The sequence below is a fragment of the Cannabis sativa genome, chromosome 2 (assembly GCF_029168945.1).
Source record: "Cannabis sativa cultivar Pink pepper isolate KNU-18-1 chromosome 2, ASM2916894v1, whole genome shotgun sequence".
In the NCBI taxonomy this organism is placed as follows: domain Eukaryota; kingdom Viridiplantae; phylum Streptophyta; class Magnoliopsida; order Rosales; family Cannabaceae; genus Cannabis; species Cannabis sativa.
Window position 1 is genome coordinate 75,740,117 of NC_083602.1, and position 72,089 is coordinate 75,812,205.

General features: G+C 35.6%; 3 protein-coding genes and 2 non-coding genes across 5 annotated transcripts; 3 read left to right on the forward strand and 2 right to left on the reverse strand.

The window, feature by feature from the left end:
• Positions 1 to 6,031: 6,031 nt before the first annotated feature.
• LOC115721450 (small nucleolar RNA R71) lies at positions 6,032 to 6,138 on the reverse strand. Its single transcript, XR_004012473.2, has one exon. It is a non-coding gene; the product is annotated as a small nucleolar RNA R71 (small nucleolar RNA).
• A 16,556-nt stretch (positions 6,139 to 22,694) lies between these two features.
• On the forward strand, positions 22,695 to 23,580 carry LOC115719267 (histone H2AX). The gene is made up of 2 exons (XM_030648237.2): positions 22,695 to 23,111; positions 23,249 to 23,580. The coding sequence occupies exons 1-2, from the start codon at positions 22,908 to 22,910 to the stop codon at positions 23,468 to 23,470; spliced, it is 426 nt and encodes a 141-aa protein (XP_030504097.1). The 5' UTR covers positions 22,695 to 22,907; the 3' UTR covers positions 23,471 to 23,580.
• Positions 23,581 to 23,675: 95 nt separating this feature from the next.
• On the forward strand, positions 23,676 to 26,256 carry LOC115719266 (uncharacterized). Its single transcript, XM_030648236.2, has 7 exons — positions 23,676 to 24,389; positions 24,508 to 24,726; positions 24,940 to 25,026; positions 25,239 to 25,385; positions 25,539 to 25,565; positions 25,700 to 25,795; positions 25,890 to 26,256. Exons 1-7 carry the CDS (start codon positions 24,177 to 24,179, stop codon positions 26,088 to 26,090), a joined length of 990 nt encoding a protein of 329 aa, XP_030504096.2. The 5' UTR covers positions 23,676 to 24,176; the 3' UTR covers positions 26,091 to 26,256.
• A 138-nt stretch (positions 26,257 to 26,394) lies between these two features.
• Positions 26,395 to 29,980, forward strand: LOC115719265 (probable protein S-acyltransferase 17). Its single transcript, XM_030648232.2, has 10 exons — positions 26,395 to 26,871; positions 26,979 to 27,072; positions 27,375 to 27,469; positions 27,564 to 27,731; positions 27,842 to 27,914; positions 28,029 to 28,081; positions 28,285 to 28,376; positions 28,456 to 28,508; positions 29,031 to 29,156; positions 29,491 to 29,980. The coding sequence occupies exons 1-10, from the start codon at positions 26,723 to 26,725 to the stop codon at positions 29,770 to 29,772; spliced, it is 1,185 nt and encodes a 394-aa protein (XP_030504092.2). The 5' UTR covers positions 26,395 to 26,722; the 3' UTR covers positions 29,773 to 29,980.
• Positions 29,981 to 30,119: 139 nt separating this feature from the next.
• Positions 30,120 to 30,192, reverse strand: TRNAE-CUC (transfer RNA glutamic acid (anticodon CUC)). The gene has a single exon. It is a non-coding gene; the product is annotated as a tRNA-Glu (tRNA).
• Between the last annotated feature and the right edge of the window lie 41,897 nt (positions 30,193 to 72,089).

A 72,089-nucleotide genomic window follows, 5' to 3' on the forward strand; every position in this document is an offset into this window, starting at 1 on the left:
AAACTAGGGTTCTGGAATTTCCCCCAACAGGCAGACCGGTTCCCAACCGGCAATCCGGTTCTGGGTCAGCAACCGGTCGACCGGTTGGTACTGGTCTCCCAGAACCGGAATTTCGGTTCTGAGCCGGGAACCCAAAAAACATCCCCCTTAATTCAATTCAATTCCAAACCTTACCAAACTCTCCAGTACACCTATACAATGCATAAACATCCATTTCCAACCAATAAATCACAGAACAAACCAACAAATCAAATTATACCATTAAAGCTCAAAGCTTGAGTTTCAAAACTCAAGCTTGCTTAGAACCAATATCAAGCATCAAAACCACTTGCTAGGGACTTAGATTAACTCAAACTAACCCTAGAAATTGAACCCCAAACATTTCACAACCCAACAGCCACTAAACCTAGAAATTTCATAATGAAACTAAACTATAACTTCAAAAACTTAAGGGGAAAAAAAACTAGGGTTACCTTGTTTTGATTCCTCTTGAATCCTTTGCTGAAAACACAGAATTCAGCTCCCAAAATCCCTTGCCTCAGCTGGTTTCGAAGAGAGAGAGAGAAAAGGAGAAAGAGTTCTTCAATATTTTGGTTTTTCTTTCTTTTTTTACAAAAATGAGATAATTCCAAATTGGGAAAACTAATTTGTCCTTTGGCTGAAATAAAGGCCACTTGTCACCTCCCTAGGCAGCCACTACACCATTCTTAAAAAAAAAGACTTAAATACCCTTAAGGTTAAACTTAGGTATTTTCCAATATAGGGGTAAAATGGTCAACTCCCATAACCCCGCTCAACCCCGATAATTTATTTTCTCTAAAATAATTCCCACTATGAAATAGGGTTCTAAACTTACCCATGTGATCAATCTAGCCATCCATCGCATTTTCTATTGTCGCCGAGCAAAAATTACAAAATTAACATATTTCACATATAAGCTAAATAATACCCCTAGAGTTTAATAAAATCTCCGAAATTGAGAAATTATAACTCTAATATTTATTTCTAAATATTTGGGTCCACATTTAAAATTAATTCACAAATAATAATAAAATAATAAAAATTAGTGCTAATTGCCTTTACTAATCCATATTACTAGAGCGGTCATTACATGTATATATACAGTTACTATTTAATTCAGTTTGCATATTTCGAGAAGTGAATATATAATTTACTAATATTTATTAGTGATACAATATAATCAAAGTGATAAAAAATCACAAAATGATTATTTGAAAAGCTTCCTGAAGAAGTCTTACATTCAATTGCTACTTGGAGTAGTAAAATATTTTTGTATGTACCTACATGTATAACTTTTATCTAGTTATGAAAGTGATAAGAAATAACTTATTATATGTACTGGTTGTACATTTAAATATATAATATATCAAGTCATGATAATTAGACTGATGAATAGTCTATTAATAAATTAGATGACTTGTTAGAAAGATACAAGAAAAAATGAATGATATATTATGGTTATATCTATTTGACCATTACAATAACATGATGAAGTTGTCATGTAAATTATACACATAATTTAACTAATGATAGTGATTCCTGAAGAAATATAAAGTTTGATAGAAATAATAGTGACTCCTGAAGAGTGTAAATGTTTTGGAGAATAATATAATTATATTATTCGTGTATATAAAAATGAAACTTGTAATGATTATGTTGTAGTGATACATTACCTTATGAAAGTTTCATTGAAATACAAATTATAGTGAACCTGGAGTTCATGAATTGAGTTATTTTGACATGATCAATAATATGCAATAAATTATCAAAGAATTTGACTAAATTTTATTGAAGAACAAGAAGATTCTTCTCATTGTTAATTTATAAGGCTCAAAAGAAGAATGTGCATATATTTGCATATAGAAAATATTTAAATTATATTTTTGTAACAATCTTGAGCCATAGTTAGATTTTTATTGCATAGTTTCTTATCGATGTGATAAGATCATATGATCATGGATTTATAAAATTTGTAAATTTATGTATTTCTAATTATACACGTATGACTCATTCTTAGAAATGAATTAAGTTCATAAGTATTGAACTTAAACCTGAAGTTTATTGAACCTGAAGTTCATTGTCATATAGTATATATGAGTTTAAATAAATATTAATTTATTGTGATATATTGAAATCCCTACAGGAGTATTAATATTATTACATATCACAATTTTTAAAAATTCTCTCGATCAGAGAGAAGCAGTTGGGATCGATGATAAATAAGAAGGATATAGTTCAAAATGATATATGCCAACTGCAAATCAATATTATCCAAAGTTGAGTTAGAATGAGTTAAAAATGCCTGAAGCGTAAATGAACAATGTAGAAATTATTAGTAAATGTTCATTTGATATGTCCTAAAGCTATTAATCTAGAGGTACTCATGAAGATACATTAATGTTATAAAGTATTGATGATAACCGTGATGGAAACGGTACTCTAGAAGAGACTCTTAAAAGAAGTTAGACATAACACATTTGATCATAATTATTGAATCCCTGAAGTGGTTCTATATAGGTACCTATAAATGATAAACATAATTGAAAAATATGTAATTTAAAGAGATCTCTATAAGTTGTGTCAATATGGGAGGAAATTATCATATAATGAAATTTTTATCGACAATAGATGTTGAATGTGTGCATATGCAATAAACTAACATGAGATAGCAAGGATCATGATATTAGATTTGTTGATAATTATCGACATACATTTTATTTTGACCAAAATATTATGACGCAGTCCAAACAAGTTTACTCGCATAAAGTGAAGTAAGACTTGTAGGGTGTGCAAATAAATATTTATAATGAGAAATTTGCATATATGTATTTGTACATAATGAATTGTTGTACAACGTTTGCATAGACATCAGATTGATTGAAGTAAGGCTTAAATATTGAGAAAATATAATCATGATTTGATTATAGACTGGAATATATTATATGAGGATTTATAAGCGTCACATAAATGTTGCAACAAAAAGTTATTTATTTGGAGCTCCTAATATAGTGAGAATTTGAAATAAGCCTTATTTAAAAATTCTAGAAGAATTTAATACATGTCTTAAGTGATATAAATGTTGGGATTTTATGCCCTAAATAAAACCCATTTCAATCTAATCTGATTTGTTATCAATATAAGATTAGAAGTTATTTATGTTTACATGTAGTTTTCATGTTTATGGTTTGATATATACAAAATCTGTTAAGTCCAGAACATATAGTCATTTACAATTACAGTGATGTGAACACAATGGAATGTGATTGTGATTATATGCTTCAAAAGACAAAGTCCCTGTTTCATCAGTGCACTGGATTTACACTGATGTGATAATCAGCGATGAAGTGTACTTACACTTTGAATAAGTGTTATGTTCTTTCCAAAACATTGGCAAAGTATGCTACTTTCGAATGTATGGAGTATACATTGGCCTGGGACCGATATTGATCTTGGTTAAGATATTATAATCTTACCGTTGTATCTTTCTAAGTCAATATCACTAGTTGATCTTAGATCAAAAGATCTTAATCCTGACATGCTTATGTTCAATCTCATGAGTGTTATTCATGCTCTTTGATTTGTTAGTTAAGCCTACTTTCTGGTCAGGGTGATACGTACATTTTGGGAACATGGTAGTGTGATTGAGTGGGAGCGCTAAACATAGATATGGAATCTATAGCTTCTATCAGGACATAGAAGTGAAACGATGATTTCCTTCGAGCTTGGCTAAATAGAGGTAAATGGAAGAGCTCTTATTTCAGTGATTATATTTTACTTCACTGAAATATAATTTACAGGAAGCTAAGTGTTTTAAGGACAAAATACATTAAGGAGTGAAACAGTAAATTTATCCCTACTCGGTGTAAATCATCTATAGAGGATCTTTGATTATTGAGATTAGAACGATAGTTAAATGTTTATAGCGTATCTATATCGTGGAACATATAGAGCGTTCTATATGACTGAGAGTTCAATTCCAAGTTCTATGAGTGGATGCAACAAGGAATTAATAAGTTAGGGAATTTACTTGGTAAATTCTAGTTCGGCTTATTGGAAGCTCGGTTGTATAGGCCCATGGTCCCCATACTAGTTGAGACCATTGTTAGGCTATTTTTAGCCTATGTTTTGGATCCAATTTATGTGCATTTTTAGCTGTGTTGGGACGGAATTACGCTTGTTTTCTATGTTTTCAGGTTCTTTGGAGTAAAAGAGGTCTCGGGTGCAGAAATTCATTAAAAGACGTGCTGAGCCGAAGAAAAACTTAATTTTTGAGTTTTTGCATATCTGGCCGCGGCGATGAAGAGGCTCGCCGCGGCGAGTTTCGAGATACAGAGAGTGCCTAAATTTGGCACATTCTCGCCGCGGCGAGAGGAAGCTTGGCCGCGGCGAGATCCCGTACGGACCAGGGGCATTTTCGTCCATCGAACCCTAAATTTCAATTATAAATAGAAAACTGCGATTGGAAGTCAGGGAGAGCGATTTGGAACCCTAAAACACAGCTGAGAGCGGCAGGAAGAGCATAGAGATTCAAGTGAAGATCCAGAATTCATCCTCCAACAGTTCTTTTCTTTATTCCTCTTTAATTTATTTATGTTGAATATTGTCATAGGAATGGTTATGGATTTGTTTCTGAACTAAATTTCCCATTTAGGGAGGATGATGATTGTTGTTTAATGTTTTGCCTAGTTAATGTTTAATTACCATTCCTCAATCCTTGTGTGTGAAATTATCTTAGTTTGTGTTTAATTTCATGTTTAAGATTGATCACCTTGTGCATGTTCTATGATCTCAATTCAAAATCTGAAAAGTGAGAATTGAGAATGCTAAAATTAAGATAATCGATGTTCTATGTGAAACGAAAGTATTTACATGACTTATGTGACGAGTAGATTATTGCTTAATGCTGATTTCATGTTAGTTTAATTAAGGAATTAATTAGATAACATGTGATTTAGAATCTAGAAGATCTGAAAGGAGCTAGGTTGTTTCATAATCTGTCATTCACTCCAAGAATAGGATAGTAATTAATCATTAACAATTTGGGTAAACAACAACAGGATTCTCCTCCCTATTGTCTCATCTTGCTTAACTTTAAATTGTGTTATTAAGTTTTCTGAATTTCTTTCATATTTTACTGTTTTTAAATCATAATTGCTTTTGATTTACCGAATAGAATCATAAGTATAATTTAGTAGTACTTAATCCAATTCCCTGTGGGATCGACCTCACCTGTGTGAGATTTACTACTTGATTGCGTATACTTGCGTAGTGTTTAAAAATATAGCAACAAGTTTTTGGCGCCGTTGCCGGGGAATTGTTAAAGATTAATATTACATAAAATTATACTAACTTCTACTTTGGTATATTTTCTCTTGCTGATTTTTCTAACCTTTTTCTTGCAATATTTTCTTGATTTATTTCAGGAATCCTAAGTGCATGCGCCGTCAAGGACAATCAGTCATATTACCAGTTGATCCTGAAATTGAGAAAACTTGCAGGAAGAATCGAAAGAACAAGAGGCAAGAAAGAGTTTCAGCAACTGCTGAAACATCAGAAATCATGGCTGCCAATGTGAACAATAATGTTGGGAACAATGGGCGTAATAATGGTAATAATGGAGGCGCTGTGGAAGATCAAGCTAATGGCCGTAGCTTGAGAGATTACATTCTCCCTACTCTGACGGAGTGCGATCATGTATTAGGCCACCGGCGATGGATGCAAACAACTTCGAGATCAAACCTGCCATCCTTCAAATGGTGCGATCTTCGATTCGGTTGGTGGTCTCCCTTCTGAAGATCCTAATTTGCATCTCTCTAACTTCATGGAACTTTGTGAAACTTTTAAAGTTAATGGAGTTAGCGACGATGCCATTAGATTGAGGTTGTTTCCATTCTCGCTCAGAGAACGAGCCAAGAGTTGGTTGAATTCTTTGCCACCGAATTCTATTGCTACATGGAATGATCTGGCAACAAAATTCTTGTCAAAGTTCTTTCCTCCAGCTAAGTCTGCAAAGCTAAGAGGAGAAATCAATAATTTCTGCCAACAAGATAATGAATCTCTCTATGAGGCTTGGGAGAGGTTTAAAGATCTGATCAGGAGGTGTCCCCATCATGGTATAGAGAAGTGGATGCTGGTTCACAACTTCTACAACGGGTTGGTTGGTAATACTAGAACTCTAATAGATGCAGCAGCGGGCGGAGCTTTTATGAGAAAGAGTGCTAATGAGGCATATGATCTATTAGAGGAGATGGCTCTAAACAACCAGCAGTGGCCAACTGAAAGGAGTCAATCCAAGAAGGTAGCTGGTGTGTTAGAAGTCGATGCCATCACAAAGTTAACAGCTCAGGTTGAGGCATTGACTAAAATCATTGCAGGGCAAGCTAAGCAAGCCCAAATTGTTTGTGAGTTATGTGGAGGAAGTCATCACTTTTCGGAGTGCCAAGCAGATGTGGATGATTTGCCAATGGATGAAGCTAAGGCCATTGGGAATTTTTCACAGAACAACAACAACAACAATTATGGGTTCAACCAGAATAACAACCGAAGAAATAGTGGGTTCTATCAACAAAGAAATCAGAACCAACAGTTTAATCAGCAACAAGCCTCTGGTGGAAGTTCTAGTTTGCAGACAGATTTACTGCTCCAATTCATGACTGAAACTAGATCTTCAATTAAAGACCTGCAGACTCAGATGGGCCAGCTAGCAACTCAAGTAGCAACCCGCCCTCAAGGAAATTTGCCTAGCACCACTGAAGTTAATCCTAAAGAAAACTGCAAGGCAATTACCCTGAGGAGCGGTAAGAAGTATGATGGGCCTGAGTTACCACAACCAGTTGAGGTAGATGTAGAAATAAATGCTCAACCAGTTCCGACACCAACACCGACAGCAGAGAAGGCTACTGATAGCCCAGCTCCACTTCAACAGTCTCCACCGATTAGTATTGATCATCATGTAAAGATACCCTATCCTCAGAGGCTGAGAAAGTCAAGCTTAGACAAGCAGTTCACCAAGTTTCTAGAAGTCTTCAAAAGACTTCACATTAACATTCCTTTTGCTGAAGCTCTAGAGCAGATGCCAAGTTATGTGAAGTTTATGAAGGAAATTTTGTCAAAGAAGAGGAAGATGGAAGACTATGAGACAGTGGCTCTAACTGAAGAGTGTAGCGCTATTCTACAGAAGAAACTCCCTCCAAAACTCAGAGATCCAGGGAGCTTCACTATTCCTTGTACTATTGGTAAAATTGAAGGGATAAATGCACTATGTGATTTAGGAGCCAGTATTAACTTAATGCCTTTGTCAGTGTTCAAAAGATTGCAGCTAGGTGAAGCAAAGCCAACTACTGTAACTCTTCAATTGGCAGATCGATCGCTAGCTCACCCTAGAGGAGTCATTGAGGATGTGTTAGTAAAGGTGGACAAGTTCATCTTCCCAGCTGATTTCATTGTTCTGGATATGGAAGAAGACAGTAATGTTCCTATCATCCTGGGGAGACCTTTCTTGGCAACAGGGAAAGCACTAATTGATGTTCAGAAAGGAGAGTTAAAGCTAAGGGTACAAGGAGATGAAGTTGTATTTAATGTGCTCAAAGCAATGACCTATCCTACAGCTAGTGACAACTGTTTTGCAATTGATGTGGTGGACCAGTTGGTGGAGACAAAGACACATGCTGAAGATCCTCTTAATCTGACTTTGGTACAAGAAGAGGTGGTAGAACAAGATGGTAAGGAAGCTTATGAATATGCTATGTGGCTCGATTCTTATGGACCGCTGAATAGAAAATATTATGAAGAGTTAGGAGTCATACCAACAAAGCCTACCCCATCTACTGAAAAGCCTCCTCAACTAGAGTTAAAAGTCCTACCAGAGCATCTCAGGTATGAATATTTGGGAGAGAATAAGACACTTCCTGTTATTGTGGCTTCTTCCCTATCTTCTGTAGAGACAGATAAGCTATTACGGGTTTTAAGGAAGCATTCAAAAGCCATTGGATGGACTTTAGCAGATATTAAAGGGATCAGCCCTTCAACTGTAATGCATAGAATCTTAATGGAGGAAGGAGTGAAGCCAACTATTGATGCACAACGTAGATTAAATCCACCAATGAAGGAGGTTGTCAGAAAAGAAGTTTTGAAGTGGTTAGATGCCGGGGTAGCGTATCCTATTTCAGACAGTAAATGGGTGAGCCCAGTTCAAGTTGTTCCAAAGAAAGGAGGGATGACGGTGGTGAAGAATGAGAAGAATGAACTCATCCCAACCGTAATCGTCACGGGATGGAGAATTTGCATTGACTACCGAAAACTCAACAAGGCCACAAGAAAAGATCACTTTCCACTCCCATTCATTGATCAGATGTTAGACAAGTTGGCAGGACAAGAGTACTATTGTTTCCTTGATGGATACTCAGGGTATCACCAAATAGCTATAGCACCGGAGGATCAAGAGAAAACAACATTCACATGTCCATATGGTACTTTTGCTTTTCGACGAATGCCATTTGGGCTATGTAATGCTCCAAAGAACATTTCGTAGGTGTATGATGGCTATATTTTCGCATTTAATAGAAAAGTGCATCGAGGTGTTCATGGATGATTTTTCAGTGTTTGGCTCATCGTTTGACCAATGTCTGAGTAACTTGGAGTTGGTTTTAGCAAGATGTGAAGACTCTAATTTGGTGCTGAACTGGGAAAAGTGCCATTTCATGGTTACAGAAGGAATAGTGCTGGGACATAAAATCTCGAAAGAAGGTATTGAGGTTGACAGAGCCAAAGTATCTACAATTGAGAACTTGCCTCCTCCAATTTCAGTTAAGGGAGTTCGAAGCTTTTTGGGTCATGCCGGGTTTTATAGAAGATTTATCAAAGATTTCTCCAAGGTGGCCAAACCGCTATCCAATCTTCTTGCTAGTGGAGTACCTTTTGAATTTGGGAAAGATTGTCTTGAAGCATTCCAAATTCTCAAGGAGAAGTTAATCTCAGCACCGATTGTGACTACACCAAACTGGGAATTACCTTTTGAAATCATGTGCGATGCAAGTGATTATGCTATTGGAGCAGTCTTGGGACAACGGGTTGACAAGGTATTCAGAACCATTTATTATGCAAGCAAAACCTTGAATGATGCCCAACTAAACTACGCTACTACAGAAAAAGAGATGCTGGCCATAGTGTTTGCATGTGACAAATTTCGACCCTACTTAATTCGTAATAAAGTGATAGTGTATACAGATCATTCAGCAATCAAATACTTGATGACTAAGAAGGATGCCAAACCACGACTGATTCGATGGGTTCTTCTTTTGCAAGAATTTGATCTAGACATAAAAGACAAGAAGGGTACTGAGAACTTGGTGGCAGATCACTTGTCAAGACTAGAACTGGAAGAAAGTCAGAATACGAAAGAGGTACAAATAAATGAACAATTTCCCGATGAACAACTCTTTAGTGTGAGGGAAAGTCTGATGGTACCATGGTATGTTGATTATGTTAACTTCTTGGCTGCCAATATCACTCCTCCTGAGCTATCTCGACAACAACTAAAGAAGTTCTTTTCTGAGGTGAAACATTACTATTGGGAAGAGCCAATCCTCTACAAGCACTGTGCAGATCAGATAATAAGAAGGTGTGTGCCCGAAGAGGAGATGTACTCTATTCTTAATCACTGTCATGCTTTACCATGTGGGGGACACTTCGATTGGAACTAGAACAGCTGCCAAGGTGTTGCAAAGTGGATTCTTTTGGCCAACACTTTTCAAAGACGCTAGTACTTTTGTGAAGGCATGTGATCGTTGTCAGCGTACAGGAAACATCTCAAGGAGAAACGAAATGCCTTTGACAGGAATCTTGGAAGTAGAATTGTTTGATGTATGGGGGATAGATTTTATGGGTCCTTTTCCTTCATCGTTTAGCAATCTATACATCCTATTAGCTGTGGATTATGTGTCAAAATGGGTGGAAGCTGCAGCCACACCAGCTAATGATGGTAAAACAGTCCTTCGGTTCCTTCAAAAGAACATATTCACTCGGTTTGGAACTCCCCGAGCAATCATAAGCGATGAAGGGAGTCACTTTTGCAACAAACAATTCGAAGCACTCCTTTCGAGATATGGTGTTCGTCATAGAACAGCTCTACCTTATCATCCGCAAAGTAATGGCCAAGCTGAGATTTCTAACCGGGAAATAAAGATGATTCTGGAGAAAACGGTGCAGAGATCAAGGAAAGATTGGTCAAGAAAGTTGGATGACGCATTGTGGGCTTATAGAACAGCGTTCAAGACGCCAATCGGGATGTCACCATATCGGTTGGTGTTTGGAAAGGCTTGTCATCTACCGGTGGAACTAGAACACAAGGCGTATTGGGCAATGAAAACTTTGAACATGGATTTAAAAGCCGCCGGCGTAAAAGACTACTACGCTTGGATGAGTTGGAAGAATTTCGAAATGAAGCTTATGAAAACGCCAAGATTTACAAGGAAAGAACTAAGAGATGGCATGACAGAAATCTAGTCAGGAAGGAGTTTCAACCTGGTCAACAAGTTCTACTCTTTAACTCAAGACTAAAGTTGTTTCCTGGTAAATTAAAATCAAGGTGGTCAGGGCCATTTACGGTGATCAAAGTGTTTCCCTACGGAGCAGTGGAACTAAAAGGTGAAAGTCCTAATACTTTCAAAGTGAATGGACAACGATTAAAGCTCTACTTGGGAGGTCAATTTGATCAAACCAAGTCCGCCATGATTCTGGCGCCACTTTAAAGATCTCGATCAACGTCTAGCTGAGCGACGATAAAGTTAGCGCTAATTGGGAGGCAACCCAAGTGTTCTTTTGATTTAGTTGAACTCTTTTTAAGTTTACTGTTATTTTTCTTGTAATCATTCTGTTTCGTTATTGAAAAAAAAAAAATAATTTTTTGGTCAGTGGCCGCGGCCATGGGATGTCTGGCCGCGGCCAGAATTGTCTTACAGAAAGTACCTTATTTTCGAGATTTCTCGCCGCGGCGAGGGGACATACCGCCGCGGCGAGATTGGACTTACAGAATCCCCTATATTTTTACGGATTCTCGCCGCGGCGAGGCTACAGGTCGCCGCGGCGAGATGGGTCAGTTTTTCCTTTTTAAGAGCCAAATCCCTACATTTCAAATCAAACACCACATTCAAATCCCTAACTTCTCCACGCCGAAAACACCCTTCCTCACCATTTTTTCTTCATCTAATCCCATTCAAACTCCTTTTCATCAAATCTAACCATAAACTTTCATCAACAATCATCCTAAACCCTTATTTCTCACATTAAACACTATTTCCCACTCAAAATCAACCCCAAATCCCTAAAACCTCACCCAAATACCTTATTCATCCTTTTCTTCTCAAAAGCTTCAAGATGTCAACAATGGAGGATGATTAAAGGAACATTGTCATTGAGGTATTGATTCTAAGACTTCCACTCCAATTTTTATTGAAGAATTTGTGAATTTGTTGGATAGTTTGGATTATTTAGTGGATATTTGGGATTTTTGCTATATACATTGTTGAAATTGATTGTGTGAATAGAATTGGGTTAGATTGAAGGGGATTTAAATCCCGGGAAGTCAATTTTTAAGGGGAAGTGCTGTCAAAATTTTGAAAAATCTTGAAAGTTAGAAAAATTTGGGTGCTATGGGTCCAAAGAGGTCAAGGGTTAATGAAGAGGGAGCTTCATCATCCAACCCATCTAGGGGACGCCCTAATCTAGATAGAGTTAGGTTTACCAACATGGAGGCTCAAGAGCGGTTTTTGAAATTGAAAGATAGGGCATTCATTGAAGATAGAGGGATAGACATTGTCAACCTAAGCCAAACTGCCAACATTCCCCCTGCTTTTGCATCTATTAGGGATCAAATCCTACAGAGGCAGTGGACTAAGTTCGTAGATGTCACTGAGCGTGGTAATCAAACTCTAGCTTTGGAATTTTTAGCCAACTGGCCTGAAAGAGAAGAGGGCAAAGTTAGAGTTAGGGGGGTTAGAGTGCCTGCTACCACAGACGCTATTCATGCCCTTTATGATCTCCAAACTTTCACTTATGAAGAACAACCCTTGAAACGACAATTTTATGAGAGAAGTACGAATTATGTGGATATTGCTGAGACTCTAGGGTATCCTGGCCTTAGGTTCCATGAGCTTAGTGGAGAACCATACCAATTGTACCGATGTGAACTCAACCCAGTGGCCAAGGCTTGGCTTTACTTTGTTAGTGCAAGGATGCTCCCCAACAAGCATTTTTCTGATGCTCAAATGGACAGACTTAAATGGGTTTACGGCATTATGAAAGGGTATAATTTGAATGTGGGGGATATTGTTCGAACGACCTTTGACATTATGGTTGAGGGATCTTCCGGTGGAGGACTTGGGTTGGCTGGAATAATCACTGATCTATGTGAGAAACATGGGGTACCACAGTACTCATATGATACAAAGGCACCGCCACAGCGACCTATTAACTTGGCGACTGTTCTGCGCTTCAAACTTCCTCATCCTCATGGTCAACCGCCAGTTCAAAGAGGTCCTCCGGCAAGAGAAGAAGAGGAACATGAGGACATCGAACCACCGCGTCTTGTCGGGCCTCTTGACCCTGCCATGCAGTACACTCACAATCAGCTGAATTATCTGATTCAGCAGAACATGCATATGCAAAATTACATGGCCCAGAGGAGTATCTTCGATGAGCAGCAGGTGGCTCAATTGAACACACTTGTCACGAGGATGAATATCGGTGTGGATGATCCAAACTATTTTCCCATGCCACCCCGTTTCAACCCTTATGACCAGCCACCGCCGCCAAACCCCTTTTAAGGGGCTCAGGTAAGTTTTTCTCACCCTGGTTTATTTTCACACATTGGGGACAATGTGCATTTTAGTTTGGGGGGGAAACTTAATTTATTTTTTTCGCGTTTATTTGTTTTAGTTTAGTTTGTTTTAGTTTTTTTTTAGTCTTGCGTGATAGCTAAATTGAAAGATGGATTAAATTGTTGTTATTCACTTGTGCAATGGATTGAAACATAACTGTGTGCTTGACTTGCAACTGTTTGAATTAAACTGGATGTGTGCTAGGAAGTGATTCATGTAGATTTAAAACATTTGCTATTCTCACATATCACCTCTGTTCTATTTGGTTTGTGGAATGATTGATTGAACATGGAATAGAATTTGTTTGACATACTCTCTTGAAGCGAAATCCTTGATGATTTTTGTTTGGAAAGTGATTTAGGCAAGTTTTCTTTGGAACGATTGAGCCTTTCAAGCCTGCCTATGAATTTTTTTACCATAGTATACCCAAAGTTGAGCCTTAGCCTGTTTAAAAAAAATTTTCACCACTTAACTGAGCTAAATTCGTTATTTTAAACTCTTTTCACCCTGAACATATCTTATTATGCCATGAGCCTTGAAGCAAGTTTGGGGGGAATAAGTGCTGTAAGTGAAAAAAATATAAAGTGTAGGAATGAGAGATTGAAAAAAAAAAAGGAAAAAAAGAATAATATTGTGTGTTGTGCCTATGAAAAAAAAAAAAATGTGTCTTCTTGAAAAAAGTTAAGAAAATTATGAGGTACATACATAATAAAAATTGCAATCTCTTATTTGTGTTTTTGGGATATATGGAAAGAAAGCAAAAGAATTGTCTAGGTTTGTTTGGTATAATTGTGCTTATGGTATAGTATAGCCTAAATGACTTCTCACCTACCCATGTACCTAAGCCATGTGATGCTAACCGAAAAAGACCTATTGATTCCAAATAGAAATTTGTCAACATTAGTGGAGAGAGGTATGTCATTCAAACTTATTGATCATGTGTTAGTGGGATGTTGGAAAGTTAGAACAGTTGTGATATTGATGGAAATTGCGATGCTTTATGTTTGTATGAATTACTTACTTGTAAATTGCACATTCAACTTAGTTCTTAGAGTTGGCAAGTTGAAATTCTGGTTATTGATGGATTGAAGTTGTGCAGGTGGTGGTAACAATTAAATTGTTGGAAAGTTCAGCTATCATTGTCAGTTTTTTTTAGTTTAGTCTTAGTTTACTCGGGGACGAGTAAAGAGTCAGTTTGGGGGAGTTTGTTAGGCTATTTTTAGCCTATGTTTTGGATCCAATTTATGTGCATTTTTAGCTGTGTTGGGACGGAATTACGCTTGTTTTCTATGTTTTCAGGTTCTTTGGAGTAAAAGAGGTCTCGGGTGCAGAAATTCATTAAAAGACGTGCTGAGCCGAAGAAAAACTTAATTTTTGAGTTTTTGCATATCTGGCCGCGGCGATGAAGAGGCTCGCCGCGGCGAGTTACGAGATACAGAGAGTGCCTAAATTTGGCACATTCTCGCCGCGGCGAGAGGAAGCTTGGCCGCGGCGAGATCCCGTACGGACCAGGGGCATTTTCGTCCATCGAACCCTAAATTTCAATTATAAATAGAAAACTGCGATTGGAAGTCAGGGAGAGCGATTTGGAACCCTAAAACACAGCTGAGAGCGGCAGGAAGAGCATAGAGATTCAAGTGAAGATCCAGAATTCATCCTCCAACAGTTCTTTTCTTTATTCCTCTTTAATTTATTTATGTTGAATATTGTCATAGGAATGGTTATGGATTTGTTTCTGAACTAAATTTCCCATTTAGGGAGGATGATGATTGTTGTTTAATGTTTTGCCTAGTTAATGTTTAATTACCATTCCTCAATCCTTGTGTGTGAAATTATCTTAGTTTGTGTTTAATTTCATGTTTAAGATTGATCACCTTGTGCATGTTCTATGATCTCAATTCAAAATCTGAAAAGTGAGAATTGAGAATGCTAAAATTAAGATAATCGATGTTCTATGTGAAACGAAAGTATTTACATGACTTATGTGACGAGTAGATTATTGCTTAATGCTGATTTCATGTTAGTTTAATTAAGGAATTAATTAGATAACATGTGATTTAGAATCTAGAAGATCTGAAAGGAGCTAGGTTGTTTCATAATCTGTCATTCACTCCAAGAATAGGATAGTAATTAATCATTAACAATTTGGGTAAACAACAACAGGATTCTCCTCCCTATTGTCTCATCTTGCTTAACTTTAAATTGTGTTATTAAGTTTTCTGAATTTCTTTCATATTTTACTGTTTTTAAATCATAATTGCTTTTGATTTACCGAATAGAATCATAAGTATAATTTAGTAGTACTTAATCCAATTCCCTGTGGGATCGACCTCACCTGTGTGAGATTTACTACTTGATTGCGTATACTTGCGTAGTGTTTAAAAATATAGCAACAAACATACTGCTTGTAAGACTCTAATAATTGATTTTAATTAATCAATTATACTTCTAAAATTAGAGTCTAGTTTATGAATTTTCACTAAGCAAGGGCTTAATTGTGAAGAAAAGAGATTCTAGGTCTTATTTATTAATCAAGAGACTTTATTAAGTCTAATTAATAAATATATTAAATAGCAATTTTATTTGATAATTAATTTTAATTATTAAATAATTAATTTTGGCATTTAAATGGTTAGAATTAGAAAAATGGCATTTTTAAGAAAATAAAGGAAAAATTTGTCAAAAGTGGGACCCATTAGTGTGGCTGGTCACTTGAGTGGTAATTTAATATTTCCATCATTTTAATGCCTAATAAATCCTAACCTAAACCTAGGTGGTTGCCTATAAATAGATAGTGATGGCTCACACTTAAAGATGATGAAATTTCTTGCCTTCAGAAAAAATTGAGCCATCTATTCCTTCTATAGAATTTGAACCAGCCCCTCTCTTTTCTTCATCATATTTTCATACCTTGAGTGATAGAGTGAGTGCCCACACACATCAAGTGGTATCTCAATCATAGTGTGTAAGGCTGTGAAGAATCCAGAATCAAGAGAAGGACATTCGAGCTCAGATCTTGGTGATACTCTGCGACAGACAGGATACAAGGGTTAGAGATCTGAGCGGGAGGAGCCATTAATATTCCGCTGCAACCAATGTAAGGTTTCCTAAACTTTATATGTGTTTATTTACATTGTTTTAGATATTCATATTTAGGATGTTAAATAACATACATGGTAGTAAATTTAGATCCTGGTAAAATATATTCCAACAATAAATTCAAAGTCGCACGCACTATATGACAAAGACCTTTTTATGAAATAAAGACATGTAAGTAAATTATTGTTTGAAAAATACGTATGGTTGTCTATGTAATATAAATTCGTAAATTATACATTGTGATAGACTCTTGAAGAGTTTTTGATTAATTGAAGAACAAACTTTTATTTCTTTTGTATATCGAGAAATATTAAATGCATAAAGTTTGTTCATGAGTAGAGAATCCTGAAGTACTTCATATGCATCAAGAATTATAGATATATGATCATTTGATATGGAAATTAAGATCATATAACAAGAATGGAACAACATATGGTATTGGAGTACCATCATTGTCACAAATGAAAATTTATATTATCATTAATGTGTTATGTTCATATCTACTTGAAATGTTAAATTTTAGTATGAATAAAATTGTATACACACATGAATGATACAATTAGTTGGATAAAGATTAATGTTCCACGAACCCCTTATCTATAATTTAGAAGTCTACACATACTCTGGAAGAGTTATAAAAAATATATGATCATAAATAGTATATGGTGATATTTTAAAAGTGATAACAATAATCTTATGAAATATATTATCACCAAAAGAATTATGGATCATATGTGCATGAGGGGGAGACATATTCATGTTGCACTCTTTTTCCCTAAGTTTAGGTTTTGTCCCACTAGGTTTTCCTGACATGGTTTTTAACGAGGCAACTTGCAAATAGTTATGAATATGAAATATATATTGTACTCTTTTTTCTTTAGCTCAGATTTTGTCCCACTGGGTTTTTCTAACAAGGTTTTTAACGAGGCATCTTTAAATCATGTTATCATACTTACATTTTATGAAGCAAGTAGAGAATGTTTGGGAGTGAGATCATTGACATAGCATATTCGGGAAACATATGGATTGCACTCTATAAAGAAGTATCAACACAAGCAGTTCTCTATGAAGATAATACTACTTGCATCGCTCAACTAAAAGGAGGGTACATTGAAGGAGATAGAGTTAGAACACATTTCACCAAATTCTGTTTTATACATTTCAAGAAAATGTATATTGGTGTTCAACAAATTCAATCAAGTGTCAATCTTGCAAACTTATTCACAAAGTTATTACCAACATCAACATTTGAGAAGATGACAGACAAGATCGAAATTCGTCGATTAGAAGATCTCCACGAATGCCTAAATGATGGGGAGTTAGTTTACACTATACTCTTTTTCTTTTGATTAAGTTTTTCAGCAAGATTTTTAATGAGACAGTTATTATGGACATCCAAGGGAGAGTGTTATAAATATTAATAATTATGTGGATGTCCAAATCTTTTCTTTATTATCATTACTTGTAATCAACATTCATTTTTCTTAGTTTTTTAATATTTGACTCTTGTATTTGTATAAATAGGGGTTCACCCTATTAGAATAAACAACCGGGAAATTCTCATTCACTTTCTCTTTCTCTCTTTATCTTCTTCTTCTTTTCTTCATATATATTTTATATTTTATAATAGTATTTTCATTTAATAAATTATCGATTCCTTAAAAAAAATAGAACTTTCTTCAATAAAAAAGTTAAGTAAAAATTATAATATAATATTTTAAGTCTTAGACGAGGACGATACTACTTTCCTATGTAAAACAAAAAATACTTTTTTATTAAAAAATAAAAATAGAAAAGAATACCAAAAGACAAATAAAGATATTCACAGAAAAGTTTAGAGTGTATTCACTCAAACTTCCGTTAATCCATGTGTCAAAATTAAATGACATGTCAATGTCTGATAGGTGGAGACAGGATTGGCACAAATAAAATGGGATAGCAGATTTTTGTTCTAAAAATTTCCTCTAAACTATTAAGATTATTAGATTTAAGGACTGGTCTAATTTCATTAAATTTTACTATTTCAGTGATTGTTTATGTACTAAACATGCTTCATAGACTTTGATATCTACCAAATCATGCTCTTTAAACTTTGATATGTACTAAATCATGCAATTTTTTACTAAAATTAGACAAAAGTTCTTAAATCTAACAATTTTAATAGTTCAAGAGGAATTTTTAACGACCAAAAAAGTTCAAACATAATTTAGTACATGTAAAAATTTGAGTGAAAAAAATCATAATTAGCCTTTACTATTATTTAAGTAAACAATTTTTAAAATTTCTTTTAAAATCTTTAGGGAGTGTAAAGGAAATTAAAGACGTCAAAGGCAATATAAAATAGGGATTTTTTCTTCAATAGACTTTCTAGGTCCAAAATTTACATTTTTATCTTATTAAGAAAAAATAAACAAAAAAAGGAAATTATAAACTTTATTTTTCAAATATACGGACTGAAACAAAACAGCCCCCATCTTCATCTCTCCTTCTCCTCTATTTCCAGCTACACCAAAGCTTCCATATCTCCTTCATTTTCGTTCTCAACTAAGGCACGATTTCAAGTCCAAAAAAATCGTACAAATGAAAAGGGCGCAATGAAGATCTCAACAACAAAACAAAATAATCCTGGAAAATTTAAAATCAAAAGGTAAACCAAAAAAAAAAAGGATTACAACCTCTATTAATTTGAAATCACACAATAACAAACCAAAATAATAATTCGAATTCTATTATGCAGAGAATTTGATAACAACCCAGAAGGAGATTCAGACCTTACCCAAGAACAACTTGGAAGAATCTGAAAAAATATATATATATATATATAAGGTGCCAATACTTTAAATATTTTTCTTCATAATAGGTTGTTATTTAGTATTTTTGAAGCAGATCAAAGCAAATTCATACCAAAAATTAGTTGATCTAAATAAATTGGTGCAAATAATTCACATTTGAAAAAAATAGTGATACATTTAAGGTCATATATTGATCACTGTTATGGAACAGTTGTTTATATGTTGTTCTCGTGTATTAAAATAATTGTTTAACAATATTGAAAAATTGATACGCTAGTTTCATGTATGGAACCTCTGCAAATTTTGGTACAAAACAATGGTCATTGAGATGACAATAAGTACTATGTTGATTACGAAATAAGTAGAGAATTAATATCAAGAGATTGCACTTTTGCTGAACTAGTGCTGATAATAATGGATAAACTACAATGCAACCGTGAAACAACTCAAATACAACTGAAACACTTAACTCAACAAAATGTAGTAGCTAGGCAAACACTGGTAACAACATTGTTGGAGTTCTTGTGTACACAAATGCAATAATGGACATATAATAGCAGAGAAAAGAGGCACAAAAGTGCACGACAGGATTGACCCCATCCTCCTAAAAAAACTCATAGACAACTATGTATACTCGTTGCAATTAACTGTAAGTTAAAATTACATGTAGCATCAGTTATACTAAAGCAGTTTTTTATAGAGTTTTTTCGATGTTTGTAAGTTGCTTTATATAATTTTGCACAAGAAATGATATGCCTATACTAAATGCATCAAAATATATACAAGTGAAGCCAACAAATGAAAACTTATTTGAGGTGCTATATGAAGACAAAACATATTGTAAACTTGAAGGACCGAACATTCACATGCAATAGATTTCAAAATGATGAAATTCCATGTGGGTTGTGATGAAAGACATGAACATAGACACATACTAATATTGTGCACACAACTACACAACAAAATCATGGGTACAACATATCAAGAGATAGTTGACCTAGTCGAGAACCAACGAGAATAGGATCTACTAAAGTTTTTCCAAGACATCGTAGTGTTGCCTCCTATAGAAAGAGTCAAATCTAGAAGGCCAAAGAAAATAAGACTGACTGTGACTTGAGAAACAAAAAAAAAAACAAAATAAGTGCACTAATTGTGGGTACAAAAAGGACATAACAGAAAAATGTGTAGGAACATTGCAAATGAAAACTAAGAAACAACACTTCAGCAACTATAAAACTACTACACTTATACATTTAGATGATCAAACATAATTTCATTGGTTATTTCATATTTTTTATATTTTTTTTATTTTTAATTGTTTAAAAGATGGTTGGGACAAATGAATACTGAAATTATTAATATAGATATTACATAAAAGTAACATTTGAATTAAGAGTTGATTTTGTGAATATGTTGCTTAATATTATATGGTCATAAAACAACTATGTGAACAAACAAGTTTTTTCTTAAAAAAAATTACTAACTTGTCTCTTTAACAAATAATTAGAAAAAATCAACTATATGCAAAACAGATTCCTACTTAGTTGATTAAAAAAAGTGTTGTAGTTAGGTTGTTTTTATGTTGTTTTAGTGTATAAAATTTATGTTAACTAAACAACAAAAGTTAACTAAAAAATAAACACAATTATCATAAAATTACACTTTCAATAAAACTAAAAAAAAAAAAATAAAGAAGTCTCGGGAAAACAAAAAAAAAGAACAACTGCATTAAAATATGTGTCTATTAAAAAAAAAATACTTTCTCCATCAACTAGAAATAACAACTATAAACAAATTTGGGTCTAAAATAAAATCTTCTTTGTGTCATTTGGAGGAGCCTCATCATCACTATCAACATAATTCATTTCTTCCATGCGAGCATACTTGTAGAACATCACAACCAGCCTATCAATGTTTCTCAACATCGAATTTGGAGGGAATATGTTTCATGTCAATAAAGTATTCAGCAAACGATACTACAAAACATCTGCAATCACTATAAAACAACATTAAAATAACATAAAAACAACAACAAAATAACATAAAAATATCATATTTTTGAAAAAAAATTCAAGTTGCTTAGCTGATAAGAAAACCTTAAGCTCTTGGATAATTTTAAAGGTACTTATAGAAAGAGCTTTTGCAACGAATAAATTTTTCTGATCATAAATATAATCCCAATCCTATAGCATTTAAAACAACATTAAACAAACTATAAAACAACTTTCTACTATGAAATATTTTTTTAAATGAATGAACTACAACCAAAGAATATTTCAAACAACACAAAATAAAAAAATAATCTGTAAACCTTGGCAATATTTTTCTTTGGAAGCTTGAACTCGTCAACAACATTAGAGGTCTTACCACGAACATAAAAATATTAGAATGACAAAAATCAATAAAATAATGAACTGGTAAAAATACAATTAATAGTTATACAAACTATAAGTATATCATGAACTGAACAACATAAAAACAACAATATAATAACCAAAAAATAATGTTATTGTAAAAATTAATAAACGTGCAACTAAAAAAAACTCAAATACAACTGATAAATGTAAGACCTAATCCAATGATATAGTTTTTTTTTTTTAAAAGAAAAAAAAAAAAAACTGAAGAACCCTAAAATAAAAACTGTATAATAACTCAATAAAAATTAAAAAGTAATTAATTAGAAACAAGAAAAGTGAGAGACATAAACCCACGAACTATTATTTTAAAAATAAAAAAAAAAACTAAAAAAATTGTAACATAATTTAAACACTCAATTAAAACTCAAATACAACTAAAAAAACAACTGATAAATGAAAGATCTAATACAATAATCAAGTTTTTTTTTTTTTTTTTAAAAAATCTCATGAACCCTAGAATAAAAGTCGTATAATAACTCTATGAAAACTAAAAAATAACTAATTAAAAACAGAATAGTGAAAGACATAAACCCATGAACTATTTCTTTAGAAAGGACAACAAAATTAAAAAAAAAAAAAAACCTAAAATAATAATCCCATAACAACTCAATCAATACTAAAATATAACTTTTTTTTAACTGGGCATTGAAACAACTAAAATCCACACAATAAGAAAAAAAAATACACACACAACAGAAAAAAAAAAAAAAAAGGAAAAAACACAAAAAAAATAATAATAATAAAAAAAAAACACTCAAAATCTTACATACTTGATGTTCTTCAAAGATTTGATCATTTTGGTGGTTCGAGCCTCTACCTTAAATGGTAGATGCTTTTTTTTTTTTTTTTTTTTTTTTTTTTTTTAAAAAAAACTAGAACCCTCTGGTACATCACATTCAATGGACCTTCCCTTTTTTCCAATACCTTTCAATCTCATTTTGGTATTAGCTTGAACCTAAGCTTTGTTGCTCTTCTGAGGAGTTTTTTAGTTTTCTTAGAAAGCTTTTTAGCAAGTGAAGGGGAGTTCGAACATGACCTTATTGTGGCTATTTATACAGTTGGAAAATACAATCGGTTGAACAAAAATAGGATATCGTGAGTAGAGAGAGGTTAAAAATGATAGATGAATCGTGGCTGAAATGGATATTGGGAAAAGGCAAGTGTTAGGGTTTCAACTTCAACAAAACTATCCAGGGAAGAAAAGAAAGAAAAAAACTAGGAAGAAAAGAGAGAGAGAGAGAGAGAAATAATTATGGAGAAATAGAGAGTCAGAACTTAAAATGGGAAGGGGGACAAATTGAGTGTGATGACATCATCAAGTTAGTATTTTTGTAAATATAAAACTTTTGAAAGTTTAAAAAGGTAAAAAATATTTTGTAAAAATGTTTAAAAATACGATTGGGATTAAAAATGTAAAAAAAAAGCTAAATATGACACCTAGTGTAAAAATCTCTATAAAATAAAACTTTCCCGCGAATCGGATTTGTGTGACACGTTGGCAGTCCTCGTGATCCCTAATCTAACCAATAAGATCGCTCTTACTGCTTATATAATTCCACCGCTTCTCCATTTTCTCAAATATTGGTTACTCTGTATTCTGTGCTATCTGTCGCACTAAATCTTCATTCTTTCGAGAAATCTAGGGTTAGGGTTTGTGATTTTCTTCCTAGAAGTGCTGTCGTTTTCGATTCTTGATCGAGAATATGAGTTCTGCTGCTGCCGGTTCAACTAAGGGCGGTAGAGGCAAGCCAAAGGCCTCAAAGTCCGTGTCGAGGTCGCAGAAGGCGGGGCTCCAGTTCCCGGTCGGTAGGATCGCTAGATTTTTGAAGGTTGGAAAGTATGCCGAACGTGTCGGCGCTGGAGCTCCGGTTTATCTTTCTGCTGTTCTCGAATACCTCGCAGCTGAGGTATGTGCTGTTTCGAATTTGTATTCAATTTTTATCTTTTGCCTGTTGCTTCAGTTTGATCAATTTTGACATGTAAATATATATGTTTTGTTTGTTTGATTGGAACTGGTTTCTGATTTGTGTTTGTTATGATTCAGGTTTTGGAGCTTGCCGGTAACGCTGCGAGAGATAACAAGAAAAATCGCATTGTGCCGAGGCATATTCAATTAGCAGTGAGAAACGACGAGGAGTTGAGCAAACTTTTGGGTTCTGTTACTATTGCCAATGGTGGTGTTTTACCCAATATTCACCAAACCCTTTTGCCTAAGAAGGTTGGCAAAGGAAAGGGGGAGATTGGCTCTGCTTCCCAAGAGTTTTAGGTCTTAGTAATTCTTTTGTTACTTTAGGTTATTACTGCAGTTGTAATATATGTAGATATATATTAAAAGTGTTTGTGTTCTATCAATCGAATTGGTGTTATATTAGCAAATGGGTTTTAACTTATGAATCAAAGTCACCTAGTAACATATACTAGTTTAAAGGTGATTTAAAATTAATCCGCATCTTTGTCAAAAAAAAAACAAAACAAACAAAATTAATCTGTTAACATTTTCCAATGTTAAGATGATTCTACGTCAATTCGTATTTAACATTGTCATCAGTAATTATGATATGCACGGCCATGGGTAACATATATATACAGAATTTCAATTAGACGAACGCAAAATTCATAGAAAAGAAAAAAAAGTTGATAGAACTCTTTTAGACGAAGCATTCATTAAAAGTTAAACCTCTTACTCTTCTTTAATTCATCAAATACTAAACGCTTCGTTCCATTTTCTTCAACGTCTTTTAGTGACAGGGGCTATTAGTTTAAAAAATTCCGATGCATTATAAGTAATCTTAGCCGTGTATATAAGGGTGCTCTGTAGTGTACTTTAATAAATCTAGAATAGATGGTCTCTTTATTGGTCTCTTTATCCACTTTCGTGTGGCTTAGACTACGCGAAAACAGAGCTCTCAATTCCCAAAGCACAGTTTGAACTGTTTTGTTTCGTGAATGGGCAGCGCGTGGGATGCTTCATCATGCAGGCTTATCATACCTTCACCCGTTCTCATCTAGTGTTTCCCTCTTTCAGAGTCTTATGTTCATCGGAGCAGGTTAGCTTGTCAAGGCGAAAAACATTAGAGAAATTGGATGAAGAGCTGACCAAGGGGGATGACAAGGCAGCACTTTCATTGGTCAAAGCTTTGCAAGGCAAGCCTGGTGGACTGCGTTGTTTTGGTGCTGCTAGGCAGGTTGGTCAGTGATTTGGTTTTTAAACTAACGAGATTTTGGGGAATTTTTGGTTGTTGTAAGTTGTAATGCTTCAGATTCAGGGCCTGCTTTCATTCAATGCGTTATTCCTTCGTGCAGATACCCCAAAGGCTTTACACTTTGGATGAGCTCAAGCTAAATGGAATAGAAGCTGCATCTCTTCTTTCTCCAGTGGATACTACTCTTGGTGCCATAGAAAGAAATCTTCAGCTTGCTGCTGTTCTGGGAGGTGTTTCTGCCTGGAATGTCTTTAGTTTTACCCCCCAGCAACTTTTCTATATTTCTCTAGGATTGTTGTTCCTGTGGACTTTTGACTCGGTAACTTCCTCATGCTTGTTTAGAAATATGTCTTCAAGATCTTTAATCTCATGTCAAATCAATCCCTTCAACCATATTACAATTTACAGTTTTATAAAAAGGGCATAAATTGACTAATCAGATTGTTATCATTTGACATTGAACTAGATGTGTATTTTCTTCACATGGTTGAGATTTCTTTTATATCTTCTCTATTCCGTCTTCAAATCTTAGGTATCTTTCAATGGAGGAGTCAGTAGCTTGATTCTTGATACAATTGGTCATACCTTTAGCCAGAAGTACCACAACAGGGTCATTCAGGCAAGACCTTTGCTTTCCACCCACTCAAAAGTGCAAATGGAATTTTTAATTTAACCTTTCATTGGTCTCTATACAATGTATACATAAATTATAGAATCTATGATTTTAGGCCATACAAAGGGCATTTTGCTATTCCAGTTATGATTATTATGAATACTCTGCTAAAATAACGGAATCATCATAAAGTAATCATCAAAACAAACTCTATGCAGCATGAAGCTGGGCATTTTCTGATAGCCTACTTGGTTGGAATTCTACCTAGGGGATATACTTTATCTAGTTTGGAAGCATTGAAGAAGGAAGGCTCGCTCAATGTTCAAGCAGGGACTGCATTTGTGGATGTTGAGTTTCTTGAAGAAGTACGAGTTTCTCACGCTTCTGTCACTATTTCTTTTAGAGCTTGATCTAAAACACCAAAAGGGTTATTCTTGAATGCTTGCTTTAAGCTCTACTTCTATAGTAAAGACGTAGTCTTGTTCTTGAGTTTTGATCTATGTGTCATAATAATGCAGGTTAATGGAGGAAAATTATCAGCAACAGTATGTTATATCTACCCTTTACCTATAAATATTGCTGCATCCAAACATGTCAATTTTCCTGTTTGTTGCTAAACCATGCCCTGCTCGTTTGGCAATAAGAATAACTCAATGCAATTCTGGGAATGTGTTACCAGACTCTAAACCGATTCTCATGCATAGCGCTAGCTGGAGTGGCCACTGAATATCTTCTATATGGATGTGCTGAGGGAGGTCTTGATGATATAAACAAGGTCTCTGATTTGACATGAGTCATTATATGTTTTAGTTAAAAGATAAGATGCACTAACCAAAAAGTGGATTTTTTTCTTTCTTTTTGAGATGCAGTTGGATTCATTGCTCAAAGGGTTGGGATTTACACAAAAGAAAGTTGATTCCCAAGTCAGATGGTCTGTACTAAACATAATCCTACTTCTTCGTCGACATGAAAGGGCAAGATCCAAACTAGCAGAGGCCATGACAGCAGGAAAATCTGTAGGATCTTGCATTGAGACCATTGAAGATGCCATTGGAAGTGATGATCTCTAGCAGCTCTTCTACTCTCCTTTTTTTAAGGACTATGACTAAGTTCTTTTGAATAGTGTTGCAGTGTAATGATGTAAACTAAATTCATTACCTGACCAAGTATACATCTCAAAAGTTTTCTGTAGCACTAAAATGATTCTATAAAAAACCACTCATCTTAATAGTTCAATACATCCCTAAGGAAATAATTGTTCTTTTTTATTTAGAAAGATTTAAAAGACCCGACCCTGTCTTGTTAGAATGATAATTTACAAAGACTATTTGGGCACATGAAAATTCAAATACTATATTAAATTCCCACATATTCCAAGCTTATACACTTAAATTGGTATGAATAATGAAAAGTACACAAAGGAAGGGGGAAGAGAAATAAACTGAAATTTGTCGTTTTAAGTATCTGATGAGTGAGAAATGTTTGTAATAGGAGGAATATAGTCAAAGGCAAACTTTCTTGATTTGAAGTAAAAAGGGGCCAACAAAATTACAAAACACAGAGCCAGAGCCTCAGACCGGAGCAGACCAGCCAAGAGCCAACTACTCCGACTAGAACTCCCTCTATTCCCCTAAAACACAAAATTTACGTTGACCCGTTTTTGGTTTTGGGTTTCTCCAAAAACTTATTCGATTGAGAATATATGGCCGTGCAGTGGCTTTTGGTGTGTCATGGACTGGTGACATTGTTAGTGGTGATCTCCTTCCTCTGCGGCCAGTGGCCCATCTTCCAGGGCACCCCAATTCAACGCATCCATTACTTTATAACCTATGGCGCTTATGATTACTTCTTGTATGCATTCATCTCATAAACTAAACTACCATCTCTCTCTATCTGGGTTTTTCGAGCTTTTTGATATACATACACTTATATTATATATATATTTATATTTTCTGCAGGCGGTTTATAGGGTTTGTGTTTGGCACGAAGGGCACAAATGCTATACTTTCTATTGAGCAGTTCTGTTGTGATCGACCCAATCCGATTCTCCAGGTATGCAGAAACATAATTGATTTTTTTTTTTTTACTTTATTCCTTTTTGAGCTGGGGTATTTTGAACTGTTTGATAAGTAACGAAAAGGGAATATGGGCTTCAGGATAGGGGATTTCGGGTCTGTAACAAAGGAAGTCACTGAGGGAGGGGAATTAAGAATAGGGAAGAAAAATTTGAATGAATGGTTGAGTAGTCACATTCAAACTTGTGGTTCATTAAATGCTCAATGGTTGAAACACACAAATGCTGGTGTTTTTCAGTTGGCATAAGATTTTAATGTGGGGTTTCTGTATCATTGAAGGTCATATATCTTGCAATACTTTGGGGGACCTATTACTTTATTATCAAGTCTTCCTTCAGCTACATCCCTGGGTATTATCTGGGTGCAGTTCATAGGTAAGTGTATTCAGTCTCTTATTCTAGTTGTTTCCCTAGTCATTGTAAGGCATTTTGTTGGTGAATTGTCTTAGAAATTACAGCTCTCTTGCAGGTACACAAGCTTGTTGGCTGTTGGTGTAGGTGTTCTGCTATTTCTTTTGACTAGCTTTTCTGATCCAGGAACAGTAACTGCTGAAAATGTCTCTCAATATCTCTCTGCTTACCCCTATGACAATATTATTTACTCTGAGAAAGAGTGTTCGACATGCAAAATTCCAAAGTTAGTTGTTTTTCCTTGGTTATTCTTATGCATCTCTATAATTAGCTATTGTGTTTTTGGATATATGGTGATGGTTTTTCATTTTATGTTTCTTCTCTTTGATGGTTCAGACCTGCAAGGTCCAAGCACTGCAGCATATGCAATCGCTGTGTTGCTCGTTTTGATCATCATTGTGGATGGATGGTTCGGAACCTCTCAAACTTTTCTTTTTAAAAGGAACTAATCTCATTTACATTTGGTGGTCTAGAGTAGTAAGATACTAAGATTTGGCTTGACTTGAGATTTTCATCATTTCAGAATAATTGTATAGGCGAGAGAAACACCCGTCACTTCATGGCATTTCTTTTATGGTCAGTGTCCCAAACTATTGTCCTAAAATTTGTATAAACATCTCAAATGCATAGAATAGTTGAGCATTATCTATGTTCTGATATGCTTCTTTCCTATTGCTAAGTCAATTTCTAATTTTATTAAAATTGGAGGCAATCTGCTACCCTCCTACTTGCCTGCTTTACTTTTCCGTCTGTTATGCACATTTTAATTGCTATTTCAGGCACTTTCTTATTTGCATATATGGATCAGTTGCCCTTGGATTTATTCTTGCTGGCCAAGTTAAAGAATTAAAAGTTGTACATATTTTAACTGGTAAGTTGATTATTTGGGACCTATTGACGGCACTTTGGATTTGAGCTTCCGTCTAACATTAGTTTTTTGCCCATTGTAGTTTATTATGGAATAGAGAGAAATTTTAGAAGTTTAGCTCCACATGTAGTACAGGTATTGCAGCTTATTTTTATTTATTTTCCCCAAAACTTGTGCACATATGCCTTGAACTGTTTTATGTGAACCAATTTGAGGAAATAAACTTCTTCTTATGGCTAGATTTGTTATTTTTTTTACCTCTATTAAAATGTTACCATTTACAATTTAACTTGAATAAATCAGCTATTTTGTCCCTACATTTCAAAAGAAGGGATTATTTCTCTTTTTAACTAGTATTTCGCAGAAATGGCTCTTTTTAACTAGTATTTTGCTGAAATGGCTATGTATGGATTTTTAAATAATGATACCTGAATTTGTCAAGTGCTCATATAGTGTGTGAAAGTGGAACATAACTTTTTTTTCCCATAAAATATGGATTGATTTCAAACGTCAGCATATAAATTTGACTTTCTTTCTTTTTGAATAATTTGACTTGATAAATCTTGTCTCATATAAATTTGACTCATACATCTTCTTGTTGCATTGTTCAGAAGATTTTGTTTTTTACTCACTGTATTGTTTTCTGCTCTTGAACAGTGGTTGCTGGGTGCCTACAATACTCAAATTCTTCTCATGGTGTTTCTTGCCATTGTTTCATTACTGTTGGCAGGTTTCTTTGGCTACCATGCAAATCTTTGTCTCACAAATACCACAACTAATGAGGTCACTTTCTGGCCCTTGAAGCTTCATTCATTTTGTCTTAGTAAAGTCATAAATTGAGATGATTTGGTGAACACTGATTTTGTACAGAGACCATTTTCAATCCTTTGATGTGGGACAAATGAAGACATATAAATATAGAACATAATATGTATTATTCAACAGAGAACAAAAATAACAATAACAGGGTTTCATAATGCAATTAGCAGAAGCTAATAGTAGTTTTAGAACTCGTTGTCATGAAGCTTGTTTGTCATAAATTTTGCTTGAAATGTCTGATGGTATCATGCCATGGGTGACTTCTTTCATATTGTGATTTTTCTTTTTGTAACGACAGACCTTCAAATGGCAAGAGTATCTAAGCTGGCAGAAGAAACTGAATGAAGCAAAGGCAAGTACTGAAGCCCTTAAAGCGAGTATCAGTGAGATGGGTAGTGAAACCAAGCCTGCAGAAAGCAAATGGAAGTTGCTCTGTCGAAGGTCTCCGCTAGAAGATGTTGAGGTGGTTGTTAAGAATAACATGTATGACAGAGGGTTTTTCCATAATCTTTGTGAGATCATCTTTCCCCTTTCGACGAGATCATCATTCGTTTCCCAAACCAAATTGAAGAATAGCTAAGATCATCATAGCTTACTTTGCTCCAATTCTTGCAGTTAAGTAACTTCAAGATTGTTGTGCACTCAACAAACCAAAGCAGATGTTCAACCATTCTTTATTATCCTGGACTTTTAACATTTCTGGTCTTCTGTTGAAGTAAAGATGAGTTATCATTTTGTAATATTAGTGAACACTAAAATTAATGCATATTTGATCATTTGAAGCAAAATAACTTGCCTATGATTTTAATTTGTTTTACCTATATAATTTATATTATGTGAAATAAAAAAAAAATATTCTGTAAGAGAAGTTTGAGAAAATTTTACTAACAGAGTCAAAGGAATTTGTTTTTATATATTGAAAAAAATTTCCGTTGCCGGGACTTGAACCCGGGTCTCTCGGGTGAGAGCCGAGTATCCTAACCAACTAGACTACAACGGATGCTTATAATAAATGCAAATAAAATTAAAATTAAATCTATTTTTTAAGACGCTTGCTTGTGTCGTTTGCGCCTTTTCGTTTTTTCTTGTCCATTCATTACTTTTTGTTGTCGTTTCGTAGCTGTTCCCCTGTCTCTGACCTCAGCGTCGAGGCTGCTCTATTCTAACCTCGACGGCGCCACTGCCCAGCGGACCCACTCGACTCTAACCCCAGATCTCCTTCTCCTCTTTTGCTCCTTGACATTTGCATAAGGTATCGTTGAGCTCTGAGTTTAACGTTTGAATCTCTTTGAACATCCTATTATTTATTTTTTATTATTTTTTTTTTGGCGATAAAAATTGAATGAATATGTCATTGTGGAGGCTAAATTGAGAACTTTGTTTTGTGCTTAAAAAATGGCGGTGGAACGTGAATCTGTTTGTTCTCTAATATATAATAATTGTGGTCGTTTGCTATATGAGATTGATTGACTATCATAGTTGACAAAGGCTTGCAACCAAGATTTATATATTTTCTTTTTTATTAGAATTTCGAGGATGCCTTTGGTAATGCAACGTGATATATATAACATACAAAGTGATTAGAGGGGAGAGAAAGAGGAGTATTTGTGTGGGTGTGTTTTCTTTTGTCGGTAAATTTTAACCAACTGATAATGTTATTTAGATTAAATTAATAACTTATGATCAAAATTATTGGGGAGATTGGGATAATGTATGGGAGAGGTTTAATAGCTATGTTCTTCAAGTGTTTCCAAATTTAGGTACTGCAATCTGTTTTTCAGCTTATGATTTCACATATGTTGTGTGTGATGGGATCAAATGATTCAAAACAATAAATGTTGAGTTTGATTTAGCTTTCCTTTTGTTGAGTACTATAACATTGGAAGATGGCTTCCATGATCTCTTCTCATATATTTCTTTTTCTGAATTTGATCTTTAGCACCCTCAGCCGTAAGGGCTAACTCAACCACTTGAGCATCAGATCGAACAACCCTTGGTTGTTTAGCAGCTACAATTACTTCTCGAGTAATATGTCTTAAAAGCCTCAAATAAACTTGGCCTTTCTAGCAGCTTCAGTGACCACTTCATCAGAAGTAAACTTAGCCAACCAATCAAATTTGGTGGCATAGTCGCTGTCATATTTCCCTGAACCAACTGTATAAACTCTTCCATCATACTAGCACAAATAGATTCATTATAGTACATCTTGTAGAACAAGGTCTAGAATGTATCCCAAGTCATGTTACTCAGGTTATAACCTCGGGACATAATCTCCCACCATATGCGAGCATCCTCTCGTGACATGAATATAGCACATCTAACACGATCATTACTCTCAACTCGCATAAAGTCAAAGATAGATGTTATCATGCTCATCCACTATTTTGCCTTCAATGGATTAGAACCAACCTCAAACACTGGCGGGTTCTATTTCCTGATTCATTCATACAATGATTCTAACTAATTTCCCACATCTTGTGGCACAACCAAAGGTACTGGAGGAATATGGACATAAGTAGGCCGAACTTGCTACTCTCTCAACTCTCTAATTTGGTCTCCTTGTTGTCATATTGTCTCTTGCATTGCAAATACATTTGTTCCAAGTTTTATGGTGGTAGAGGATTTGCATCCATTTGCATCCTCACCACCAGCCCTGAGCTCAGAAAGCTCGCAATTAAACCTACCATATCACCTTGGGTACATAGTATATGTTAAGACTGCTTAGCTTTAATTTAGAAATTATTAGATAATTAGGATTCAATTATGGAAATTGTTTATTAATTTTGAATTATTAATTTACGATGATTTATTTGAATTCAAATGTATTTTATTGTTGGAATATGTTTTACGAGGATCTAGATTTACTAACAAGTATATTTCATTAACATCCTAATATAAATTTCTAAAACAATAAAATTAAACACATATAAAGTTTAGAAAACCTTACATTGGGTGCACCGGAATAATATGTCTCATTCCACTCAGATCTCTAACTCTTGTATCCTGTCTGTCGCAGAGTATCACCAAGATCTGAGCCCGAATGTCCTTCTCTTCAATTTGGATTCTTCACAATCTTCCAAACTATGATTGAGATACCACTTGATGTGTGTGGGCACTCACTCTATCACTCAAGGGTTCGAAAATTTGAAGAAGAAAAGAGGGAGAGAGAGGTTCGGCTATAAACAATAGGATAGGAGGCTCAATTTTTCTGAAGGCAAAATTTTCTGATTTTCAATCTATTTAAGTGTGAGCCATCCCTATCTATTTATAGGTAACCACTAGGTTTAGGTTAAGAATTATTGGGCATTAAAATAATAAAAATATTAATTGAAAAATCACTATTAAGTGGCCGGCCATGAGTTAATGGGCCCCACTTTGGTATTTCGTAATTTTGACAATTTTCATTTCTATTTTCTCAAAAACGCCAATTTTCCAATTCTAACAATTTAAATGCCAAAACTAATTATTTAATAATTAAAATAAATTATTAAATAATATTGTCATTTAATATATTTATTAATTAGACATAATAAAGTCTTCCAATTAATAAATAAAACCTAGAATCTCTTTTCTTAACAATTTAGCCCTTGCTTAGTGAAAATTCATAAACTAAACATAGTCTAATTTTAGAATTATAATTGATTAATTAAAATCAATTATTTGAGTCTTACAAGCAGTATGGTCTCAACTAGAATGGGGACCATCAGCCTATATTACTGAGCTTCCAATAAGCTGAACTAGAATTTACCAGGTAAATTCCCTAACTTATTAATTTCTTATTGCATCCACTCTTAGAACTTGGAATTGCAGTCTCAGTCATATGCAACGCTCTATATGTTCCACCATATAGATACGCTATCACATTTAACTATCGTTATAATCTCAATAATCAAAGATCCTCTATATAGATGATTTACACCAAGTAAGGATAAATTTACCGTTTCACCCCTCAATGTATTTTGATTCTTAAATCACTTAGCTACCTGTAAATGATGTTTTAGTGAACTAAAATATAATCACTGAAACAAGAGCTCTTCCATTTACATCTATTTAGCCAAGCTCGAAGGAAATCATCATTTAACTTTTAAATACCTACAGAAGCTATAGATTCCATATTTATGTTTAGCGCTCACACTCAATCATACTACCATGTTCCCAAAATGTACGTATCACCCTGACCATAAAGTAGGTTTAACTAACAAATCAAAGAACACGAATAGCAGTCTTGAGATTGAACCTAAGCATACCAGGATTAAGATCTTTTGATCTAAGATCAACTAGTGATATTGACTTGGAAAGATACAACGGTAAGTATTAACCAAGATCAATATCGGTCCAGTCCAATGTATACTCCATACATTCGAAACTAGTATACTTTGCCAATGTTCTGGAAAGAACATAACACTTATGCAAAGTGTAAGTACACTTCATCGCTGATTATCACATCAGCATAAATCCAATGCACTGATGAAACAGGAGCTTTATCTTTCGAATCATATAATCACAATCACATTCCACTGTGTTGACATCACTGTAATTGTAAATGACTATATGTTCTGGACTTAACAGATTTTGTATATATATTAAACCATAAACATGAAAACAACATGTAAACATAAATGACTTCTAATCTTTTATTGATAACAAAACAGATTAGATTGGAATGGATTTTATTTAGGGCATAAAATCCCAACAAACTCCCACTTGCATTAACATAAAACAAGCTGTGCATTTCAATCAATCTATTGTCTTGATCTTTAGATCAAGTGTAGTATATTTGACTCAACCCAAATTTCTGGAACCATGTTTATAAAACATTATGCAACATCCTTTACTATATGCATTACTCATCAAGGGATACTGAAATCCTTACTGCTTATTAAGTACATTTGAATAAACAGAAGACGTATCTCTCATTCTTTTAATGAACAAAATAGAGATAATACAGTGTAGAATTTTTTTCAGTTGAATAACTTTCTGGTAATATTGAATTTAAAAAGTTATATATCTTTACTGATGGAGCTTGAATTATTATAAATGGGTTTTTACACTCTTCTAGAATAACTCCTCCACCCCTAGAGTAACCACCATCTCAGATTCTTTATGAGTTGGTGTAGATATAAGGTCTACTAATATATACATCCTTATTATCTAACACATAAGTCACATTCATAAATCTTTCTTGACTGTCCCTTAATGTTCCTTGTTTGATTACATCTCAGATAGCTCCCACTCAACAGTATGAGTCTGGTTAAATTCATACATAAAAGTACATTTAACCTCTTACTATTATTTTGAGGGATATCTTGTTGTGACATATTATCTTAGTTTGAAACTGTAAGTTCCTTCTAGATTAAGTCATCAACATAGCAATCTAGTATTTTAAATTGAGAGTAAAATACTTGGAAGAGATTAAGTAATAAAATTGAGATACCATAAAATTTTACGAGGATTAGGAATTTTTGCCCAAGTTATTCGAATAGACTATGCAAGAATTCTACTATCTTATTCTCATAATTTTGATAAGTTATTTCTATCCATATGAATGGTTAGATTTACTTTCTCAGTTGTGTTCTAAAGTTCCTATCACAAGTGTCAATCAAATGAAGATGGGTAAAGAATTTTAAAATTCTCCCACTCAATTAAGGTAGTGTGATACATTATCAAAGAACTTTTATTAGTATCAATTTCTATTACAACATTAAAATATTAATTAGAACATAAATCAAGATCAAGAATTTATTCTGATAATTTTTGCTAATTCATTATATTACATCCATGTTTAAAATATGTGTGACAAAGAGTACTGTGGTGTATTGAGTATAGTCCAAAGTTCAAAATGAACTACATACTTCAATAGTATAGTCCACGCCTAAGTATATAGAGATTATGATCCCCCCTAAGGGATATAGAGATCATGGTCCATCTCTTAGTGTTATAGAGATCATGTGGAGTTATGAATATAATCCAGAGTTCAATAGATATAAAAGATCGTTGAACTGCATATTATTCTTAACATTTTCCACCCCTATAAGATCAAAAGATCTTTCTATTAAACAAATTCTTAATAATTGTTTTAGAATCAACAATCATTCATAAACATATAAATGAAATTCTAAGTGTTTATGTAGTATTAACTCTTTGAAGAGTTGAAGATACTATAGAATTTGTGTCAATAATAAAAACACATACACAAGCCTTAATTAAAACATATAAATATAATTGGTATTGGCATACACAAGATAAAGTAAATGAAGCTCAATTCATAAATGCAATTCATTTTTCAAAATTAGAAAACTGTTAAAAATTCTCAAAAATAAAGGAATGTTCTGCAACAATATGAAAAATAGAGAATAAAATCTCAAACTAATAATTGAAATCCAAATTGTTCTGAAACTAAAACAATTAATTCAAAAATAATAAAAAAATTTTGAGCTTCATCTTCATCTTGGACTATCTCCACCCTTCTGTCCAACCATCCGATTCAACTCGCTAAGATAGCATCCGAGTTCAAGCAACTGGAGCTGAAGTAAGAAGAAAAACAAATAAACATGGTTAGTAGTTCCAGAATTAATAATCCAAGTGGATAATAATTCACTAAAACACATCAGTTTATAGGAAAAAGAAATACCTTGTTTCTTTGCTAGAAATTTAGGGCATTGGGGTTTCCAGTGTCCCTTTTCATTGCAATAGAAGCATTTTCCTTTTGGTGTATCACCAGTGGTAGCAACCTTTTTCTTTTTAACTGTTTTCACAGCTTGAACATGCTTTTTGCTATTCTTCCTGTAAAGACCGCTTAGTTTAAATTTGGAAATTAGTAGATAATTAGGATTTAATTATGAAAATTATTTATGGATATTTAAATAATTATTTATGTTGATTTATTTGAATTCAGAATGCATTTTTATGTCATATAGTGAAATTTCATAATTTTACATTTTCGGTGCCAAGCAACATGGAACGCGGTGTATGGCTCAGTAGAATCACAATTTAGTATTTTAGTATAGCGGGGCAGTTTATTTAGACATTGAGAATGTCGGGATTGTTCGAGAATTTATAATTTTCCAAAATACCCTTTGTACCCCTTTTATGCCATTTTAGTGTGTGAGGGCAAAATGGTCATTTTGCCCATTTGTGTTTTGTCTTTTGTGGAATATGTTAAGCTGAATGTTTATAGAGTATTGGCTGAATTATGTTGGTAAATCAAGTCATTTTATAATTTATTCAAAAATTAGAAAATTTGGAAAAAATAAGGAAGTTCTCTCTCTCTCTCTCTCTCTCTCTCTCTCTCTCTCTCTCTCTCTCTCTCTCTCTCTCTCTCTCTCTCTTTGAGCAGCAAAGATTGGGTGTTTTTAGTGATCTCAAGTTGTAGGTAAGATTCTTGTAGCTTCCTCTTTGTTTTCTTGAGTTTTAAGAAAATTATGATAGTTTGCATGCTTGATAAATTTGATGTTGTTGCTGCTGTGTTTATGTGATGTTTTCTGTAGTTTCAATATGTTTAATTGAGTGTGTTAAAACAGATTTTGATGCATGTTAGTTGGATTTAACTAAATATGGAGTTTTGAACTCAAAACTTTGGTTTTCATGGTAAAATGATGAGTTTTGTTGCTGTAGTTGCTGCTATTGTTTGATTGTGTTCTCTGTGGTTAAAATATGTTGGAATAAGTTGATTTAAGCTTGAATTGTAGGCTGTTATTGGGTTTAGGCAAGCTTTGAGTCTTAGAACTCAAGCTTGGCCCTTTAATGGCAAGTTTTGATTCTGAGCTGGTAGTTGTGTTTTATTGCCTTGAAAATGTTCTTTGGGATGTTTAGAACAGGTTTGGAGAGTTTGGTTTGAATTGGAGTTGAATTGCATGAGTTGTGAAATTTTTTAGTGTTTCTTGCACTGAACCGGAATTCCGGTACAGAGAGGCCTGTAGGAACCGGAATTTCGGTTGGCTTCCAGGAAGTTTACCCAGAACCGGAATTTCGGTTGGGGAACCGATCTACCGGTTGGGGAACCGATCTACCGGTTGGGGCAAATTTGGGAACCCTAGTTCTTCCCATTTTTGTGTTGTTTAGGGTATTGCCATGCTTTTTATCGATAGGAAAACTTTTAGTTTCTAGTTTAAGTCCCCGGGAAGTAATTTAGAGTGTCACTTATCATGGTTGTGGTTAATGTGATTTAGGAGCCTGTAATTCGCCGAGCAGATTGTTCCACTCAGGTTGACCGGCACACCTGAATTCGGAATCGAGGTAAGATTAGTATAACAGTATGCATATGTATTTACATGTTTAGCGTGCATGTTAGGAAGCCTGTTAGATTACATTAGATATGTATGTTGGCTTCGTACCATCCGACAGTATCACAATGGTACGGCTAGAGTATGACTAGCGTACCGAGTATAGGCTGATATTATGGTCGATGGTACTGTACTGTTTGACCGTATCACATCGGTATGCTCAAAGTATGACTGACATACCGAGTATAGGCTGATATTGTAAAACATCGGTACGACTAGAGTATGACTAGCGTACCGAGTATAGGCTGTTACTATGCATCGTACGAATGTTCGAGACTCAGTACCGTGTGGGACACGGGGATTAGGGTTGTGGTCAGGGGTATGGGCGTCTGATCATAACCTGGGATTTATGTATGTTTTATGATTTATGTTTTTCTTACTGAGTCCGTCGACTCACAGTGCTATGTTTATGTGTAGGTAAGGGCAAGGCCAAAGCTGAGGAACCGTGAGGACGAGCAAATGAAGATTGTACATGTCGGGGCGGTTAGGCCTGGAGCGTACGATCCTCGGGACTCACAGTGCTTTTGTAGTTAGTCGCTAGGCGACAAGTATTTTATAGTAAACGTTTGTAAAGTATTTTGAAAACGGGATCCCGAAATATTTTGTATGTAATATATAAGTTTTAATTAAATAGCAAAATTTTAATTAATCACGATTTTTATTAACCTCGTTGATTAGCAATGAGCTGAACAGTACGTTTAAAATCACGTCAACACGCCTATGCTAGTTAGGGTGTTACACTTCCACTTCTTCTTGTTTTTGGGTTTGGAAGTAGAGGCAAAGTTTGCCTCAGCCTTAGTCGCCCCATGACCATTTCTAGAATTATGAGCTTTAGGCCCCTTCTTCTGCGGTCCTCCAATCAAATTTTCATGTCTGAAGGTCATTGACTAACGTGTGAAAGTCTTGTTCCTTATTATTCACGACATAATTTGAAGTGTAGGGCAGAAAGGCTGGAGTCAGAATATTCAAGATAAGACTCACTTGAGTTGTCTGATCCATTTCAGCTCCATGATTTTGAGCTTCCTGGAAATAACTTGCCATTTGGAGAAGGTGATCACGCATGTTCTGATGAAGACTCATCCGTGCATTGATAAATTTCCTTGTCGCTTCAAAGCGAGACTCGATTGATGCCATTCCGAATAGTTCAGTTAACTGTGTCATGATTTCTGCAGCCGTGATAGTGTTTGCAAACTTTGTTTTCAAGGTGTCAACCATGCTGGAAAGCATGAAGTATCGAGCTTTGTTGTTAGCATTCTGCCAACGCTCGTACTTCTCTTTTACAGCTTTGGTTGCATTGTCACCCGATTTGTTCGGGGAGATTTCGATCAACACAAACAGGGCACTTTCACCAATGAGAGCAATGTTAATGTTCTCTTTCCATTTAGGGAAGTTAGATCCACTCAGCTTATTATCAGTCAACTGTGACAACATGGGATTGGTCATTGTCATATTGGATACTACAAATATTGGAAATTATTTTACCAGGATCTTAGATCTACTCACAAGTATGTTTATTAACACCCTAAATATGAACTTTCTAAAGCGATGAAATAAACACATATAAAGTTTAAGAAACCTTACATTGGGTGCAGCGGAATTAAATGACTCCTTCCGTTCAGATATCTAGCCCTTGATTCCTTTCTGTAGCAGAGCATTATCAATATCTGAACTTGGATCTCTTTCTCTGAATCTTTGATGCTGAAACTCCTTTGCTGATGATCTTTCTTCACGATCTTCCTCACTATGATTGAGGTATCACTTGATGTGTGTGGGCACTACTCTAATCACTAAGGATTTCGAAATATTGAAGAAGAAGAGAGGGAGTGGTCAGCCAGATAGGGAGAGAGAAGGCTCAGTTTTTCTGATTCAGAAAGTCTCAAAAGAAAAGTCTTATTTTTCTGAAGCCTTCACTATCTATTTATAGCATTCCACTAGGGTTAGATTTGAATTATATGGCATTAAAATAATGAAAAAATCAACTTAAAATACTACAATAGGTGGCCGGCCATACACTTAGTGGATTGGGCCTTGCTTTTTGCAATTTTGCAATTTTAACACCTTTTGTATCTGATTTTCTCAAAAATGCCAATTTCCTAATTCAACCATTTAAATGCCAATTCTAACTATTTAATAACTATAAATAATTATTAAATAATATTGTCATTTATCATATTTATTAATTGAACCATACAAAGTATCATAATTAACAAATATGCCCCTATAAACTCTTTCTTTACAATTTCGCCCTTACTTAGTGAAAAATTCACAAATAGACATAGTCTAGTTTGAGAATTATAATTGATTAATCAAAACCAATTACATGAGTCTTACAAGCAATATTATCTCAACTAGTGGGGGGACCATGGGTCTATATAATCGAGCTTCCAATAAGTAGATCAAGAATTTAGCACTAAAATTCACTAACTTATTATTTCTTCGTTGAATCCACGCATAGAACTTAGAATTGCACTCTCAGTATATAGAATGCTCTATATGTTCCACCATATAGACACATCATTAGTTATCCATTGTTATAATCCTAATGTGATCAATTATCCTCTATATGAATGATCTACACAGTAAAGGGATTAGATTACCGTAACACCCCACTATGTATTTTATCCTTAAAACACTTGACCCCGTATAAATGATATTTCAGCTTATGTGAAATGAGATCTCCACCATTTATTTTCGTTTGGTCAAGCTCGAAGGAGATCATCCTTTGCTTACTATTCGCCAGATAGAAGCTATAGATTCCATGTTTATGCTAGCGCTCCCACTCAATTGCACTACCGTGTTCCCAAAATGTACGTATCACCCTGACCTAAAAGTAGGCTTAACTAACAAATCAAAGAACACGAATAGCCTTTCAAGATTGAGCCTAATCATAACAGGATTAAGATCATTTGATCTAGGATCAACTAGGCGATATTGACTTGAATAGATTTTACGGTAAGTTTAATTAAATCTAAGTCAAAGTTCAATATCGGTCCCTTCCGATGCATACTCCATGCATCCAACCTGAGCTTTACTTTAACCAATGTTATGGAAAGAACATAGAATTTCTCCAAATACAAGTAAACTCTTGTTGTAGATTATCATATCGGTAAAACCCCGTGTCGATAAATCTAGGAAACTTTATTCACATAGTCATGTTTACTTTCCAATGTGTTGACGGCACAATAAACGGGATCAAGTATGTGAAAAGGGTTTCGGCATGAATTGATACATTATGTACATATAATCATGAAATAAATCATGTGAACCATGCAACATTAAATGTTATTTCTGATCTATATTAATAAGTAAATCTGATTATATTGAAATGAGTTTTATTTAGGGCATAAAACCCAACAAACTCCCACTTGCACTAATATAAAACAAAAAAGTGCGTTTCAAATAATCTCAACACCTTGATATACAAATCAAGTGTAGTAGTAGTAAACTCCTCGTAATAGGATCTGAAAGGTTGAATTAACCACAACCTTTTCTCCACTATTACTCTTCCTTTAATCACAAAATCATTGATAATGTGAAATTCCTCTCTATATGTCTACTCTCTTGGGATACTGGATTCTATATCTTTGGCAACTACATTTGGTTAATCAGGAAATTAACACTAGTAGTTTAAGGCAATTTGGAATGATGCCAAAAATGTATAGAACTTTCCTTAGACTGAATAAGTACCTTTCCTGCAACCTTAACATTCAGTCCCTCTCTGGTAGACCTAGAGACTTCAGATAGGTTTTTACACTTCTCAAAAATCACTATTCCACCCCCAGAGTAACCACCATCTTATCAGAAATATTTACTAGCAAATAGGCAAATTTCGAAATCTGATGTGGTGTAGTCTAAGAGTTTTAAACACACTCTTATAGACTAACATATAGTTCCTCTTCTTAATCTTAGGATTTACTTGATTGTCTTCCAATGTTCTTCTCCTGGATTAATCTGATACCTACTCATTACTCCTACTCAACAGCAGGTGTCTGGTCTAAGGCATACAAAAACATATCTAAGACCTCTCACTGTTGATATAAGAAATTCTTTCATGGCTTTATCTTTTCTGGAATAGTTAAGACTTTTCCTTAGATAAATAAAATCTATACCTAAGAAGTTGTGAAGCTTCTATAGATTGCCATTAGAAAGAAAATGCTTCAGCATCTTACTAAAGTAAGTTGCTTGCATTAGAGTAAGTAATTACCAGGGATACCACAAGCCATAGGTTTAGATAAACTCAAACCTATAATACGAGGAACAGGAAGTTTGTTAAGTCCATTGAATGGACTTATAAAAGAAATTTCCTTTTATGTCCTTGTAATAGAAAACTTTAGGTTACTCCATGTGAATGGATTAAACCATAGTTCTATTGGCTTTCTTCTTAGTTTCTTATCTTGACAATCCATTACTTGTTTAAACTCACAATGGATTTTAATCACTAGTGTCTCCCAAGTCATAAGAAGGTGAGTTCCTAGAAACTCTCCCACTACGACAAGGCACCGTGAATTATGTCTAAGAAAACTAAATGGTATTGATCTCTTCGGTTGTGACAAGACAACAGAGGCAGTGGGATCATCATATGTTATATAAGATGATAGAACACTTTTGGAATCAAGAAAAATGTCTCCTTTATTTTCTACTTTTTTTCAGACTTAGTCATTATATTAGAAAAGTAGTATTTGTTTGAACAAACACTTTCTTATCTATTGACAATCGGATGGTCCACCCCTAATCACTTAGAATAGCTAAGAAACCATGGTTAACAGTTCTAGCTTTTCTTAAGATTTTGATTAGGTCATCCATGAATCTAGTAATGATTTACATTAAGTATACAACCATTACATCATTCTGAAATTGTATTACCATAAAAGGATTTAGGCAACGACTAGTAACTAATCATCAACATGTAACTCGAAATTTCTTGGGAGGTAAGTTTGGATATAATTCAAAAATCAATTTAATGATCTTAGAACTGCATATCTACTAACTATTTCTCCACCCCTATCAGTTCGCAAGATCTTTAACCACTTACCTTAATGGTTTTAACCATTGCTAGAAATTAATGAAATTTTTCAAACATTTCAAATTTCTTGCTAAAAGGTATAATCTAGAGTTATCGTTTGAAGAATACAACGAAAAACTCATATCCACCCCTGAATGTACATCCATCTGCGAATGAGATGAACTACTTTCAGTGGATATAGGCATATTAACTATTTGCAGAGATTGATCTTGTCAAATCCACTATGAACAAGATACAAATGCCATAGATTAAAAAAAAAAGTGGTAGTGTCTTTTGATGACTTAGGTATAGTTACATCAAAGAGTTCTTAGAATACTTCAAGTGGATCCTGGTCACAGAATACCTAACTCATATTCCATACAGTTTTAATCCATTAATAGAAGATGGATATTAAACACTTGAGAAAGTGTAACTGTATTGTATTCTGGAATTAGAAATATAAGAAAATTTCTATTTGGAATCTAAAATTAAAGTCAAAGACTTAAATTTATACCAAATATTATGAGTAATTCTATCTTGGACCAGCACTACTAATACAAACTCTAAGTCAGATTTGCCCATACAAGTAGGAGATTTCTAAGATTGAGGATTTATATCAATTGGGAATAGAATTTCGGGATTATAATCATAAGCGTCATTTAATTTCTTAAGAGAAAATATAATGACATGAAATGATTTATAGACCATTCATCCAATGATATATTATGGAGCTAATTCGAAATGAATTAGCTAAGAGGAATTAGGATAATTTCGTTTATAAATAAGAATCCAACGATGCTTCGATTAGCGAAAGACAAAGTAATCTTATTTATGTAATCTTCTTGTTTCATATTGTAAAAATACTAGTCTAAGGTGTCATCAATTGATGAACAGCTAGATGTTGCATATACAATATTTATCTTTCGAGATCTTACACTATTATGTATGTCTAATGATGAAAATCCATTAGGGATTTATCTCATTAGAAAAACAAACATGTTAGACCAACAATGAAGATTCGAAATTAAACTACAACTTAATAACAGAAAATAACATGGTTCAATATAAATTCATACACAATTCAGAAATTATAAACATATAGCAAGTAGGAATGACTAGTGAAAATACTAAAACATACAATCCTAAATAATTTCCAAGGTTTTCAACAAACTGATACAGTGTCCCGGTAGGCGAGAGTCAAAGCATCAATTATTGAATAGAGTTGTCAGCTCATCTAAAATAGAAACCATTCTAGCAACCTTATTCGATCAAAATAAGAATCCAATGTTGTCCCGGTAGGCGAGAGTCAAGGTTATTCTCATTTTATGAGCCTCCACCATTGTTTCATGTTTCATAAATTTATCTCTAAGTAGTCACCGTAGGGGAGAGTCTAATAGAGACGAAAACTTACAAAACACTTATCAAATGAAATCTTACGGTGTTAAATGCGTTCAACGAATAACCATCCATAGGGGGACGAAGTCTAGCGTCTCGAGGTTATATTGAAAACATTTAACTTTTGTAAGACCAACAATGGAGATCGAATATCTTAATAATAATCAAGCTCATTATTTAAAGTGAGTTGTATTTTCTTTGATTCTCTTTATTTAATCTATTTATTTTAAATATATATTTATTTAAAATTTCTAATTTAGAATGAAAAATTCTAAATACAAATTTTAATTTAATATTTATAAATTTTACTTAGATGGATATGAAAATAACATGTATTTCTTCCATCTTAGTAATAATTTCCAATAAATATTTAGAAAAATATTCAATTTAAGTTGTTACAAAATTAATATAAATTAATTTACAACTCAAATTTAATTTTCTATAAATAAATATTGCATTTCAAAAAATTAAAGTATTTAAGAATACAATTTTCGAAAATGCATGTTAAAATAAAAAATTAATCCTGGAAAAATTATTCTAATTTAATGTTGGCCCAAAATTAATTAATAAAATTAATTTACAACAAAAAATATAATTTTCCTATTTAATTAAATATATAAGAAAAATTTCAAATATTTAAGTATGATGATAAAAATCAACTTAAATATTAATTTTCTATTTAATTAAATACACTAGAAAAATACTTCAAGCAAAAAATATCACCTATCTAGATTTTCCTTTGACTAATTAATTCAATTTCTAATAATATACTTTAATTCAATTTATTTTAAATTAATCAATAAATGAAAAAATCATTGATTTAAGTTGATCCAAGAATTAATTAAAATAAATAATTAATTTACAACTTAATCTATTTTTCAAGATAAAATTCGAAATTCTAGCATTTAAGAAATGCAATTTCGAAAATTGATTAATAAAATAAAAAAAAAATATATTTTGAAAATTATTTAAATTTAGTTGACAAAGTAAATTTCAACTAAAAATAATTTTCTATTTAATTAAATGTCATGAAAAATAAATATTTAAGTATGATAATGAAAATCAACTTAGATATTTAATTTTCAAATTAATTAAATGTATTAAATTCAAGAAATAAATAATTAAGTGTAGAGAAGGCTTAATTATTAATTTCTAGTTTAATACTAGGAAAAAAAATACTTAAAATAAATTGTACCAAAATTAATTATTTAAATAATTAACTTCACAATTTATAATATTTTCCTATTTAATATTAGAAATAATAAGTAGTCTAGAAATAACTATCTAGAAAATATCTTATTTGACTAAGTATCTTTTCTACAAAATTTGAAAAAAAATATCTAATTTAAGTTGTATTAGAAAAAATCTAGAACTTAAATATTTTTCAAATTTAAATTTAATTAAATATCAAAAATTAAGTTGTAACCACTTAATTTGAAAATATTCTATTTTAAGTTAATATTCGAAAAGATATTAACTTAAAAAATATCTAAAGAATCTTAATAACCAATGCCTAAAATTCCTCAACTTAATTTTGAAATTTGAAATTCAAAAGATATTCAGATTTAAGTTGGTTAGTTGTAGATAACTAAATATCAACTTAAATAAGAATATTTAATGAAAAATTTAAATTAAGTTCCAGAAAGAATCTAGATGGTTATAATTCTATATTTAATTAAATACAAGAAAATACATATAGTTTAGCTTAGAATATAAAATTCTTTAAACTATGATTTTCTAAATTAATTTCAAAATAAATGAAATTAATTATGTTGCTAATCAATTTTAATTAGGTTAAACTAGTGTAATTAACCTAGTACAGTCATTCAAATCAGGCAAATGGGCCTTCACAATTGGGGTGGTTCATGTGAGGGGGTGCTGGGTTCAGTATGTCGTACCCACTTCTATGGCTCCCAACTCTCACACAAGGCCCAAAAGAGAGGAATTTAACCTTAATAAGAACAACTGTTATTAATTGAATAGGCCCAAAAACTAAATGGGCCTAAATAAATTCTATCAAGAACTATGATAATTTATTTTGGCAACAGCAACCTATATGTATCTATAATAAAATTAAACACATAGGCTCACATAGGCACACTTTGGATGGGTCCTATCATGTTGCTAGGTCATACACAGATGAAAGAAGATTGTAAATATACCTGTTACAAATTATTATCTTGACCAAGGGAGCCATCAGATCATTAGATCTGGCAAAAAGTAACCATGGCTATTTGCAATTAAGTAATAATAGGTTTTGAAAACTTACAAACAAGCTAAAACACATACTCCTGCAACAAGGTTAGCTGGATAGTTGGATGTAGGATTTATTTAATTTTAAATTAAATAATTAATTTCGAAAATAATTAATTAAATAAAAAAAATTCAAAAATTTAAAAAAAAAATTGAAAAATTCGAAATTTTTTTTAAAAAAATTTAAATTTAAAATTAAACCTACAATTTTTGAAAAATTAGGTTTCAACCAACCTAAATATCATTTCGAAAATTTGCTAACTACTTTTAAATTTTAAATGTTATTTTATAAATAAAAATTAAATAAAAAATTAGAAAAGATAAATAAATATCTTTTTCAAATTTTAAATGTAATTTAAATAAATAAAATAACAAAATTTAAAAAATTAGCAAAATATCTTATATCATTTAAAAATTACATGATTATAAATATCTTATTTTAAATTTAAAATAAGATAAGATATAATCAAATTTTAAAATAAGATAGATATTTTAAGCAAGAAGATAGATACTAATTCTATTCAAATTCAAATTACACTAATATCTTGAATTAAATTTAAAAAATATTAAATTAATTCAAAATGATAATTAGAATTGAATTAGGAATAGTAATAGTATAAATACAAAACTATCTAAAAAATTGGAAGTTAATTCCATGAAAAAGCATGAAAAATCGAAGAAAAACGAAAAAATTGTGAACTGTACGGACAGATTTGCGATCGCAGGAAAATATCGACAAATTTCCGATTTTTTCAAATCTTCAAAAAATCATAACTAATTCAAATAAAATCCAAATTAAGTTCTGTAAAAGGCTAACTTGCTTAATGTTTTCCATACTATCCAATAAAAATAATTCCAGAGATAAAATCGCAATTATTTTTCACGAAAATTTTACAAACATCAATCAATCATCAAATAACACTCAATACAACATGATACCATCCAAAGAACATACAAACAATCGTTTTAAAGTCCAAATTTCTTGCAAGTAAATCAATTACCATGGCTCTGATACCAGTTATTGGAAATTATTTTACCAGGATCTTAGATCTACTCACAAGTATGTTTATTAACACCCTAAATATGAACTTTCTAAAGCGATGAAATAAACACATATAAAGTTTAAGAAACCTTACATTGGGTGCAGCGGAATGAAATGACTCCTTCCGTTCAGATATCTAGCCCTTGATTCCTTTCTGTAGCAGAGCATTATCAATATCTGAACCTGGATCTCTTTCTCTGAATCTTTGATGCTGAAACTCCTTTGCTGATGATCTTTCTTCACGATCTTCCTCACTATGATTGAGGTATCACTTGATGTGTGTGGGCACTACTCTAATCACTAAGGATTTCGAAATATTGAAGAAGAAGAGAGGGAGTGGTCAGCCAGATAGGGAGAGAGAAGGCTCAGTTTTTCTGATTCAGAAAGTCTCAAAAGAAAAGTCTTATTTTTCTGAAGCCTTCACTATCTATTTATAGCATTCCACTAGGGTTAGATTTGAATTATATGGCATTAAAATAATGAAAAAATCAACTTAAAATACTACAATAGGTGGCCGGCCATACACTTAGTGGATTGGGCCTTGCTTTTTGCAATTTTGCAATTTTAACACCTTTTGTATCTGATTTTCTCAAAAATGCCAATTTCCTAATTCAACCATTTAAATGCCAATTCTAACTATTTAATAACTATAAATAATTATTAAATAATATTGTCATTTATCATATTTATTAATTGAACCATACAAAGTATCATAATTAACAAATATGCCCCTATAAACTCTTTCTTTACAATTTCGCCCTTACTTAGTGAAAAATTCACAAATAGACATAGTCTAGTTTAAGAATTATAATTGATTAATCAAAACCAATTACATGAGTCTTACAAGCAATATTATCTCAACTAGTGGGGGGACCATGGGTCTATATAACCGAGCTTCCAATAAGTAGATCAAGAATTTAGCACTAAAATTCACTAACTTATTAATTCTTCGTTGAATCCACGCATAGAACTTAGAATTGCACTCTCAGTATATAGAATGCTCTATATGTTCCACCATATAGACACATCATTAGTTATCCATTGTTATAATCCTAATGTGATCAATTATCCTCTATATGAATGATCTACACAGTAAAGGGATTAGATTACCGTAACACCCCACTATGTATTTTATCCTTAAAACACTTGACCCCGTATAAATGATATTTCAGCTTATGTGAAATGAGATCTCCACCATTTATTTTCGTTTAGTCAAGCTCGAAGGAGATCATCCTTTGCTTACTATTCGCCAGATAGAAGCTATAGATTCCATGTTTATGCTAGCGCTCCCACTCAATTGCACTACCGTGTTCCCAAAATGTACGTATCACCCTGACCTAAAAGTAGGCTTAACTAACAAATCAAAGAACACGAATAGCCTTTCAAGATTGAGCCTAATCATAACAGGATTAAGATCATTTGATCTAGGATCAACTAGGCGATATTGACTTGAATAGATTTTACGGTAAGTTTAATTAAATCTAAGTCAAAGTTCAATATCGGTCCCTTCCGATGCATACTCCATGCATCCAACCTGAGCTTTACTTTAACCAATGTTCTGGAAAGAACATAGTATTTCTCCAAATACAAGTAAACTCTTGTTGTAGATTATCATATCAGTAAAACCCTGTGTCTGATAATCTAGGAAACTTTATTCACATAGTCATGTTTACTTTCCAATGTGTTGACGGCACAATAAACAGGATCAAGTATGTGAAAAGGGTTTCAGATGAATTTATACATTATGTACATATAATCATGAAATAAATCATGTGAACCATGCAACATTAAATGTTATTTCTGATCTATATTAATAAGTAAATCTGATTATATTGAAATGAGTTTTATTTAGGGCATAAAACCCAACAACAAATAACAATAAACAGAAATCAAGTAAGGTTCAAGACAAAATCTCATTCAGAAATTATTAGCACATAGCAAGTAGGAATGACAAGCGAAAATACTAAAACATACAATCCTAAATAATTTCCAAGGTTTTCAACAAACTGATATCAGTGTCCCGTTTAGGCGAGAGTCAAAGCTACCATCCATTCAATAGAGTTGTCAGCTCATCTAAAATGATAAACATTCTAGCAACCTTTTATTCGATCAAGATAAGAATCCAGCGTTGTCCCGTTTAGGTGAGAGTCAATGCTATTCTACCTTATGAGCTTCCACCATTGTTTCATACTATTGTAAGCCCTATAAAAGTCGCCACCATTAGGGTGATCCATACTAAAATAAACACTTACAAAAAAAAAATACTTATCTTTTGAGATTCTATGGCGTTAAATTGCTAATGAACGTTCCTCCATTAGGGAGGATTACTCACTAAAACAATAACTATGTCAAACCAACAATGGAGATCGAATATCCTAATAATAATAAAGCTCATTATTTAAAATGTATTTTCTATTAATATTTATTTCAATCTATTTATTTTAAATATATATTTATTTAGTTAAAATTTCTAATTTAGAATAAAATTCTAAATAAAATTTTAATTTAATATTTATAAAATTATACTTAGATGGATTATGAAAATAAAATGAATTATTTCCATCTTAGTAATAATTTTTCAATAAATATTTAGAAAATTATTCAAGTTGAGTTATATCAAAATTAATTGAAATTAATTTACAACTCAAATTTAATTTTCTATAAATATATATTGCATTTCAAAAAATTAAAGTATATAAAAATACAATTTTTGAAATGCTCTAAAATAAAATAAAAATAAATCCTGAAAAATTATTCTAATTTTATGTTGATCCAAAATTAATTAATAAAAATTAATTTTCAAGAAAAATATAATTTTCTTATTTAATTAAATATAAAGAAAAATTCAAATATTTAAGTATCATGATGAAAATCAACTTAAATATTAATTTTCTATTTAATTAAATACTACTAGAAAAATACTTCAAGCAAAAACAAATAATATCTATCTAGACTTTCATTGACTAATGTTGACCGAGGTTTTCGGCAACTATTAAAATATGATTATAATAAAGAGCTGTAAGAAAGTGAGATGACGATTTTTTACGTGGTTGGGGCGTTAATGAGCCTTAGTCCACGAGCCTCTGTTATTAATGGATGTATTTAATACAGATTCTACACTTGAGAGAATGTTTTTCTCTTAAATACAGAGAATGTTCTTGGTGAGTATTTTCTCTTCTTGCTCTTTTGCAAACCAAGATTCTCGACCCCATTAAATGAGCTTTGAGGGGGTATTTATAGTGTTTTGGTGGGGTAATCCCTAGAATTGTTCTTACACATGTGTCTGTAAGTATCCATAAAGTTGGGCATTTCCGATGAATATACCATGGGTGATGCATGGTCAAATCCCTAGGTGCTGTAGGGCTTTTATGAAGAATGTCCTTTTTGCCTTGTGATTGACGTGACTCTTCGCAGAGTAGCCGTCGCTAGACTTAAATGATCATTACTGTAGCGCTGCTGTTTGGGGGTTGTGCCGTCAGACTTTATTGCGTGTTACAGTCCCAACACGCTTCCTCCCATGCAGCATTAAATGCGACTTGATTGCTCGGGAGAGACCTGACATATCCCGGAGAGCCTTCACGCTATACTAGCTTCCTGGAGTACCTTGTACTCCGGGTGCCTCCTCCGGGACCCATGCTAACAGCGCTTCCTTGTGGCGCACAAAGACTTATTAAATGTTTACAAGTTATCTGACCCACGTGTCCCCTCTCGACTGGTCCACGTATTTTGGGCGAATTCTGGAGCAACATTTACCCCCCAAGCCTTGTTTACTTAGTAAAAATAAACCAAGGCTTGTTCAAGTGTCTCCGGTTGACTCCTCGTTTCCCTAGCTCAAGCCTCGAGCGCGTGGGGGCAAATTAAATGATGTCATTTAATGCAGCGATTTGCTTTTTGCAGGAATGTCTCCAGCCGCCTCCTCGGTCTTCTGATACGATCTTGGGGCGCGTGGAGGTGCGTCTGATAATGGCATTAAATGCAGCGATTTGCTTTTGCAGACGGATACTCAAACGTTTCCACCGCCTTAATGGTAGATTGATCTGATCCGTTGATTTTTGGGAATTCGAATCGTGCGTTTCCCCCACCGTGCGATTGGTAGGTGATGACGCCTGTTCCTCATGCGTTTTTGCCTATAAAAGCCACCACCTTTCCTTCATTTCGGTTACTTTCCATTCCTTGCCATTTCTGCTCGAATTTCCCAGAGAGAAAATTCCTCAAAGTAGCACGAACTGCCTTAACACTTCGGCACTTCATTCAGTTTTCCAGTGTTTGACTTCGCCAGCTCTCCTCAACTTTCACTCAACCACATTCAGTACCCCCAGTTCAACGATCTACTGTAAGTTTCTTGCATCCTTAGATAATAACATGCTTATATTTACTTCGTTCGTTTCCTGGGTTCGTACTTAGAGGCTTCTGGGTGTATGAGTGTTTAAGTTCTTCGAGTTCTGCTTTATGTTTACTGCGTTAGTTGTAGAATCGCCATTATCATGCCCCTGTTGTAGTTATACAGTTCTGTTTGAAGAGGGCCATGTGTTCTTCGTTTAACAGTTGCTTAGGGCATAAGATGGCTTTTCTCTTTTTTTTTTCTTTTTGCAAAACCACTTTCTGCGATTTCACTGCACCCGACACTTGTTCAGGGAGTCTCTCCAGAGTTTCCCATGTGACACGTGTCCGGAGGGGGCCTCTTTCCAGCGATTAGGGGACCCCCACTCCCTTTTTCTTGATTTAGGGTTTGGTATGGGACCTAACTGCTGGACTTTTCTTTTTCCCTTTTTGTTTTTCTCAGAACACAAAATGTCTGCTTATGGCTCAAAATCTTCGAAGAAGAAAGGGAAAGGTATGGCCACGATGGAGGAGGTTTCTCTGGGACCCGTTGCCCAGGAGGGGTATAAATCCCGTGCAACCGGTTGGGAAGCGGCCGAGCTTCGATCAACCCTGACTTGTCCTCACCAGCTGGAGAACATTATTAATGTGGCTGGGATCAAACCCTCTACCTCAGGGACCTTTCATCGGCCTCCTCGTGACTCGGAGACGCCTAATCATAACTATGACGGCTTCGGGGCTTGGAGTCAGACCCATTTGATGACCGGTGCCATGCTCCCGCTCCAAGATTACTTTGTTAATTTTCTTGTATTTGTCGGCCTTGCGCCATACCAACTTATTCCTCAAGCTTACCGCCTGCTCTCAGGCTTATTTATTTTTTACACCGCCCGTGGCTGGGGGTCTCCCAGCCCGGCGGAGATTTTATATTTTTATGAACTTGTATCCGTCCCCAAGAAAGGGGACAAACTTAAGGATGGTTTTTATGGGTTCTGGATCCACCCTGCTAACGAGGGGGTGGTTCCGTATAATAGGCAGACTCATGTTAAGGAGTACCGCCACCGCTTTTTCTTTTCTTCCGGGTTCAGGGCCGTGGACCACCCGGAGCTTCTCACGGAGTGGGTGCAGATCCCACCTTACCAGCGGACGCTTCCCACTCAGGTTTTCCTTCGAAGGGCCCAAGCCTTCGCCTCCTACGACCACGCCGATCTTGATGTCGGGGGCCTAGTTACCACGGAGAATTGCAGAAAGGCTAAACTTATTCTTTCTCATCAATCCGTGGATGACTCCAACCTCTCACGGGTCATTTGCCCCAATGTGAGGGCACCGGTTGCGGAGAAGGCCTTCCGGGATGAGCTCATTGCTACGGCAGAGAAGAAGTACCAAGATTATCTCTACCGGAAGGCCCAGGAGAAAGCGTACTCTAAGGCCCAGGCTGCCTCTGGTAGAGGGCTTCGTGTGGGGAGTCCGGTGGTGCGAAGGAGCCAAGCCATTGGCGGGAAGTCCGAAGCTAAATTTTTTGACAAGATACTTCAAGAAGAGATTGGGGATCGTCCCGCCGGGAGGCCCCTTCGTCTTGAAGATTCTTCCGAGAAGCAGACTTCCCGGCCACAGCCTTCAGCCCCCGAACCAAACTCGGGTGCTCCCGGTGCTAGCACTTCCGGTGCCGGCGGTAAGTCTCCCTTGATAATTCGCTATGTTCCTTCCGTTGATGAATACACCAGTCATAGGCCCGTAGGGTTCGACGAGCGTCTTTGTAGATTCAAGATGCCGTTGACCCGGTGGGGGGATCGTTTGAAGGAATTTTATTTTACGAACTTAGGAGATTACCTAGGTCGGTCTCGGATGGGCTCCGGCCCTCCGGAACCTGTTCCCTTAGGTCCATCAGCTTACATAGCGTCCAGCTGGTTTCGGCCCTCGGACAGTTATCTTGGAGATGACGCTGCCAGCATTAAAGTACAGGACTTTGCTAGGGCCGAATTAGGAAGTTTGGGTAGGAGTAGCTTATTTGCTGTATCTTTTATAAGCGGTTCCTCACGAACTTCTAACACTTGCTTATTTTTTGGAACAGGTACCTCCATGGATGCCATCTTGGAACAGCTTGCCGGGGTTCATACTCCCGTGGCTCCTCCGGCTTTCACCCCCTCTCCCCCGGCCCCTTCCTTGAAGGTTTCTTCCGGCGCTCCCCCCGAAACCATTGACTTAGTGGATGACGAGGAGGGGCTTCCGGGAGAAGGACAAGGGAAGAGGTGGGACTTCTCGGAGGAAGCCGTTGAGGGCGCAGGAGAGCCTCAGGCCCTTCCGGAGGTAGCAGAGGAGGACGAGGAGGAGCCTGAAGCGGCTCTGATTCGCAAGCGTAAGGGCAAGATGATTGCCCAGGACGAGCCGAAGAGGCCTCGGAGGGCCGACACTCCTGCCCATGGCCTAGACGGCGGGGTCTCCCCGATGGAGGAAAATCCTGCTCCTCCCCACATCGAGCTTACCCCGATTCCGGGGGATGAGGTGAGGCAGGAGCTTCGCATAGCCAAACACAACTACGCTATGGATGAGTACTCCCGGGGGTATGCCGAAGTGGAGGCCCTTAGGAGGATTCTGCGAGCTGAGGTTGAGGCGAGCATCAACCACCCGGAATACCATGATCCGTGGAACCTTAATCTGGACCCCTTAACGGACTGGTTCCGTCCCCTCCTAGGGCCTACCTTGGCTCCCTTTGCCGCGGAGATGACCGGCGAGTTCGCTTCTCAGCTTACACGTTGCGCGCCTAAGCGGTTTGCCACTTGTGCTTCCCTGAACTCCATCTTCCAGGTCCAAGACCTCAGCCATTCTCTCACGGTGGTAAGTACTTTGCAATTTTTGCGTTTCCTCTTTGTTGTTTGTATTTTGTTTTCCTCCTTTGAGAAATTTTTTCTTATACTTTGTTATGGCTCAGCTTGCTGCTGAGGCTGGCCGCCTCTCCAGGAACATCATAAACCATGGCTTCGCTCTGTCCGACTTTGGGGACATGAATGACGTCAGGAAGGTCCTCCAAGACCTCACAGCGGAGAGGCAGATCTACCAGGAGGCTGCTGAGCGCCAGGAGGCAGCGGCCAAGGCCAAGGAAGAGGAGGCCAAACGGAGGGAGGCTCAGGCGGAGGCCATGATCCGGGATGAGGCTCAGCGGAGAGGCAGGATGGAGGCCCATCACCAGGAGGAACTAAGGGTTCAAACCGAGGCTGCTGAGAAGGCCAGGCGAGACCTTCGGGGGGCCAGGGAGGCTTTGGATGAAATGGTCGCCAAGGTGAGATCTTTAGAAGAGACTCACCAATCGGACATTGAATCCAAGGCCGCTCTAGCTGCGGAGTTGAAGGAGCTTAGGGACTTCAAAGAACAATCTACCAGGAAGGCCAAGAGGGCCGAGCTCCTTTCTCCTGTTTCCTGCGCCCGGTGCCCGAAGCGCTTTGATGATGGTGTCTATATGGCTTGGGCCACCAATGATCAAAGTATCAAGCTTACTTTTTATCCCAAACCCGAGGAGATGATTGCCAGATTTCGGGAAAAGAAGAAGAAGCTTGATGCTGTGCTTGAGGCACGGATTGGACCTCGTCTTCCTCCGCGGGCTGACTGAGCTGCCGTATTATTGACCCAGATTCTACCCGTTTCTTTTATAACTCTTTTTTTTGTTTGTACATATTTGCTGCTGCCTTAGAACAATTTACATATAGGCGGCAGCTTTCATTTGAAGGGGAGACAATTATATCTTAAGGCGTGTCCCTGGGCCATTTATATGTATATGACCTGCCCTTTGGGCCAGGATATTTTTTATGCGATCTTTATTCGTCACACTTATATATTTTAACCTGTCCTTTGGCTCAGGGTTTTTACACTTATGCTTTTTATTTTTGTGCATACTTTTTGACCTGCCCTTTGGGTCAGGATATTTTACTTTTGACCTGCCCTTTGGGTCAGGATATTTTACTTAGTTTGTTTTTGTTTGTCCGTGCGGTATACCCTAGTACCCCCCTGAGTGGCATAGAAACTTTGTTTTTAAGGCACTCATTTTTATTTAATATAGAGGAGGTATACATTTGGACGGTACAAACCCTTTGAACAAAATCTAAGTTTAATTCGCTACTGGTAATATTTTCTGAGGTGATCGGCATTCCAGGCTCTTGGGACGGTGGTTCCGTCCATTCTTTTTAGTTTGTAAGTGCCAGAACCGATTTCGTCCTCGATTTCATATGGTCCTTCCCAATTTGGTCCAAGTACCCCCACTCCGGGTTCTTGGGTGGCTGGAAAAACCCTTCTTAGGACCATATCCCCAATAGCGAATTTTCTGTTTTTAACCTTGGAGTTAAAATACTTGGTCACCTTCTTTTGATAAGCAGCCATCCGTATTTGAGACTCATCCCGGAGTTCTTCGACTTGATCAAAAGCCTCTTGGAGCAGTGCCCGATTGGTGGCCGGATCATAAGTCGTCCTCCTGTGGGATGGGAATAATGTTTCCACCGGGACCATTGCTTCACAACCGTACGCCATTGAGAACGGCGAGTGACCGGTTGTGGTTCTGGGGGTCGTCCGGTAGGCCCACAATACCCTTGGCAATTCTTCAGGCCAGTTATTTTTACAGGCCAGTAGCTTCTTTTTCAAGGTGACTTTTAGGATTTTATTGACTGCTTCCGCCTGGCCGTTTGTTTGAGGCCGGGCTACCGCGGAGAAGCTTTTTACCACTCCGTGTCGGTTGCAAAAGTCAATAAATTCCTCGCAATCGAATTGCTTTCCATTGTCTGAGACTATTTTGTGAGGCAAGCCGTATCGACACACTATGTTTTTGACAACAAAGTCCAATGCCTTCTTAGCAGTTATTGTCTTCATAGGCTCAGCCTCTGTCCACTTGGTGAAGTAGTCCACTGCTACTATTGCATACTTTACCCCTCCTTTTCCCGTAGGTAGAGACCCGATGAGATCTATTCCCCAGACCGCGAAGGGCCAGGGGCTGGTCATCAAAGTGATCTCATTTGGAGGAGCTCTCGGTATGTTCGCGTACCTTTGGCACGAGTCACACTTTTGGACATAGTCTATACAATCTCTTTTCATTGTTGGCCAGAAGTACCCTTGCCTCAATATTTTCTTTGAGAGGCTGGGTCCTCCTGTATGATCTCCACAGAACCCTTCGTGGACCTCCAGCATGATTTGTCTAGCTTTAGGGTCCGATACACACCTTAAATAAGGCATGCTGAGTCCTCTCCGGTAGAGAATTTGGTCCATCATTACATAACGATGAGCTTGATACTGAATCTTTCGAGACAGTGCCCTCTCTTGGGGCAACTCACCTGTGGTTATGTACTTTATGATGGGGACCATCCAGCTGGGTTCTTGCCCAACCGTTAGTGTGGTCTCTTTTACTTTGATGCTCGGCTCTGCCAAGCGTTCCACTGGTACTACCCCCAGTTCTTCGATTTCACTGTCCGAGGCTAACTTAGCCAGACAGTCCGCATGAGCATTCTTCTCTCGGGGGATTCGTTGTACTTTGTAGTCCGTGAACTCGTGGAGCAGTTCTCGGACTATTGCTACGTACGCGGCCATCCGTTCGCCGCGAGTTTGGTATTCTCCGGAAACTTGGTTTACGACCAGCTGAGAATCACTGTAGACTTCCACTCTCTTGGCTCCTACAGCTTTAGCCAGTTTTAGCCCTGCTATCAGGGCCTCATATTCGGCTTCATTATTCGAAGCTGTGAAGTTGAATCGGAGTGCTGCCTGGAGCCGCAATCCAGTAGGTGATATCATAGCCACTCCGGCTCCCGAACCGCTTTCATTAGAAGCTCCGTCTACAAATACTCTCCAAGTGGGGATTGGTGGTTCCGGTGTATTGGCTGTTGCCTCGGCTTCATTGCATTCGGTGATGAAGTCTGCCAAGGCTTGGCCTTTTATGGAAATCTGGGGCACGTAATGTAAGTCGAATTGACTTAGCTCCATTGCCCACTTGAGGAGTCTTCCGGATGCTTCAGGTTTTTGGAGAACTTGCCGGAGCGGATGATTGGTCAGGACTCTGATTGGATGGGCTTGGAAGTACGGTCTCAACTTCCTTGATGCCATCAGGAGGCAGAATACTAATTTTTCAATGACCGGGTACCTTGTCTCGGCCCCTATCATGCGCTTACTAACATAGTACACGGGGTGCTGAATTTTTTCTTCCTCCCGGACCAGTGCAGCGCTGACCGCATGCTCGGAGACGGCCAAGTAAAGGAACAAGTCTTCTCCAAGGACGGGTTTTGATAGGATAGGAGGTTTGGCCATGTGGTCTTTTAACCTTTTGAATGCCTCCTCGCATTCATCCGACCATTCGAACTTTTGGCATTTCTTCAGTATGTTGAAGAAGGGTATGCACTTGTCCGTGGATCGTGAGATAAAGCGGCTCAGTGCGGCTACCTTTCCGGTCAAGCTCTGCACGTCCTTATGTTTCTTGGGGGATGGCATATCCAGGAGAGCTTGGATTTTCTCCGGGTTTGCTTCGATCCCCCTTTGGCTGACTATGAAGCCCAGGAATTTTCCCGACTTGACCCCGAAGGTGCATTTTTTCGGGTTGAGCTTCATGCCATATCTCCGGACGACTTCGAAACATTCTTCTAAGTCGCTTGCATGGCTGTTGCATGCTTTGGATTTGACGAGCATGTCGTCTACATATACCTCCATGTTTCGTCCCATGAGGCTTTTAAACATCCGGTTAACCATTCTTTGATAGGTTGCTCCGGCGTTTTTCAGTCCGAATGGCATGACTAGGTAACAGTATACCCCCTTATCGGTCCTAAAGCTAGTGCACTCCTGGTCTGCCGTATGCATTTTTATTTGGTTGTACCCAGCATAGGCATCCATGAAAGACAGCAGCTTAAATCCGGACGTGGCGTCTACCATCTGGTCGATCCTGGGCAGCGGAAAGCAGTCCTTTGGGCAGGCTTTGTTTAGATCTGTGAAATCTATACAAACCCGCCAAGTCCCGTTCGGCTTGGGCACCAGGACCGGATTGGCCAGCCATTCCGGATAATACACGTCGCGGATCATGCCATTGGACAAAAGTTTGTCCACCTCTTTCTCTAAGGCCTCGGCTTTCACCGAGTCGAGCGGGCGTCTCTTTTGCTGTACAGGGGGCATGTCCGGGTTGACATTGAGTACGTGGGTGATGACATGAGGGCTGATGCCGGTCATGTCTTCTTGGCGCCATGCAAAGATGTCGATGGCGCCCTTCAGTGTTTTTATTATTTTATCTTTTTCCTCCGGATCCAGGCTCTTCCCTATCCGGAGTACTTTGGTGGAGTCGTCGTCGCACACTAGTATTTCTTCGACGTCCTCCATTGGTTCCACGACCCTTTCGGACCCTATGCGAGGATCCAACTCATCCTCTTCAGCCTTCTCTATCTCAGGGGACTCCCGGACCATGAGTACAGGTAAGTGGGTGGCAACATTGTAACATTGCCTGGCCTCTCCCTGATTTCCCCTCACCGTTCCGACTCCGGCTTCCTGGGTAGGGAATTTTAGGCATAGATGTCAGATTGAAGTAATTGCACCAAAGTCGACGAGGGCCGGTCGGCCTAGGATTGCGTTGTAGGCTGTTGGACATTCTACCACCACGAAGGTGCAATACTTAAATGTGCTCTGGGGGGTATCCGGGCATAAGGTAACTGGGAGCCTGACTTTTCCCATCGGGATTAGCGTCGTCCCGTTAAACCCTGTGAGCTATGATCCACTAGGCGAGAGGTCCCGGTCGGTGAACCCTATCGCAGTGAAGGCTTCTTTGAAGAGCAAATTCACGGAACTCCCATTGTCAATCAGGACCCTAGCCACCACCTTATTTGCGATGGGGGTCTCTATGACCAGCGGGTCGTGGTGAGGAAAACGCACCGTCTTGGCGTCTTCTTCCGTGAACGTTATGGGCTGGTCCATTAGCCGAGGCCTTTGAGCCGGGAGTTGAGTAACCTCCCACACCTCACTGTGTTTTGCGGCCTCGGTATATCTTTTTCGCTCCTTGCGAGTGTTTCCTCCGATATGGGGACCTCCGGAGATCATGGCTACCCGTCCATTAGGCCGGGGCGGTAGCCCGGGGATATGCTGGGTGTCACCTGCGGGAGCAGCTGGAGGCAATACTCCTGCTGTACCCCCTGGCGTTCCCGGAGGCATACCCCCGGCCACCTGCCCTGGATTCAAGTGGGGCAACCTATTTTTGATCCACTCATAGAGGTGGCCCAAACGGATCAAATTTTCAATCTCGTCTTTGAGATTTTTACACTCATTGGTGCTATGACCAATGTCGTTGTGGTACTCGCATCTTTTACTCGGATCTCTCCGGGAGCTATCTTTGTACAACAGCTGGGGCCTCCGGTAGTGTGTATTTTGCCTAGTGGCAAAATATACACGTTCCTGGGAGTCCGTGAGCTCCGTGTACTGAGTATATTGGGGTGTGTACCCCTTCTTTTGGCGCTTCTCTCCCGTTCGGGTGCTGCCCTTGGAGGACCTTTTGCTCCTCGACCCCTGGGTAGGGCCTGTTAAGCTAGCAGTCGGGGCAGCCTGTGAAGGAGTTCGTCCATTCACCCCGGACGGGTTGCCGTAATGGGAAGATGCCGGTGCCAAAGCTTGATCCTGGCCGTATCCGGGAGTGGCAGAGAACTGTATGCCACTTACCGGTGGAGTTGCGGTCGGGACAGTACCCGAGGGCGACACTCCTGGCATGTATCCAGCTATCCCGGTGGGATAGTAGCCTCCGTAAGCCACGATCTGGGCTTCTTCGAGGTTAATATATTTTTGGACTCGCTTCTGGAAGTCCTGAAGGCTAGCAGCGCCTTCTTGCTGTAATTCGTTCCAGAAGGGAGTCCCAGTGCGGATTCCTGCTTGGAGAAGCGCAAGCTGTTGTCCGTCGTCGACCTTCTTGGTCTTCGAGGCTTCCTCTCGGAACCTCTTGATGTAATTCTTCAAGGTCTCGGTGGGCAGTTGCTTGATGTTGGTCAAGGCACTAACCTCCAAGTTGACCTTCCTGGCAGCGACAAATTGTCTCCGGAAGTTGGTTTGGAGTTTGTTCCAGCAACCTACCGATCCTGGTTCCAGTTTTTTGAACCACTCCTCTGCTGATCCGCTCAGGGTGAGGGGGAAGCACAAGCATTTGGCGTCATTGCTGACCCGCATGACTGTCATGACACGGTTGAACCGTGACAAGTGATCGCTGGGGTCGGAGTTCCCAGTATATGCCGCCATTTCGGGCATCTTGAAGTTTTTAGGGAGCTCCGCCTCCAAGATATGTTTGGCACAAGGCTCCCGATCCTCACTGTCTGAGTCGGAGTCGTCTCCCTTCTGCCTCCGGGAGACTCGAGCAATATCTTTCCGAAGTATGGCAAGTTCCGCCATAATCCCTTCGTTTACGCATGCGAGGAGACCACGGGCCTGTATCTTTTTTGGTCAAGGTGATCCCGGAGGTCACCTTGATTCCCATTGATTTGATTTCTCAGATCAATGGGAGGACATCTCTGTCCTCTTCTTCCTCTACCCCCTGGTTCCTGGTGCACGGAAACGCTTTTCTGGTCCCCTCGATCCCGAGGGCCAAGACTCCCTCTTTGGGGCTTGCCCCTCTGCGGACCTTTCCCTTTAGGGAAATCTGAGCGGACCCTTCGCGGATCCTGCACCTTTTTCTTTCGCCCAGGGGTAGAAGTAGGGTTTTTTGTTTGGTTTTCCTCAGCAGGGTGCCTTATAGGGCTAGGTTCCCTAGGTCTTTGCTGCTGGGAGTTAGGCGAAGACGTCGCTGGCTCCCCGTTGAGCCCAGCGGCCATCGCCTTGGGATGCACGTGAATACCAGCTGCCTCCATGGCTTTCTGCATGGCTAGCATCACTTCCTGCATTTTTTGATTTTGCACTTTCTGAGCTTCGATCTCAGCTTCATGATCGATAGCTTTTTGTCTAAGGAGCACCAACTCCGAGTAGCTTCCTCCGTCATAGGCATATTCGTCGAGGTGTTCCTCGTAGTTCTCGTCGGGAACTATTTCTTCTTCTTCTTCCTCGGACTCCTCTGCTGCCCTTGAGGCTACATCTTCCTCATTGGGATCTTGAGCGTCTTCTAGAGGGCGAGGATGACGTGTAGCTCTTGTCTCCACCATTGTTGTGAAGTCAAACGCTTGTTATGTAGCAGCTTTCCTCAGCTCTCAATGAAAGCACCAAAATGTTGACCGAGGTTTTCGGCAACTATTAAAATATGATTATAATAAAGAGCTGTAAGAAGTGAGATGACGATTTTTTACGTGGTTGGGGCGTTAATGAGCCTTAGTCCACGAGCCTCTGTTATTAATGGATGTATTTAATACAGATTCTACACTTGAGAGAATGTTTTTCTCTTAAATACAGAGAATGTTCTTGGTGAGTATTTTCTCTTCTTGCTCTTTTGCAAACCAAGATTCTCGACCCCATTAAATGAGCTTTGAGGGGGTATTTATAGTGTTTTGGTGGGGTAATCCCTAGAATTGTTCTTACACATGTGTCTGTAAGTATCCATAAAGTTGGGCATTTCCGATGAATATACCATGGGTGATGCATGGTCAAATCCCTAGGTGCTGTAGGGCTTTTATGAAGAATGTCCTTTTTGCCTTGTGATTGACGTGACTCTTCGCAGAGTAGCCGTCGCTAGACTTAAATGATCATTACTGTAGCGCTGCTGTTTGGGGGTTGTGCCGTCAGACTTTATTGCGTGTTACAGTCCCAACACGCTTCCTCCCATGCAGCATTAAATGCGACTTGATTGCTCGGGAGAGACCTGACATATCCCGGAGAGCCTTCACGCTATACTAGCTTCCTGGAGTACCTTGTATTCCGGGTGCCTCCTCCGGGACCCATGCTAACAGCGCTTCCTTGTGGCGCACAAAGACTTATTAAATGTTTACAAGTTATCTGACCCACGTGTCCCCTCTCGACTGGTCCACGTATTTTGGGCGAATTCTGGAGCAACAACTAATTAATTCATTTTCTAATTATAATATATTTTAATTGATTTATTTTAATTAATCATTTAAATGAAAAAGTTATTGATATAAGTTGGTCCAAAATTAATTAAAAAAAATAATTAAATTTCAAGTTTAATCTATTTTTCATAGAAAAAATCAAAATTTTTAGCATAATATATCCTATTTTAATAAAATAAAATAAAATATATTTAGAAAATTATTCAAATTTAAGTTGTTATGAAATTAAAAATTTCTAACTTAAAATAATTTTCTATATAATTAAATATCATGAAAATAATAATATTTAAGTATCATGATGAAAATCAACTTAGATATTTAATTTTCAATTTAATTAAATGTATTAAATTCAAGAAATAAATAATTAAGTAGAGATGAAACTTAATTATTAATTCTAATTTAATACTAGGAAAATATCCTTTATTTAAAATTGATCCAAAATTAATTATAAAAAAATTAATTTTTTATCTAAAATATTTTCCTATTTAATATTAGAAAAATAACTAGTACTAGATTTAACTATCTAGAATATATTTCAATTAATTAAGTGTTTTTCTAAAATAAACTTTAAAATATTAAAATGAAAATAAATTTCATATATTTTAAAAGTTAATCATGTTGCTAATTCAATTTTAATTAGGTTATACTAATATAATTAACCTAATACAATTATTTAAATAAGGCAAATGGACCTTCACAATTGGGGTAGTTCATGTGAGGGAGGGTTGGGTTCAGTATGTCGTACTCACTGCTATTGGCCCCCTAACTTTCACACAAGGCCCAAAGGAGAGGAATTTAACCTTTAAATAAATAATTGTTATTAATTGAATAAGCCCAATTCTAATTGAGCCTAAATAAAATTACCTAAGTAAAATTTTATTTTAGCAACCTAGTCCATTTACTTAGTAAAAGTTAAATGGGTTTCCTATATGCATCTAAACCCAATAAGCTAACACATAAGCTCACACAGGTCAAATGATTTGGATGGGCCCTATCATGTTACTAGGTTTACACAGATCAAAAAAATACAAAATTTACCTGTTACAAATTATTTATAAGATCTATTGACAATTGGACTATGATTAAAATCAGATCATTGGATCTGTCAATAAGTTAATCATAGCAATTTAGATCAGATAAATAATAGGTTTGAATTTTTTTTTGAATATATATTATAATAATCAAACAATACAAACAAACAGGTAACTGATCTGGAATATCTGGAAAGTAAGCTAAAATATCTCAATTTTAATTTTTTTTTTAAAAAAAATTAAAATAAATATCTTAACTAGAATTCAAATTTAGGTTGTTAGAGAATATTTGAAAAAAAATTCAAAATTCAACAAACTCCTGAATTTCCTAGATTCTAACAAAAAATAAAAAAAAATATCTAGCCAATTTTCAATTATCAAGTTTATTCAAAATTTAAATTTATTTAAATTTTTAATAAGATAATATAATAAAATATCTTGAATTTTTAAATTTAGATATTTCAATATTATATTCTAAGTCTTATAATTTAATAAATTTAAATATTACATAAATAAACTAATTGAAAATTAAGATATTTTATATATGGTTAAAATATTTTATTAAGAAAATAAAATAAAACAAGTTTGAAAAATTTATGGTTTCGAAACCCTAAAATTTCTATTCAAACTTAAACTAACCAAACTTTTCAAATTTCATGTTATTTTTGCCAAAATATAATTTTAATAAAAAAATGTTTAATAAGATAAAATGTTAAACCTAACATATTCCCAATCTTATAATTTTAATTAATAAAATATAATTTTAAAAAAAATTCAAAAAAAAAAAAATATGATATGGTTAGCAAATTTTGAAAATTTGAACTAGATTATTTAAAAGATAATATCTTAATATCAAAGTAAGATCATTTAAATTTAATATATAAAAAAAATATCTGATCTTATAATTAAAATAAATAAATAATCTAAAATTTCAAAATTAACCATAAGGCTATTCTTGTGAGAAAGCAAATTTTCAAAATTAAAGCCTACTAATATCTAAAACTAATTTTAATTAATTAAAAAATAAAAAATTAGTTTTATTCTGACAATTAGATTTTTAATTGAAAATTCAGATTCTACACAAAATTCTACAAAAAATCGGCTTTTGTTTCAATGAAAAACTATTTTTGAATGAAAAGATATGAAGAAAATAAAATTGGTGCACAGGGGTATCCATTGCATACCCCTGCGCGCGCGGAAGCAAGAGGATGGCCGAGAAATGAGGCTGCACGCAGCCTACTTGATCGAGGGAGCTCGGCGGGACGCGTCTCCAGTTTCCTCGGTCAAGCTGTCTGAAACTGCGTGGAAATGCCAAGAATTCCCCTCGTGCGCGTGCGTGTGTGCAACCCGATTTCAGATTTTTCATTCAAATTCAAAAAATCATATCTAATTCATAAAAAATCCAAATTAGGTTCTTTAAAAGCCTAAATTTATTAATGTTTTGTCTACTTTTCAGTAAAAATAATTCCAGATCAAAATAAAAAAAATATTTCAGTAACATACATTGCGATTTCTAAACTATCATCACATAAGTAAATCATTACCATGGTTCTGATACCAGTTGTTGGAATATGTTTTACCAGGATCTAGATTTACTAACAAGTATGTTTCATTAACATCCTAATATGAATTTCTAAAACAATGAAATTAAACACATATAAAGTTTAGAAAACCTTACATTGGGTGCAGTGGAATAATATGTCTCCTTCCACTCAGATCTCTAATCCTTGTATCCTGTCTGTCGCAGAGTATCACCAAGATCTGAGCCCGAATGTCCTTCTCTTCAATTTGGATTCTTCACAATCTTCCAGACTATTATTGAGATACCACTTGATGTGTGTGGGCACTCACTCTATCACTCAAGGGTTCAAAAATTTGAAGAAGAAAAGAGGGAGAGAGAGGTTCGGCTATAAACAATAGGATAGGAGGCTCAATTTTACTGAAGGCAAAATTTTCTGATTTTCAATCTATTTAAGTGTGAGCCATCACTATCTATTTATAGGTAACCACTAGGTTTAGGTTAGGAATTATTGGGCATTAAAATAATAAAAATATTAATTGGAAAATCACTATTAAGTGGTCGACCATGATTTAATGGGCCCCACTTTGGTATTTTGCAATTTTGACAATTTTTATTTCTATTTTCTCAAAAACACTAATTTTCCAATTCTAACCATTTAAATGCCAAAAATAATTATTTAATAACTAAAATAAATTATTAAATAATATTGTCATTTAATATATTTATTAAGTAGACATAATAAAGTCTTCCAATTAATAAATAAAACCTAGAATCTCTTTTCTTCACAATTTAGCCCTTGCTTAGTGAAAATTCATAAACTAGACATAGTCTAATTTTAGTATTATAATTGATTAATTAAAATCAATTATTTGAGTCTTACAAGCAGTATGATCTCAACTAGAATGAGGACCATGGGCCTATATTACTGAGCTTCCAATAAGCTGAACTAGAATTTACTAGGTAAACTCCCTAACTTATTAATTTCTTATTGCATATACTCTTAGAACTTGGAATTGAACTCTCAGTCATATGCAACGCTCTATATGTTCCACCATATAGATACGCTATCACATTTAACCATCGTTATAATCTCAATAATCAAAGATCCTCTATATAGATGATTTACACCGAGTATGGATAAATTTACCGTTACACCCCTCAATGTATTTTGATCCTTAAAACACTTAGCTACCTGTAAATGATGTTTTAGTGAACTAAAATATAATCACTGAAACAAGAGCTCTTCCATTTACATATATTTAGCCAAGCTCGAAGGAAATCATCATTTAACTTCTAAATACCTACAGAAGCTATAGATTCCATATTTATGTGTAGCGCTCACACTCAATCATACTACCATGTTCCCAAAATGTACGTATCACCCTGACCAGAAAGTAGGTTTAACTAACAAATCAAAGAACATGAATAACACTCTTGAGATTGAACCTAAGCATATCAGGATTAAGATCTTTTGATCTAAGATCAACTAGTGATATTGACTTGGAAAGATACAATGGTAAGTATTATAATATCTTAACCAAGATCAATATCGGTCCAGTCCAATGTATACTCCATACATTCGAAACTAGTATACTTTGCCAATGTTCTAGAAAGAACATAACACTTAAGCAAAGTGTAAGTACACTTCATCCCTGATTATCACATCAGTATAAATGCAATGCACTGATGAAACAGGGGCTTTATCTTTCGATTCATATAATCACAATCACATTCCACTGTGTTGACATCACTGTAATTGTAAATGACAATATGTTCTGGACTTAACAGATTTTGTATATATATTAAACCATAAACATGAAAACAATATGTAAACATAAATGATTTCTAATCTTTTATTGATAACAAAACAGATTAGATTGGAATGGGTTTTATTTAGGGCATAAAATCCAAACATTTATATGTCATGTATAGAAATTATATAATTTTGCATGTTTTGTGCCCGGCAACATTGGAACGCGGTGTTTGGCTATTAGAATCACATCCTAGTATTTTTAGTATAGCGGGTCAGTATAGTTATGTTGGAAATTTATTTTACCAGGATCTTAGATCTACTCACAAGTATGTTGATTAACACCCTAAATATGAACTTTCTAAAACGATGAAATAAACACATATAAAGTTTAGGAAACCTTACATTGGGTGCAGCGGAAAATAATGACTCCTTCCGTTCAGATATCTAGCCCTTGATTCCTTTCTGTAGAAGAGCATTATCAATATCTGAACCTGGATCTCTTTCTCTGAATCTTTGATGTTGAAACTCCTTCTTGCTGAAAGTCTTTCTTCACGATCTTCCTCACTATGATTGAGGTATCACTTGCTGTGTGTGGGCACTACTCATACACTAAGGATTTCGAAATTTCAATGAGGAAGAGAGAAAGAGTGGGTTCGGCCAAAGATAGGGAGAGAGAGGCTCAGTTTTTTCTGAATCAGAATTGTCAGAAGAAAAGTGTAATTTTCTTGAAGCCTTCACGATCTATTTATAGCATTCCACTAGGGTTAGGTTTGAATTATTTGGCATTAAAATAATGAAAATATCAGAGGGAAAAACCCTACAAAAGTGGCCGGTCCTACAAAGTGGATTTGTGCCTCACTTTTTGCAATTTTGCAGTTTTATCTTTTCTACATCTGATTTTCTCAAAAACGCCAATTTTTTAATTCAACCATTTAAATGCCAATTCTAACTATTTAATAACTATAAATAATTATTAAATAATATTTTCATTTATCATATTTATTAATTGAACCATACAAAGTATCATAATTAACAAATATGCCCCTAAAACTCTTTCTTTACAATTTCGCCCTTACTTAGTGAAAAATTCACAAATAGACATAGTCTAATTTGAGAATTATAATTGATTAATCAAAACCAATTATATGAGTCTTACAAGCAATATTATCTCAACTAGTGCGGGGACCATGGGTCTATATGACCGAGCTTCTAATAAGTAGATTAAGAATTTATTACTAAAATTCACTAACTTATTACTTCTTCGTTGAATCCGCGCATAGAACTTAGAATTGCACTCTCAGTTATATAGAATGCTCTATATGTTCCACCATATAGAGACATCATTAGTTATCCATTGTTATAATCCTAATGCGATCAATGATCCTCTATATGAATGATCTACACTGTAAAGGGATTAAATTACCGTTACACCCTACAATGTATTTATTCCTTAAAACACTTGACCCCGTATAAATGATATTTCAGCTTATGTGAAATGAGTACTCCACCATTTATGTTCGTTTGGTCAAGCTCGAAGGAGATCATCCTTTGCTTACTATTCGCCAGATAGAAGCTATAGATTCCATGTTTATGCTAGCGCTCCCACTCAATTGCACTACCGTGTTCCCAAAATGTACGTATCACCCTGACCTAAAAGTAGGCTTAACTAACAAATCAAAGAACACGAATAGCCTTTCAAGATTGAGCCTAATCATAACAGGATTAAGAACATTTGATCTAGGATCAACTAGGCGATATTGACTTGAATAGATATTACGGTAAGTTTAATAAATCTAAGTCAAAGTTCAATATCGGTCCCTTCCGATGCATACTCCATGCATCCAACTTGAGCTTTACTTTAACCAATGCTCTGGAAAGAACATAGCATTTCTCCAAATGCAAGTAAACTCTATTGTAGATTATCATATCAGTAAAACCCTATGTCTGATAAATCTAGGAAACTTTATTCACATAGTCATGTTTACTTTCCAATGTGTTGACGACACAATAAACAGGATCAAGTATGTGAAAAGGGTTTCAGATGAATTTATACATTATGTACATATAATCATGAAATAAATCATGTGAACCATGCAACATTAAATGTTATTTCTGATCTATATTAATAAGTAAATCTGATTATATTGAAATGAGTTTTATTTACGGCATAAAACCCAACAAACTCCCACTTGCACTAATATAAAACAAAATTGCGTTTCAAATAATCTCAACACCTTGATATACAAATTAAGTGTAGTAGTAGTAAACTCCTCGTAATAGGATCTGAAAGGTTGAATTAAACACAACCTTTTCTCCACTATTACTCTTCCTTAATCACAAAATCATTGATAATGTGAAATTCCTCTCTATATGTCTACTCTCTTGGGATACTGGATTCTATACATACCTTTGGCAACTACTTTTGGTTAATCACGAAATTAACATTAGTAGTTTAGGCAATTTGGAATGGTGCCAAAAATGTATAGAACTTTCCTTAGACTGAATAAGTACCTTTCCTGTAACTTTAACATTCAGTCCCTTCCTGGTAGACCTAGAGACTTCATATAGGTTTTTACACTTCTCCAAAATCACTATTCCACCCCAAGAGTAACCACCATCTTATCAGAATGATTTTCTAGCACAAAGGCAAATTTCAAAATCTGATATGGTGTAGTCTAAGAGTTTTAAACACACTCTTATAGACTAACATATAGTTCCTCTTCTTAATCTTAGGATTTACTTGATTGTCTTCCAATGTTCTTCTCCTGGATTAATCTGATACCTACTCATTACTCCCACTCAACAGCAGGTGTCTGGTCTAAGGCATACAAAAGCATATCTAAGACCTCTCACTGTTGATATAAGAAATTCTTTCATGGCTTTATCTTTTCTGGAATAGTTGAAACTTTTCCTTAGATAAATAAACTCTATGTTTAAGAAGTTGTGAAGCTTCTATAGATTGCCATTTGAAAGAAAATGCTTCAGCATCTTACTAAAGTAAGTTGCTTGTATTAGAGTAACTAATTACCAGGTATACCACAAGCCATAGGTTTAGATAAACTCAAACCTATAATACTAGGAACAGGAAGTTTGTGAAGTCCATTGAATAGACTTATAAACGAAAATTTCCTTTTATGTCCTTGTAATAGAAAACTTAAGGTTACTCCATGTGAATGGATTAAACCATAGTTCTATTGGCTTTCTTCTTAATTTCTTATCTTGACAATCCATTACTTGTTTAAACTCACAATGGATTTTAATCACTAGTGTCTCCCAAGTCATAAGAAGGTGAGTTCCTAGAAACTCTACCACTACGACAAGGTACCGTGAATTATGCCGAAGAAAACTAAATGGTATTGATTGTTGGAAATTATTTTACCAGGATCTTAGATCTACTCACAAGTATGTTGATTAACATCCTAAATAAGAACTTTCTAAAACGATAAATTAAACACATATAAAGTTTAAGAAACCTTACATTGGGTGCAGCGGAATAATATGACTCCTTCCGTTCAGATATCTAGCCCTTGATTCCTTTCTGTAGCAGAGCATTATCAATATCTGAACCTGGATCTCTTTCTCTGAATCTTTGATGCTGAAACTCCTTTGCCGATGATCTTTCTTCACGATCTTCCTCACTATGATTGAGGTATCACTTGATGTGTGTGGGCACTACTCTAATCACTAAGGATTTCGAAATTCAAAGAAAGAAGAAAGAAGAAGTGGTAGCTAAAGATAGGGAGAGAGAAGGCTCAGTTTTTCTGATTCAGAAAGTCTCAAAAGAAAAGTCTTATTTTTCTGAAGCCTTCACTATCTATTTATAGCATTCCACTAGGGTTAGATTTGAATTATATGGCATTAAAATAATGAAAAAATCAACTTAAAATACTACAATAGGTGGCCGGCCATACACTTAGTGGATTGGGCCTTGCTTTTTGCAATTTTGCAATTTTAACACCTTTTGTATCTGATTTTCTCAAAAATGCCAATTTCCTAATTCAACCATTTAAATGCCAATTCTAACTATTTAATAACTATAAATAATTATTAAATAATATTGTCATTTATCATATTTATTAATTGAACCATACAAAGTATCATAATTAACAAATATGCCCCTATAAACTCTTTCTTTACAATTTCGCCCTTACTTAGTGAAAAATTCACAAATAGACATAGTCTAGTTTGAGAATTATAATTGATTAATAAAAACCAATTACATGAGTCTTACAAGCAATATTATCTCAACTAGTGGGGGGACCATGGGTCTATATAACCGAGCTTCCAATAAGTAGATCAAGAATTTAGCACTAAAATTCACTAACTTATTAATTCTTCGTTGAATCCACGCATAGAACTTAGAATTGCACTCTCAGTATATAGAATGCTCTATATGTTCCACCATATAGACACATCATTAGTTATCCATTGTTATAATCCTAATTTGATCAATGATCCTCTATATGAATGATCTACACAGTAAAGGGATTAGATTACTGTAACACCCTACTATGTATTTTATCCTTAAAACACTTGACCCCGTATAAATGATATTTCAGCTTATGTGAAATGAGATCTCCACCATTTATTTTCGTTTGGTCAAGCTCGAAGGTGATCATCCTTTGCTTACTATTCGCCAGATAGAAGCTATAGATTCCATGTTTATGCTAGCGCTCCCACTCAATTGCACTACCGTGTTCCCAAAATGTACGTATCACCCTGACCTAAAAGTAGGCTTAACTAACAAATCAAAGAACACCAATAGCCTTTCGAGATTGAGCCTAATCATAACAGGATTAAGAACATTTGATCTAGGATCAACTAGGCAATATTGACTTGAATAGATTTTACGGTAAGTTTAATAAATCTAAGTCAAAGTTCAATATCGGTCCCTTCCGATGCATACTCCATGCATCCAACCTGAGCTTTACTTTAACCAATGTTCTGGAAAGAACATAGTATTTCTCCAAATACAAGTAAACTCTGTTGTAGATTATCATATCAGTAAAACCCTATGTCTGATAAATCTAGGAAACTTTCTTCACATAGTCATGTTTACTTTCCAATGTGTTGACGGCACAATAAACAGGATCAAGTATGTGAAAAGGGTTTCAGATGAATTCATACATTATGTACATATAATCATGAAATAAATCATGTGAACCATGCAACATTAAATGTTATTTCTGATCTATATTAATAAGTAAATCTGATTATATTGAAATGAGTTTTATTTAGGGCATAAAACCCAACAAACTCCCACTTGCACTAATATAAAACAAAAAAGTGCGTTTCAAATAATCTCAACACCTTGATATACAAATCAAGTGTAGTAG

Coding starts and splice junctions, on each gene's coding strand:
- LOC115719267 (XM_030648237.2), top strand. CDS start 22,908: ATGAGTTCTGCTGCTGCCGGTTCAACTAAGGGCGGTAGAGGCAAGCCA. Junction 23,112..23,248: donor TCGAATACCTCGCAGCTGAG/GTATGTGCTGTT, acceptor GTTATGATTCAG/GTTTTGGAGCTTGCCGGTAA.
- LOC115719266 (XM_030648236.2), top strand. CDS start 24,177: ATGCAGGCTTATCATACCTTCACCCGTTCTCATCTAGTGTTTCCCTCT. Junction 24,390..24,507: donor GTTTTGGTGCTGCTAGGCAG/GTTGGTCAGTGA, acceptor TCCTTCGTGCAG/ATACCCCAAAGGCTTTACAC. Junction 25,566..25,699: donor GAGGAAAATTATCAGCAACA/GTATGTTATATC, acceptor ATGTGTTACCAG/ACTCTAAACCGATTCTCATG.
- LOC115719265 (XM_030648232.2), top strand. CDS start 26,723: ATGGCCGTGCAGTGGCTTTTGGTGTGTCATGGACTGGTGACATTGTTA. Junction 26,872..26,978: donor GGCGCTTATGATTACTTCTT/GTATGCATTCAT, acceptor TATTTTCTGCAG/GCGGTTTATAGGGTTTGTGT. Junction 29,157..29,490: donor CAAATACCACAACTAATGAG/GTCACTTTCTGG, acceptor TTGTAACGACAG/ACCTTCAAATGGCAAGAGTA.